This window comes from Meles meles, chromosome 10 (genome assembly GCF_922984935.1).
Source record: "Meles meles chromosome 10, mMelMel3.1 paternal haplotype, whole genome shotgun sequence".
Taxonomy (NCBI): Eukaryota; Metazoa; Chordata; class Mammalia; order Carnivora; family Mustelidae; genus Meles; species Meles meles.
In genome coordinates this window covers 62,487,995-62,560,083 of record NC_060075.1, presented here as the reverse complement: position 1 = coordinate 62,560,083, position 72,089 = coordinate 62,487,995, and the positions used below count along the sequence as shown (strand labels likewise).

The window sequence follows — 72,089 nt, the reverse complement described above, 5'->3', positions numbered from 1 at the left end:
TTTTAAATTCATAACTAACCATATGTTCTCCCTCTCCGATGTTTCTTTTCCATACCTCTCCCAAAATAACTATCCTCCTGAATCCTATGTTCGTCATTTCTTTGACGTTCTTTATATATTTTTATTGCATTGATAGGTACCCCTAAAAAGGATGTATTTTTGTTTTTAGGAGTTGTAAGCTTGGTAAAAAGGGTTTATGCTGTATGTAATTTTGGGGGTCTTTTTATCTTTATATATTATTTTTAAAGAGTCATCCATATTGTTGTGTCTCACTATATTTCATTAATTTTGACTACTGTATGTATTTGTATACATTTGATTGTGTGAATTTACTGTAGTTAATTCATCTATTTCCCTATTGATGAATTTACTGTAGTTAATTCATCTACTTCCCTATTTCTCTAGAATGAGACAGTATGTAAATGTTTTTCTCCAGAAATATTCCCAGCATCTGGAGGATTCTTTCAAAATTAACTCTTAGGATTTGCAGGTGGGAAAAAATTTATCATGATTATTCCCAGGTTTTTGATACTTTAAAACATGTTGCTATGAATGTTCTTACATGTGTCTCTGGGAATATATGTTTAAGAGCCTTCCCTAAACATATATATTTAAGTGTAGACTTGTTAGGTCATAGGAAATTTATTATTTTCTAGAGTGGTTATATCATTTTACATTTTTATCAACTATTGTAGATTCACATGTTTACTAATACTTGATGGTATCAACCTTCTTAATTTTTTCCAATCAATACACATAAAATTGTGTCCTTTTGTGGTCTTGATTGATGTTTACTGGATCACTTTTTAATATCTCTTCATAGTTGATTGATATATAATAATATCTGTATTATCTTTCTATAGATATATTTTATATCTATAATATCTTTCTGTAAAATTCCCATTTATATCTTTTTTATTTTAATGTGGAAAACACTGTTGGATACTTGACCAATATTTTTTTCCCTGAGTGTGACCCTGACTCAGGGCTCATTCTCACAACCATGAGATCATGATCTGAGCTGAAATGAAGAGTTGGAAGCTTAACTAAGTGAGCCACCAAAGCACTCCCCTCTTTTCCCTATTATGAGAGCCTAACTTCTCTTTCTCATTTCCTTTTTTCTTTTCTTTTCTTTCTTTTTCTTTCTCTCTCTCTCTCCCTCCTCTGTCTCTTTCTTTCCTTCTTTCTTCCTTCTGTCCTTCCTCCCTTTCTATTTCTTTTTTTTTTTTTTTTTAAAGATTTTATTTATTTATTTGACGGAGAGAGAGATCACAAGCAGGCAGAGAGGCAGGCAGAGAGAGAGGAGGAAGCAGGCTCCCTGTGGAGCAGAGAGCCTGATGCGGGGCTCGATCCCAGGACCCTGAGATCATGACCTGAGCCGAAGGCAGCGGCTTAATCCACTGAGCCACCCAGGCGCCCCATCTCCCTTTCTATTTCTTTCTCTCTCTCTCTTTTTTCCTCCTTCCTCTCCCCTTCCCTTCCTCTTCCCCTCCCCTTCCCTTCCCTTCCCATATTCCATTGCAATATGACCAGCTAAAAAATGATTTTTCTTCAGATTCTTTTCTAGCAAGGGATAAACACATGACCCATCTAATTGTAGCTATTGAGATTCTCACTTAATAAAACTCCTCAGTGATAACAATTTCATATAGTTGTGTTTATTTTCATGTTTGGCTCATGCAATTTGTAGTGGACAAAATTATTGTTTAGAACTTATAGTATTTGAATAGTTACTGTACTTTCCAGCTCTCAGATATATTCAAAGATAGAAGGCACATATCTAAAGACAGAAGGAACAGTCTGCTAAGTAGTGAGCTCTCTATCAATGGACACACTCAGTGTTGTGGCCTTGTATTCTCTCTGCCTCACTTTCCCTCAGAGCTCCTGATTTATCATTTAGGATTCATGCAGTTCTTGAAAAGCTCATTTCAGCCTTGGCTCTTAAAGTGGAACACATGATTAATGGTAAGTCAAACAGCTGTTTTGACCTGTGTGACAGTTAATAGTTATTGGCTATTGATTGAACAGGTGACTTAAGGCAGCCTATCCTAGCGAGCCTAGGACTTCGCTTTGATTAACAGGGCAAAGTTCTTCTTGGATGTAAAGTTGGATGTAAAGAGTCATAGGCTCTTTGTTAACTGTGAGAAGAACTACCTTTAGGAGGATTTAACAACATAGAGTGCCTTACTTATAGAGACTTAGAAGTTAGAATAATGGTGGTCTTATTTTGACACTGAATTAATATTTCCTTAAAATCCAATTTACTTCTGAACTTCAGTTATATGAACCAATAGAGTATCTTCATTATTTAAACTAATTAGTTGGGTTTCTGTTACTTGAAACACAAAAGCATTCTAATGGATACATTCAAACATATGCTGGGTAACACCGTGGAAGAGGTGTGAGAAGAGGGATTTGGATTATAAACTGATAGTTGAACTGAATGGTCTTGAAGAAGCTTTTAATTCTGGAATTCTAATAGGGAATGAACCTAGGTTTCTGTACTTCATCACCTCCATGGGAGTCCAGAAATGTTGACCAGATTTCCTTTAACTTTCTGTATGTCATACAGAGTGTAAGTTTTAGTAACTAAATTAAGACTATGTGCTTCCCATCTGTTTATTATTTTATTATTTTTTGGTTAACATATAATGTATTATTTGTTTCAGTGGTACAGGTCTGTGATCCATCAGTCTTACATAATTCACAGCACATACCCTCTCCAGTGTCCATCATCCGGCCACCCCCTCCCATCCAGCAACCCTGTTTTTTTGCTGAGATTAAGAGTCTGTCATGCTTTGCTTCCCTCTCTGGTTTTGTTTCAATTTGTTGACAGTTTGTTTCTGTCTTGTTTCAGTTTTCTCTCCCTCCCCCTCTGATCCTCTTTCTTGTTTCTCAAATTTCTTCTATCAGTGGGATCATATGATAATTGTCTTACTCTGATTGATTTATTTTGCCTAGCACAATACCCTCTAATTCTATCCATGTGGTTGCAAATGGCAAGATTTCATTTCTTTTTTTTTTTAAAAAAGATTATTTATTTATTTATTTATTTGACAGAGAGAGACCACAAGTAGGCAGAGAGGCAGGCAGAGAGAGAGAGAGGGAAGCAGGCTCGCTGCCGAGCAGAGAGCCCAATGTGGGACTCGATCTCAGAACCCTGAGATCATGACCTGAGCCGAAGGCAGCAGCTTAACCTACTGAGCCACCCAGGCGCCCCAAGATTTCATTTCTTTTGATGGCTGTATAGTATTCCATTGTGTGTGTGTGTGTGTGTGTGTGTGTGTGTGTGTGTGTGTATACCACATCTTCTTTATCCATTCATCTTTTGATGGACATCTAGGTTCTTTCCATAGTTTGGCTGTTGTGGACGTTGCTGCTAAACATTTGGGTGCACGTGCCCCTTCGGATCCCTACATTTGTATCTTTGGGTTAAATACCCAGTAATGTGATTGCTGGGTCATAGGGTAGCTCTGTTTTCAACTTTTTGAGGAACCTCCATACCGTTTTCCAGAATGGCCCAGCTTGCATTCCTACCAACAATGTAGGAGGGTTCCCCTTTCTCTGCATCTTTGCCAACATCTGTTGTTTCCTGATTTGTTAATTTTAACCATTCTGACTGATGGTCACTAAAATGTTCCCCTTGTCTAAAATGGCTTTCAATGCTAATTAGGACACTTTGTGGGGTGGGAGGGTGGTGCAGAGGGAGAGTGAGAATCCCAAGCAGATTCCATTACCAGCGTGGAGCCCGATGCGGGTCTCCATCTAAAAACCATGAAATCATGACTTGAGTCAAAATCAAGAGTTGGATGTTTGACTAACTGAGCTACCCAGGTGCCCCAAGGATACTTATTTCTAATTCTAACTAGAATACTTAATTCTGGGTAAAATTTCTTTTTAATAAGTCAGTATTCAGAAGAAACAATAAGGTATGAAAGAGACCCAATGTAAGATTTTGGCCATGTAGGGTCTAGGCACATCATCTTCACCTTTGTTATGCTGTTCCTTTTTATCCATTAAAAAAAAAGGAACAAAGAAGACCTACATTTATTGTCTTAGAGATCCTTAACTACTAACTATCTCTGATAGACAAGAACATATTTTTCTGGGATAGAATTTTAGGCTGAAGTTTAATATAACCCAGTTATCTTGGAATAATTTTCAGCATTGAAATTGATATAAAAATTTGGGACGTCTGGATGCATCTGGGAATTCTGCAGAATAGAGTGATGGTAGACATATATTAAGACAACCTCCAGCAGCATGGACAGATGTCACATCCCTATGGTATCACTAACCAAGAGTGACTACTTTCTTAACAAGAACAACAAAAATGAGGGAAAGCATGGAGATAGAACCAGGGTAGGCAAGACAATGGTGCTTTCTCATTCTGTTGCCATCCAATAAAAGTTTGGATCATTCCTGGCATAGAAAAGGGAAAGGCTAAGTCCAAGGAGGTCACCACCTGAGGTTGTTGGGATCATTTCCAGAACAGGATGCCTTTGTTACAAAGAACTTCTGTTGTCTTCTTCCTGGAGACTGTGTTTCAGAGCCTCACAGTTTTGGCAAATACGCCTCCATTCCCTTTGTCATCTGTTCTCTTCTTCTCCGAAGAGTAACCTCTCCTTTTTTACTGTTAAATACAAACACTTTCTTCAATCTTACAGAGGAGAGGGATTTTGCTCAGAGTATACCCACTATTTACATGTTTTTCAGTAACTGACCCAGCCCCCCATAAAGATTTTTAAATATCTCTAAAAAATTGAGTCAAATGGGGCGCCTGGGTGGCTCAGCGGGTTAAAGCCTCTGCCTTCAGCTCAGGTCATGATCCCGGGGTGCTGGGATCGAGCCCCGCATCGGGCTCTTTGCTTAGCTGGGAGCCTGCTTCCTCCTCTCTCTCTGCCTGCCTCTCTGCCTACTTGTAATCTCTATCTGTCAAATAAATAAATCTTAAAAAAAAAAAAATTGAGTCAAATACAATATGTCTTCTGGTTTTCATGCTTGACCAGTATGAGCTATGAGCCCTAAGGGCTGAATATGAAGGGGTGAATAAATAAGCTTCTGAGTCTCATAGATGTGAGGCCTAGATTCTGAGAGGTACTTTCATTGTTCTCAACAGTGCAAATTATTCTCTTGTAATAACAATGCAAGAAAATATTTTAGATAATTTCTCAACAGTTCCTTTTACTTTGCACTACATTTACATTGTGTAAATTGTTTAAATACCTTAATAGGGTGTGCTGTTTTCATTATTTTATACATATATTGAAAGAACAAAATGGGAGCATCTTTTAAGTTAAAATTTAGTCTTTGGGAAAAGACACGGTCCCTTCTGTAGGAAGTACCCTGGAAGATTTAATCTGAGGAAATTGCTCATGTCAGCAGCTGTCACAAAACATGTGGCCCGTTTTGGAATCTGGAACAGCTGCCATGCTGAAATACTATTTGTTTTTCATGGAGAAATAAGAATATCAGTGGCATTTGTTTTCTTTGAAGTGCTTCAGCCTTTTTATTTCTAATTTTGGATGTCAGTCGCCTGTTTGGAATGACTAAAAGAGGCAGAGAATATTCCACTGAGCTCTTAATATCTGGGGTATTCCCTGGTATTCCTGCAAGAATGTTGTAAGTGTAGCTGGGTGGGGACCATCCATTCATTATGGCAGATGCGGTAAAGTTCGCCAGGAAAACATCCCCCAGGCTACTGTGAAAGCTACAGAGGCTTTCTTACAAAGTGATTTATGGACAGTTTCCTAGAAGGAACATTGTCTCTTCACTCCATCTGTGACACCTTAGGAACATTTCCCCAAGCTACACCTTGAGTAACACGTGTTCGACTTCCCCGGTCTCCAGATGTGCTATCCTTCCCTCCCATGACCACAGCAGCTTGGGAATCTCCATTGCTAGAGAGAGTTTCCCTAAGGAAAAGTGGCCAACTAGGCAAGGGGTGTTTTCTCATATGAACAGGCGCCTAGACTCCTCAGGGCCTCTGTTCTTAGTTGGTTTTTACACCATAGGTTCACTTTAATACCTATGTCTGTTGGAAATGTTGACTATATAAACTTTCTATATCTGGACACGCAAGTTATTTTCTGGATTAAAAAATAACACAGGGCAATCAGATGCTGTGGGATGGAGATTGGGGGATAACCTGGCTTTCAGTTCACTTGGTGTCCAAGCTCAGAGCAGAGTGGCCTGAAGTGGGCTGTGCATTAGTAGATAGAGAAAAGAAGGAGGGCAGGCTTGCTCAGTCCATTGTATCAGGATTTTAGTGACCTTGGCCTGTTCCTAATGCTTCTAGCATTTTCACCAAACTGTAAAATGGGGACAGGAATGGTGTCTTCTTCAGAAGAGTGTTGTGAGAGTAAAGGGAAGCCACACATATGAAGTGGTCAGCATAATGTCAACCGTTAATAAAATTACCTCAGTTCAGTGAAAAATCTTCTTCAAATCTTAGAATCCTCATCATTATAAGTAAATGTCACAACGTTACAAGCTAAAAAGTGACAACATCAACAGGTCCCTATTTAAAAAGAAAGCCTTTGGGGGAAAAATGTGGAGGAAACTCCAATGTATATGCCTTCATATGCTATCTATGATTCCTGTTTGTTAAGTAAATATTTAAGAAGTAGTGATCCCTGCAAAACACCTTATAAAATCTGTAATCATATATAAATAGTCAGTGTTGTTTTTATTCTCACATTAACCATCGCTTTTCCTACTAAGTCCATGGAAAGGACAGAAAGTGGACATGGAGCCAGGAGATGAGGGACAACACACAGGCTGAATCCAAGGGAGGAGAGTCTCAAAAAAAAATTAGCAAGTGTTTAATATTAACGCACCATGAAGTAATACAAGAATAACAGTGATTGCATTGTCAGGAATGTGTTTGTTCATACAACACTGTGGGACAGCCTTGTTGAAAAGCTAACTTTCAAATACTAAGATATTATGGAAGTGAGAGCGAGAAAAAAGGAGGAAACCGAATTCTGAGAAAACATTTTTTCTAAACTTTGATTATTTGAGAAAAATAGTTATCCTTTCTTTCAACAAGTATTTTTGATCACCTCCCATAGGCTAATGCTACACCAGAAGACTGAGATGGCAATGTGATGACAAGAAAGACAAAGTTGTTGCGTTTTGGGTGGTTGTGCAGAAAAATAAGGGAAGAGGGATGCCTGAGTGGCTCAGTCAGTTAAGTGTCTGCGTTCATCCCAGGGTCCTGGGATCGAGTCCGGTATGGGGCTCCCTGCTCAGCGGGGCATCTGCTTCTCCTTCTGCCTGCTTTGCCTGCTGTTCCCCCTGCTTGTGCTCATTTACTCTCTGACAAATAAGTAAAATCTTAAAAAAACAACAACAAGAAAAAATACAAAACTAATTGAAGAATCAGGCAAAACATAAGCAGAAAAAAAAATGTGAAGAGGACAGATAGAAGGACAGATGGAAGAGTAGGCAAAAAAAGTCTTGTGTTGAATAAACAAAGTTGGTAAAGAAGCAGCAGTTTGGAAGGTAGAAGGAACGACTGCTTCTTCTATACGAGGCACTAGGAAGTGGCAAGTGCACATTTTCATAGAAGCAATGCCCCTGTACCCCCTCCCCACCCCCTCAGAATTCAAAACTAACTTTGGAGTGTCAGGATCCCTAAAGATACCCTCCAGTCTCCATGCAAAAGCACTGGTGGTTTTCACACTTGGGCTGAATAGGGCACACGTTTCTCAGCCCATCAGTGAATCTGCCGGGGCAAATTTTAACGCATTGTTTCTGGCAGCCATTATGCACTAAAGACTGTTCCAGACTTTGATAAGACTTTGATAAGAAATAGAGCAGAAGATTGACACACCTGTCTAATCTCAAGGAGCCCAGATGCCTGGTGGGAGGGCAAAGACTGTAGATGACCAGTCCTGAGGCTGGCCGAGTGTGGTAAGAGCCGCCGTCGCCGCCCTGGCTGGAGTGAGGACTCCTAGACGAGGACAAGAGGAACTCTGCCTGTCCCTAGAGTTTGCGCCAAAGCTTCCTTCGTAAAGTGCACCCAAACTCCTTTCTCTCCGGGACTGAATTTCACACAGTTTGAGCTGAAAATTTTAGCTCTGGTTCAGAGAGAGAGAGAGAGAGAGAGAGAGTGTGGGTGTGTGTGTGTGTATGTATCTCTCTCTGTCAAACAAATAAATAAAATCTTTAAAAAAAATAGGTAGGAAGAAGACTGAGGTCATGTACCAGGGCCCAGATTTTATTTTTATTTATTTACTATTCAGTCTCTTAATTTTTAAAAAAAATTGTTAAGAACACTTAATAAGAGGTTTATTCTCTTAACAGATTTTTTTTTTTTTTTAAGATTTTATTTTTTAAAGTAACCTCTTTATCTGGTGTGGGACCTGAACTTACAACCCTGGGATCAAGAGTTGTATGCTTCACCGACTGAGCCAGCCAGGTGCCCCTTAACAGATTTTTAAGTCTACAACATGGTATGGCTATTTATAGACTATTATACAACAAATCTCTAGGATTTACTCATCTGGCACAACTGAAATTTTGTACAAGTTGGTTAGCAACTCCCTATATCCCCTTCCATTCCAGCCCTAGGAAACCGCCATACTTTTCTTTACTTCTGTGAATACTCTGTTTTGGTAGAGAACTTTGACAAAAGGTGATACAACTCATTTTCTTTTTTGCTTCTGTGATCCATTTTAAGGGCATCTTGGGTGGCTCAGTCGGTTCAGTGTTTGACTCTTAGTTTTGGCTTTGGTGATCTCAGAGTTGTGAGACGGAGCACTGTGTTGGGCTCCACACTCAGCAGGGAGTCTGCTTGAAATTCGCTCTCTCCCCCTCCCTCTGGTCCTCTACCCCCACCTTAACCCCATGCTCTATGTTTCTCTTTGTCTCTTTCTCAAATACATAAATATTTATGAGCTCAACCAAGTTGAATCATGTGGTATTTGTACTTCTGTGACATATTTCACTTAGTATTATATTCTCCAGGTTCATGCATGTTGTCACATGCAGCAGGATTGTCTTTAAAGGCTAAATAATAGTCCATTTATGTATATGCCATATCTGCTTAATCCACTCATCTGTCAATGGATATTTAGACTGTGTCTACAACTTGGCTATTGGAAATAGTGCTGCAGTGAACATGGGAGTGATGATTTTTTTCCAAGATCATGATTTCATTTCTTCTGGATAAATACCCAGAAATGGACTTGTTGTTTGTTTTTGAGGAAACTTCATACTGTTTCCTACAGCGGCTGCATGACTTAGTGTTCCCACTAACAGTGTGCAAGTCCTCCAATTTGTGCAAATCCTCACCAGCACTTACCATCCTGCTTTTCTGATCATGGCCACTCTAACAAATGTGAGGTGATAGCTCATTGCGGTTTTGATTTTCATTTCCCTGGTGTTGAGTGATGTTGACTGTCTTGCATGCACTTGTTCGCTATTTGTATATTGTCCTTGGAGAAATGTCTGTAAAAGTCTGCAGCCCATCCCCATCTTAAAAATGGGCTGCAGACTTTAACTTGTGTTTTCTGCTACTGAATTGTATATATGTATGTCTATGTGTGTGTGTGTGTATGTGTGTGTGTGTATATATATGGTTCTTTATCAGAAATAAGGGTGGTAAATATTTTCTCCCATTCTGCACTCTGCCATTTCACTGTTGATTATTGTCTTTGCCACGTAGAAGCTTTTTAGTTTAATGTAATCCTACTTGTGTAGTTCTACTGTTATTACTTATGGCTGGAGGCCTGTCTTAGATTTTGAAAATCTTTTACCCAGTTGAGACCAAAGAACATACTTAAATAGGAAACAAAACAAACAAAACAAAACAACAGAAATCCATTAGACTATTTGGTGAGAAAACAAGTGCTTTTCCAAATAAAAAATACCTTCCAATCCCACAGAATTGGCAGGAAATATTTTGTTCATAAGGAAGGTATGAAAAGCTTTACCATTCCCCAATGCTAGAGCATTTCCTTAGGACGAACATCTTCTTTTGAAACTACTTATTAAAGGGCAGAGTCTTTCTAATTGACGAAAAGATGTTTGGATTTTAAGTCCCATACACTGCACTTTGCAGGGTAATAGGGAATTAGGCACTGTAATCAGGAAACAAAAGAATCACAGCTCGGTGAGAATAAAGCAGAAGTAGTTCCTGGAGGAAGCATTTTTTTACATTTTTTAACTTCAGGAAAAATATCAAGAATCTATTGATAAAATTTTACATGTTGGTAATATCTGTTAACAGCTGAAAGAGATTTCATGTAATTCTGTAGTGTTAGACATTCATCTTTGGGGCGCCTGGGTGGCTCAGTGGGTTAAAGCCTCTGCCTTCGGCTCAGGTCATGATCTCAGGGTCCTGGGATCGGGCCCTGCGTTGGGCTCTCTGCTCCAGAGGGAGCCTGCTTCGTCCTCTCTCTCTGCCTGCCTCTCTGTCTGGTTGTGATTTCTCTCTGTCAAAAAAATAAATAAAATATTAAAAAAAAAAAACCTCACAAGACATTCATCTTTAGAGAAAAGTTGATTTCATCACAAACAGAATGAAGAAATGAAGAGGACAGTCATTTCCACATTGCTTACTGTATTGTAACCCACAAAGCCACAATCAGATAAGTAACTTAAAATTTTATTAAATAACTATAATCTATTTGAAAGGCGAAATATATTTAAAAATAGCAGCATTCTCCAGACTTTCTCACGTTATGTCTTTTTTTTTTTTTTAAAGATTTTATTTATTTATTCGACAGACAGAGATCACAAGCAGGCAAGGCAGGCAGAGAAAGAGAGAAGCAGGCCCCCCGCTGAGCAGAGAGCCTGATGTGGGGCTCAGTCCTAGGACCCTGGGATCATGACCTGAGATGAAGGCAGGCTTTAACCCATTGAGCCACCCAGGTGCCCTATCTCACATTATATCTTGATAGTAGCTTTTGCTTGCCCAAACTGAAAAACAAAGCCACATAAAGTAAAAGGAAAATTGAAATGTATCATTGTCACAATGAGGTCACAATATGTCACAATATATCCTAATTTTATATTCATTCACTACTAGGCAAAACAAACAAAAACAAAAAAGGCCAGAACACCTAGGCTAACAATAGCATATTTTAATTCTGCAATCAGGAGAGGGTATTTTAAGAGTTCAGGTTTTCAAAATTTTGGGTTTTGAGATTCTATCAAATTATGTTCCTTACTTGAGATTTTTGAAACATTTGTCTGAAAACAAAACATGGGCATTTTACCTTTTCAGATCAGACTTGCAAAACATGGTGGTCATAAAATTTCCTAATATGTGGGCAAAAGGCAGAGCAAAAATTTTCACTGGTTTTAGGTACAAGAAATAAAAGAAAATGCCTAAAGACTTAGCTGAAGTAAATCCCCATGAGAGCCCAGAGAAGGAAGATTGACTTATCATCTCGTCACCTGTGCTGGTATCACCCTGTGACCCACCCGAGACAGGCAATCCTTCTCACCCTCCCTAAACGCAGGACCGGCTGGCTTAGGAAGAGCTTGTTCCCAGAGTTACCGCCTAAACCAAGTTAAAGCATATCATTTAATACTTAAGAACCCAGTGAGTTGGCCAGCCTGACTTATTTTTTTCTTTTTTTGATAAATACAAGTTGTGTATGTGTAAGGTATACAACATGATTTGATACACATGTATACACTGTGAAATGATCACCACAATCAAGTTAATGAACAAAATGTATCACTTCAAAGTTATTGCATATGTATGTGTGTAGTGAGAACATTTAACATCTTTTTTTAAAGCAAATTTTAAGTGTATGATATAGTATTAACTATAGTTACCATGCCATACATCAGAGCCCCAGAACTTACTTATCTTATAACTAGAAATTTGTGTCCTTTGATGAACACACACCCACCTCCCATCTCCCTGCCCCCCACTGACCCTAGGAGCCACTATTCTACCCTTCGATTCTGTGAGTTCAACTTTTTAAAATTCCACCTAGAAGTCAGGTCACCCGGTATTTGTCTCTGTGTCTGATTTATTTCACTTAAAATAATGTGTCCAGTTTCATCCACAATGTTAAAAAGGGCAGGAATTCCTTCTATTTTTTTTTTTTTATGTCATTCTGACATTTCTAACGTATCACTTGCTTTGCTTTCTTGGTTAATTCATTTATGCAATGAATAAAAAAAACTACAAATGTCAGATGATACACTCTACATATTGGAGGAGAGGAAAGGTGAAGGCAGAAAAGTTCTGTGGAAAGCTATTTTTGTACCTAATTTCCACTGTGAGTGCTTTATAGATAAATGGCAAAGGATGGGAGGACTATGTATCCTAAAGCAGAGGCTGTATCAGAGCGATGATGAAAGCTCTGTTCTGGGTTTGTTGGGTGCAGGCAGGCACTGGGTCAATGTTCAGATGGAAATATGCCTGGGAACAGAGCTCAGGAGACATGGCAGAGATGGAGAGAGTGTAAAGTTGAAGTTGTGCATCTTATTTGCGTTATGGATAAGTAAAATGATCACATACTAGATATGTAATTTTGAAAATTATTTTGATACTGATAATTAGTATTAGTTATTAATATAATTGATAATATTATGTTACAGGTCTATCAAAAGTACTTGATAGGAATTTTCTTAAGTCCCCCCAGAGTTCTGGATTTGTTACTGTTCTTGGCCTTCTTTCATAAATATGGCCTCCCCCCTAATAAAGGGCTTCACAATTAAACTTGACTCTAATTTCAGTGTTTGCTTGAATCTCAATCCTGTCTCATCCCAATGCTTAGATAAATATCTGTATATAACTGGCACCTAGTCCATGTTTAATGGATGACTGACTGCATACTATTTGTAACCCAAGACAGCCTAAAGTTGCAAATCATGTGTCTGAAGAAGAAAAAAAAGTGGGGAGCCAAAGGATATAATCCTTCATTGAAAAAAAAATGAAATTTGTAAGATGAATTAAGAAGTGAAAAAAGGGGGGGGTGACTGGGTGCTCAGTCGGTTAAGCATCTGCGTTTGGCTCAGGTCATGATCCTGGGGTCCTGGGATTGAGCCCCGCATCGGGCTTCCTTCTCAGTAGGAAACCTGGTTCTCTGCCCGCTGCTCCCCTGTTCATGGGTGTGCTCTCTCTCTCTCTCTCTGCAAATAAAAAATCTTTTAAAAAGAAGTTTAAAAAAAAAAAAAGTAACAGCAGCCACCAACCAAGTACAGTAAGAAAAAAAAAAAAGATTTGGAATGATCTGGTCATCTGGGGGAGAGAGAGATTGTAATTTTGGGAGTTTTTCTCTGGCCTAAGTGTTTTGAATTCCTAATAGATGGAGTAATCTATTGTAGACCTTCTACAACTCATTTCGTGTTTCCAGGGGTAAATTGTTCTCATTTGAGGAACATGAAGATATTTGGAACCAATTTCTTTGTGTACAAATGGCAGTTTCTAAGCATGGCTCCTGCATCTACCCTGTGCACGGTCTCACAGTGCATTCCATGGAGGGTTTAGAGTATGTATGTAGGACTGCTCTGGCTTAAAGAACTTTACCTGGAAGCTGGGAAGGCAGGATCAAAACACCATTAATTCTCCAACACCTGCCATGATCTCATGCCCTAGTTTCTCCTTTCCTTCTCTAGTTCCCTCATCCTCCCTATCCGTGCTGGCATCTTGAAAGGACCCTTTGTAGCTGGCCTTTTTTTTTTTTTTTTTTTTTGCATTTGCTCTTCCCCTGCCTGGGTTACTCCTCTCAAGGTGTCCCCATGGCTTGCTCTCTCAGTTCTGTCAGAATTCTGCTGAAATAATAGGTAATTAACAGGGACTCTGTCTAAATTACCCATATTTGCCTATTCACTTTTCCTGCCTTTATTTTTCCCTGTGGCACCTATTACTGACTCGCACAGGCTTATACAGCTTATACAGCTTAGACAAACGGTGCATTTTTTATTGTTTACTACATTGTGAGTTCTTTGAGTGGAAGAACATATTTTGTTCATGGGTGTTCACATGACATGCGTGGGCATGTGCCTTTTCCTCAAGTTTTTAGTGTCATAAATGCTCAAGGAGAGAGATTTTGTGTTGGGAGTATCTCTATCCAGTGACATGTCTTACAGAGTACACAACATACTGCATTTATCTGATATGTATTTGTGGAAATCCAAGAGGACATGGAACTTTCAAAGATAGATGGGATTTAGGTGAGTGACAAGTACAAGAGATGGCTTCTATCTTCCAAATCAGAAGTGGATGGAGAAAGGCTTTTTTCCCTTTGACATAGGGTCAGTGTATGCTAGCAAGAGGGGAGACTTTAGTTTAAGAAAAGAAAGAGAGTGATAGGGGTGGGGATAAATTCTAGAAGATTTATGTTGACAAGGATACAACATGTTAAATTTTTAAATAAGGCATATACTTTTGACCATGTGAGAAAATAAGAGTGGTATATTTGAAAAATATATTTTACTCATAAATTCATTCATGTGCCTTTCTCTTGAGTATGTACTTAGAGTCAGAGTAGCTCTGTTTTGGGGATGCCTTGTTACCCACTTCACTTGATTGGTGCAAGGAAAAATTAGGGTAGAGTGATCAGATATTAAATCTGTAGAAATAGACTAGATGGGTATGATAAGAATAGAAAAGAAATGAGTGAGAGAAACAATAGAAAGGGAAAACAGTGTTTTCCCATGCAGGAGTTTCAAAGGTGGTCATGGATAGAAATGTTCAAATTTTGTTGGGAACATGATTTTCTTGGGAAGTCAAAGTTTAAGATAGGGAGGAGAAAACCAAAATGAAATGTCAGCTGGCTGGTGACAATGGTGTCAGAAAAGTCAAGGGAGACCCCTGAGGCTGGAAATGAATATTGGGAAATAGCCACACCTAGCTGGCAGTTGTGCTAATATTCCCAGAGCTTTTGGGACTTGCGGTTCTCATTGATTCATTTATACAAGAAGTGTTCATGGGGCACTCATTTGCCAAAAATTCTTCCAGGCCCTGGGGATGCATAATTGACCAAGCAGAACAAATCCCTTATGGACTTGACATTCTAGTTAGAAGAAGATATGGCTTATCATTTCGGTGGGCCATAAGTGATGGCGAGATAAAGATGGGCAGGAAGGTAGGGACTGTAAGTGCAGAGGGCAGGGGAGTGCAATTTCAAACAGCCTGGTGGGGGGCAGGTATCATTGAGAGGGTGAGCAAAATCTGAAGGAGGTGTGGATGTGAGCCTGCTGGAATCTGGGAGAGCAGTTTAGACAGTGCAAGAAAGCAAAGGTCCTGATCCCATCCCTCGTGTTTCAGGAAAATCAAGGAGGGCAGCGTGGCAGGGGTGGGAGAGAAGTAGAGAAGGAAGAGGTGAGGAAAGGGCCTTGTCTTGCTTGGTGGGCCAAACTTAGGGTTTACTCTGAAAGAGAAGAGAATCCGGTGAATAGTTGGGAGCCCACGAAGTACATGATAGGACTTGTATTTTAAATGGTGCCTTCTGCTTGCTCTGTGATTACAGAGAAGTGAATCATCGGAGTGAAGATGGGCTTATTGCTCTAGTTCAAAGCACTGTTGTTTAGACAAAATAATTAACCACTTGACTTTTGAATTCCCCAAAACACCATCTTTTTAGGTTTTGATTAAACTTTCTTCATTTCCACTGAAGCACATTTCCAGTATTTTCTTTAGCATTTCTCAAAACCTCACATCACTGCTGCCATGGAAAATTCACATTAGGAAGCTTCCTGGGTTAGGTGGGAGATAAATGGCTATTTAATCATCTCTTTTATTGACTCTGTATTCTCAGGTGCAGGCAACATTGATCTTACTGAGTTTTATTTCATTCTCGAGGTCTTCTTTCTAATAAAGGTTTCAGGTAAATGTATTTGGAGGAGATGTTGGTCATAGATGGCCTATACTTTCCACTGGTTCCAATTACAGTTAGAATTAATGGTCTCTGGAGGCTAGCACCCATTATATCACAAAATATGTGTCATATATGTTATATATCTAAAAAAATCATACTCTACTGTTGCTGTGTTATTAAAACAGTGACAATTTCTAGAAAATTCCAAGAAGGACTTTAACCTACTCCAGTGTGTGAAACTTTTGAGACACCTTTCCTTTCATACAGACCTTAGGCTTAAAATGTCTGAAGTTCTGACCTAAATTTAGCTCAGATATTGCTGGTAATTGGGAAGAGATAGCTCTTTTAGAATTAAGATTGTTGGTTTCCCTGCTTAAAATGTGTTTAAGCATGAGGAAACAAAATGGCTATGACACCTAAAAGCCTACATCTCTGGGGTGCCTGGGTGGCTCAGTGGGTTAAGCCGCTGCCTTCAGCTCAGGTCATGATCTCGGGATCCTGGGATCGAGTCCCGCATCGGGCTCTTTGCTCAGCAGGGAGCCTGCTTCCCTCTCTCTCTGCCTACCTCTCTGTCTACTTGTGATCTCTCTCTGTCAAATAAATAAATAAAATCTTTAAAAAAAAATAAAAGCCTACATCTCTATTAGTCACTTCTTAATATGGTCAGTGGTTTTCACAGCACATTGCTGTGCCATTTTGGAGAGGCCGTTTACTGGGTCAGGGTCTGTAGATCCTGTAAATAAACAAGCAAACAAGTAAAATTATATAATGCCTCCGAAGAGCAATGAATCTAGCACACCTGGAATGAGTTAAAATTTTCTTTCATCTTTGATAAACACTTGTTTTAGGAATCTGAACATTCTATTTCAAATAACTCAATAAACTAAAAATTTGCTATGTGTTATGTCAAGGCTCCTTTGCTTAGGTTATGTCCAATAATCCTGTAAAATGATTGTTTAATATAACAACCAAACCGAAGTGAGACAAACACTTGGTATAGTCTTGAAATTATTAGTGAAATCTTCAATTTGAGTTGTAAAAACCCGGAAGAGAATTCAGGTTTTAAGTAATTGAGGAATAATTTTACTGTGAAGTCCGATTCCAATAAACTCTAAGATCCCTGAGTACTTGATCTGGTGTACTGCTTTATAAGAAAATTTCTTTTTTTCTAAAAGAGATTGAGGCAAACCAAGTAAGAGACTGTTAGCTATAGAGAACAAACTGGTGGTTACCAGAGGGGAGGGATGCGGGAGAGAGGGGATGGGGATTAAGGAGTGCAGTTATGAGAGCACAGGGTGTTATATGGAAGTGTTGAATCACTATATTATATTATACAGCTGACATTAAACTGTATGTTAAATAGCTGGAATTTAAATAAAAACTTAGAACACACAAAACTGTAATCATAAATCTCATCTTTGTCAAACACTTCTCTGGAAAAAAAAGCCCCAACCTCCAACAAAGTAAAACAGACCTTGGAACTAAGGTGAATTGGGTAGAATATTCTCTTCCAGATTACCCTGGTGAAGTAGAGGGCCTATGAAAATGTTCAGATTCTCACAAAGACATACACACATAAAAGACACACCTGTTCGGTTTGGTTAATTCACGATGCCCACTGTTTGGGACTCCTTGGGATATTGAAAAATTGAAATCCAGTAATGTCCCTGCTGTTTGGACAGGAGTGTGGGGCTTGTGAATTTTCTAAAATAATAAATAGGACTGTTGAAAATAATATGCCTTTATACAGAATTGACTTAAAAATATAGAGAAAACTGAAATTTCAGGAACAGATGTTTTTCTGATAGGATTTTCTAAGAAAGCCATGAGGAAATGGTTCATCTTCCTCCCCAGGAAATAACACGCCAGATCTATTTCTAACAATTTCCCGTGATAATCCTTCAGAGATAGGAAGTAGATTGAAATTGGTTTCTGATCTGATTTGACTGTTTCTGTCACTTAAAATTCCATAGTTACTCTGCTTACCTAAGTCAACCTTCCCTGGGCATCCTTTTCTGTATTAATGTAATACCTTCCCTCTGCATGGCTGGGAAAATATTTGTGCATGTTTGTGTGTTAAGTATTGACTCTCCCACCTCAATCCTTTATTTAATAAAATAAAATTAAAAAAAAAAACGGATAGAAAATGTGTTCTGGTGAAGAGGTCATAGATTTGAAAGCTTTGTCTCTGAGGGAATTCACTGAAATTTTCTCTGATAAGAGAAAGGACGTTCAGCCCCACAAAAATCACAGGGAAGATGAACCAGATCCCAAACCTCAGCTGTAAAAGTGAGGGCATGAACTTTTGCCTGCGATTTTATTGCAGTGACTCACAACTGCCTAACAGTTGCCTTCGTAGAAAACAGAGACACTAAAGCACTCAAAAAAAAAAAGAAAACAAAAAAAACCCACCTCTCATCTTGGAGATTCAAAAGGCTTTATTATTTTTTATTAGAAATAAACACCGTTGAGGAATAGAACCATAGGAAATGGGAATACTTTCATTTATTGCTGCATCGCTAGTGTGTTACATAATACCTACCATACAATAAACCCTTAAAAAGTGATTGTTGCTTTGTGGGTTGATAAAAGAATGAAAGAATGCTGTTTCTTGATTTGTACTTTTTGGCAGCATGAGAAAGTTATTTGGATATTACATATTTTATTCAACAATTTAGTGACTTGTCCATTCATTAAATGCATATTGTCTGCCACACACCAGGGAACGTATCAGAGAAAGATAATAAATCATAGGGGCATCATCCCTGATCTCATGGTGTTTACTGTAGACTGCATTTTGGTATCAGGATGAAACAGTTAGAATGTAGATGCACATGCTGAGGTTGCTTATACTAGGATTGTGACTAATTGACTATCAGACGGATGCTTTCCAGTTGTGCCTTGCTAAGCATGTCATCAGTTCTGAAGTTGAGCTATGCATCAAAAGTATCTAGAGAGCTTGCGAAATACATTTCCAGGCCCCTAACCACACCCATTCGATCAGAATTTCTGGAGTTGGAATCTAGAAGTCGGCATTTTTAAGAAACTAGATTCTGTCTGATGGAACAAAATGGGCACTCAGGAAGCACTATTCAGGGATAGACAGAGAAATCTGAAATTACTCTCAGTATAGGGTAAAGGTGCATGTCCTGCCCACCCTAACAGTAAGCATAGGTTGACAATTTTTCAATGTCACATCCTTTTATATAATGAGATGATCAATAAAGTGGCCTCTGCCACTGGCTCTACCTCATCACAGTCTGTATTGTAATTTTTTTTCCTGCAACCTTGCCATCATCCTGTGGTTTTTTTCCATCTGAGTCTTCTGGTACTGGTTACCATTCTTTAGATAAGGTACCTGTGCATGTTGCCTCTTCATTGCTCTTTTTCCTATAGTCAAAACCAACTGAGGACACACTTTCTCCCTGGGTACTTAGACGGTTTATCTCCCTTGGCTCCATTAACTTTCACTGTTGTCAAAAGAACATTGCCTCTTCCACACATCCCTGCTCCAGTTCTGTAACCCTCACCTGTGCAGTGATGTACTTCCTCTTGTACGTGATGAAAGGTCCAATTTTTGATTATCCGGACAAGGAATTTTAGACACAAGATCATGTATCCAAGGCTTCCCAAAACTCTCATTTTTGATGGTTTCATTGATTTAATCCCCTGACATTTGGCTCCAAAAGAACTATCTCTATAAACTTTTATGAATCTCTTCCCTGTGTGTCTGCCCACTTTTATTAAAAGGCCGGAAGCCTACTAGACCCTGCCAGCCATCTGAGTCAAAGGGTCAGGGTTGAGAGAAAACTTCGTCTCTACCAAATGCCTGCACTGCTACATGGGAATGAGTTACATTGGCACTCACGACCCACAGGCTGTTGAAACAAGCAGCGTGTAGCTGTGGCTTTGGCTTTGGTTCTGAAGAGGGCACAGGAGACACTGAGCCAACATGATTGCATTTGAGGATGGGGCAAGTGAGGCCTCATCTCATGCTTTCTGCAACCGGAGATAGGCTTCACTGTCTCAAACCTGCAGAAAGTGTTGGCTGCTTGCAAGACACAATGCAGAGAATTAAAAATTCTCAATGAAGAGAATTGTTGAGAATGCTTCTATAGAACATATGACTAACCAACTTCTCCTGAAGAGGAGGAATCTGACTACACACAATCTCTTCCTAACTAGAGGTAAAGTACAATGAGCAAACTTCTTTATCTAAAACACCCACAAGATTTCTGTACTTGAGCAGTAAGGATGAGTATTAGAATTTCTCTTTACTTTTCTTTAGTTGTGAATGACAATTAATGAACTTAAGTATTAATTAATTAAGTATTAATGTCTAACTTATTTAGCCCCAGCCCCCCATGTTACCATAACAGCCTGGGACCCCACATAAGGGCTCTAGTTGAACTCAAAAACCTCTAAACCATAAAAGATGATAATAAATAATTAGTACTTATACTTTAACACCATAAGTTTGGGTGACTACTTATGCAGCAAAAAATAACTGATCTGTCTCCATCTTTTGCAGTTTTGTGATGTTTACTGTTAAAGGAAGGATTGTTTTTCTGGTAACATTTCCTACTGTCAAGATATTGAGACTTAATCGCCTGTTGTTGTTTTCTTTAAACCTCCTCCTCTGTTGTATGGTTCATTATTGGAAATAAAATGCAGTCAAATTGTACTGAAAACAATAAACAGAAATATGTAAAGTTTGGGATTACAAAAGACTGTGGTTCATTGCTGCCTGGTGGAAGATCAAAGTGAAGTAGTTTTATTTGTTTGCGAGTTTTATACAGCTGTAGTTTTTGAATTTCATAATTAATAGCATAAAAACAATAGCAAAAGAGTAGCAATGTATCCCTAAATTATTTTAAGAACTTTATGGGCATTGTTTTAAGAAAAATTAGGTCAAGTATTTGTGAACTTTTACTAGTCGTTTTTAGTTTTGAAGGCACTATTTAGTCAAAATTGGGGTGATGCAAATTTGGGTCTCTGTCAACCAAGGAAAATTTGATGTGTCTTCTCTTCTTTTAGGTTAATCTTTGAACTGATTTTAACCTGAAGAATCTCTTGATACTATTTATCCCATGGCTGAAAATGGAATTCATTAGGCACTTTTTTTTTTTTCATTGTAAATTCCATTTTTCTTTTACATCTCTGGTCTTACACATAATCTGATCTATTTATAAAGAGAAATGGTATTAAAAAAAAGGAGTGGCATAGAAAAATCTAAGCAAGTAGTAAAGGAGTATGCAAGTTTAAATTAATGTGGAATTAATTTAATAGAAATTAAATTCCTGTGGCCATTAATAAGGTCTGTGAGAGAGAATGTTTGCTGCATTTTGTTTGTTAGCATAACTTAAAATCAGCCTCAACAATTGCTCCTGTTTTCAGAGGTCTTAATTGTGCAGTCATGTCAGCATCCTCCCGATGCTGACAACTGCTGGACAATTAGTTTTTGATCTTTTTAGCTTGAATTGCCATTGCTTTCTTTACTGCTTGAGTTAAGCAGAAATGGCCTGAATAAGACTTCTGTATAATCTCATTTTATAAACATGTTAAATCACTTTTATAGGTGAAACTATCACTGTGTCAAGTTGCAAGTTTATTAACCTGTAGTAATGTTCACGTTGGGCCAGCAACGCAGAAAACTGCAGCAGTATTTCTAGACCAAACCTGTGGTTGACACAAATGCTTGCCTTTTCTTTAATTGAGGTGAATATTAAGCTGATTTAAAATGCTGCTTATTCTTGTTATTTGAGTAGCCTGCATTCTTAATAATCTAATTTCCTTTGTGTGATGGCCTGAAACAAAGTGCTTACTCGGAGAGGAGCAATTTGTGGTCACAGATGCACTTGACCTGAAATAACCAACCTCCTGGGACCTCCCAAAGGGTCTGTGGGCCGTCTGAGAGAGTCCGTTACAGCTCACCTCACTATGCTCTAACCTCTTCTCACTTGCCTAGAGTCCTCTAATAAGTCTAAATGACTGTTAAGAACAAGAGTTGCATCTCTATCACAGAAAAGGGCATTTAATTAATAACTCTTAACATAGGTCATCACTGAAAAAGCAGCTGGTATCTCAGACTTACACAGTCCTTAATTGTATAATCATTACTCTATCCGTGTCAGTTCCCTCATTTCTTCTCCTTTTTTGCTTGTTCATTTTTTTTTTTAATGATTAGTAGAGTTGTTTACCATTGTTGGAAATTCATATTTAAATCGAAGCCCATGCTAGCTGTATTATGTCTAACTTCCCACAATCCCACATTTTAGGGATTAATAGTGGTGTTTCTCAACTGAGGAAACTGAGGCCTAAGGCCCAACCCCAATTTCAATTCTCCTTTGATTCTTTCCACTCTTCCACATGGTAGTAGCCAAATTCCACTTGGATTACAAAATGAGAAATGTGCCCCCACTGCTGACTTATCACTGTTATGACCAGAGGGCCCCCTCCCCACGACTCCCATCTTGAGCTATACTCCCTGAGCTATAGCTCATTTTTTAATGAGGGAAAATGTGTAAATAACTCATTTAAGTGTACAAGGTAATAATTCAATTTTTATATATGCTACAAAGTAATCACCACCAGGGTAGTTCCCATCGGTCACCATACAGTTGACCACCTTCATCCATTTTGCCCCCCCCCCCCAAAGTTCTTTCTTTTTTGATAACCACCAATCTCTTGTCCGTATCTGAGTTTTGTTTTGTTTTTGTTGATTTGGTTTGCTAGACTTCACATGTAAGTGAAGTCGCACAGTATTTATCTTTCTTCATCTGACTGACTCAACATAACACCCTCAAGATCTACCCAAGCTGTTGCAAATAGCAAGATTTCCTTCTTCTTGTGGGTGAGTAATATTCTGTTGTATATATATACCACATATCCTTTATCCATTTATCTCTTGATGGACACTGGGGTTATTTTCCATATCTTGGCTTTTATAAATGATACTACAGTGAATGTAGGAGTGCATGTATCTTTCTGAGTTAGCATTTTTGTTTTCTTCTGATAAATAACCAGAAGTAGAATAACTGGAATTTCTATTTTTAATTTTTTGAAGAATCACCATACTGTTTCCTATAGTGCCTGTACTTCTTTCCAGTCCCACCAGCAGTGCGTTGTAGTTTCCTTTTTTCCACATCCTCTCCGGTACTGGTTATTTCTCCTCTTGTTGATAATTGCACTTCTAACAAGTGTGAGGTGTTAACTCATTGTGGTTTTGACTTGCATTTTTCTGGTAATTATTCTGATAAGTGATAGTGAACATCTCTTCATGTGCCAGTTGGCTTTCTGTATGTTTTCTTCAGGAAAATGTCCGTTTAGATTCTCTGCTTATTATTTTTTTAAAGATTTTATTTATTTATTTGAGAGAGAGAGAATGAGAGAGAGAGAGCATGAGAAGTGGGAGGGTCAGAGGGAGAAGCAGACTCCCTGCTGAGCAGGGAGCCCAGTGCAGGACTCGATCTCCAGACTCCAGGATCATGACCTGAGCCAAAGGCAGTCGCTTAACCAACTGAGCCACTCAGGCATCCCTCTCTGCTTATTTTTAAATCAGATTATTTGATATTTTACTTTGAGTAGTTTGAATTCTTCATATGTTTTGGATATTAACCCCTTGTTGGATATATAACTTGAAAATATTTTCTCCCATTTAGTAGGTTGTCTCTTCCTTTTTAAAATGGTTTCCACACTGCGCTAAAACTTTTTAGTTTGTTATAGTCCCATTTGTTTATTCTCACATTTGTTGCTGTTGCTTTTTGTTAGATCCAAAATTCTAATGCCAAGGCCAAGGCCAAGGAATTATATACCTATGTTTTTTTGTAGGAGTTGTATGGTTTCAGGTCTTATATTTAGGTCTTTAAGGCATTTTGAGTTAATTTTCTCATATTATGTAAGATAATGGTCTAGTTTCTTTCTTTTTTCCTTTTTTTTGTAAGTGACTGTCTTGTTTTTCCATTAACATTTATTGAAGAGACTACCCTTTGCCCATTTGTGTATTTTTGGATCTTTTATCATAACTTAATAATGCATGAATAAATACATGCATGGGCTTACTTTGAGACTTTTTCTCTTCAATGACCCATGTCTGTTTCTATGCTAATACCATGCTATAGTTTTGTTTGGCTTAAAATCAGGGAGCATGATACCTCTGGCTTTGTTTTTTCCTCAAGATTGCTTTGATTATTTGGAGTGTTTTGTGGTTCTGTACAAAATTTAAAATTATTCTAGTTCTGTGAAAAATGTCTTTGGAATTTTGGTAGGGATTGCACTGAATGTGTAGATTGCTTTGGGTAGGGCAGACATTTTAACAACCATAGTTCTTCCAATTCATGAGTATGGAATATCTTTACATTGGCTTCTGTTTTCTTCATTTTTAAAATTAATGTCTTATGGTTTTCAATATTCACATCTTCCACTTAGTTAAATTTATTCCTAAGTATTTTATTCTTTTTGATGCAATTGTAAATGGGATTGTTTTTACTTATCTCTGTCTCATAGTTCATTCTTAATGCGTAGAAACACAACACAAAAAAATTCTGTATATTGATTTTGTATCCTGCAACTTTACTGAATTCATTTATCCTAACAATGTTTTTGTGAGTCTTCAAGGTTTTCCACAGAGTATCAAGTCTCTGAAATGGTTTTACTTCTTCCTTTCCAATTTGAATGCCATTTATCTTACCTATCTAATCTATCCTATTGTATCCTATCCTATCGTATCTACCTCATCTTAACGCTGTGCCTAGGACTTACAGCACTATGTTGAATAAAAGTGGTGAGTGGGAATCCTTGTATTGTTCCTGATCATAGAGGAAAAGATTTTAGCTTCTTTACCATTGGGTATGATGGTAGCAGTGGGCTTGTCATATATGGCCTTTATTATATTGAGTTACATTCTTTCTACACCCACTTTGTTGAGAGTTTTTATCAGAAGTGGATGTTGAATTTTGTCAAGTGCTTTTTCCCTGCTGATCTTTGATCGGTTCTCTTATCCTTCATTTTATTAATTTGGTGTATCACATTGTTTGATTTGTGGATATTGAATCATCCTTGTATTTCTGAAATAAATCTCACTGAGCATGGTTTTTGTTCCTTTAATGTGTTGTTGAATTCAGTTTACTAATATTTTGTTGGGAATTTTTGCACCTATATTCATCAGGGATATTGGCTCTGATGATGATGGTGTGTGTGTGTGTGTGTTATCCTTGCCTGGTTTTCTGGGTAATGCTGGCTTTGTAAAGTGAGTTTGGCGGCATTCTCTTTTCAGTTTTTTGGAAGAGTTTGAGAAAGATTGGTATTAAATCTCCATTGAATATTTGGGACAAATCATCACTGAGTCTGTTAGGTCCTGGGCTTTGGTTTGTTGGATTTCAATTACTGATTCAATCCCCTTAGTAGGAAATCTGAATAGACCAATTATTATTTCTTCCTCATCCAGTCTTGGAAGATTGTATCTTTCTAGGAACTTAACCATTTCTTCTATGTTGTACAAATTTTGGTAGATAATTGTGCATAGTAGTCTCATGACACTTTGTATTTGCATGGTATCTGTTGTGACTTGCTCTCTTTCATTCTGATTTTATTTGAGCCATCTCTCTCTTTTTTTCTTGGTGAGTCCAGCTATGGGTTTGTCAATTTTGTTTATCTTTACAAAGAACCAGCTCCATGTTTCAATGATATTTTCTATTTTTTGTTCCCTATTTCATTTATTTCTGCTCCGATATTTATTATTTCCTTTGTTTTACTAGTTTTGTGATTCATTTGTTGTTCTTTTTTAGTTCCTTTAGGTGTAAAGTTAGATTGAGAGTTTTTTTTCCCCCCTTGCATGGGCCTGTATCACCAGCAACTTCCCTTTTAGAATGATTTTGCTCCATTCCATAGATTTTGGATTATTGTATTTTAATTCTCAGTTGTTCAAGGTATTTTTAATTTTCCCTTTGATTTGTTCATCAACCCCTTGGTTGTCAGTGGCATGTTGTTTAATTCCCACATGTGTATAATTTTTCCAGTTTTTGTAATGGATTTCCAGTTTTACACCATTGTGGCATGAGAAGATGACTGATAGGACTTCAGTTGTCTTAAACTTTGAGACTCATTTTATAGCTTAACACATGATCTATCCTGGAGAATGTTTCATGTGCACTTGAGAAGAATGTATATCCTGCTGCTTTGGATAGCATGTTCTGTATGTATCTATTTAGTCCATTTAGTCTAATATGTTGTTTAAAGTTGATTTTTGCCTTATTTGTATTTTGTCTGGATGATCTATCACTGAGACAAGTGAGATATTACCATATCCTACTGCTTTTGTATTGCTATCAAATTTCCTCTTTAGATCTGTTACTATTTACATCATGTATTTAAGTGCTCCTATGTTGCATACATAAATATTTACAGATTTTATATCCTCTTGTTGGATTGAACCTTTTATCATTAATAATGATATACATATAATGCTCTTTTTTGTTTTCTGTTGTAGTCTTTGTTTTATACTCTCTTTTGTTCTGGGGCACCTAGGTTGCTCAGTTGGTTAAGCATCTGACTATTGATTACAGCTCAGATCATGGTCTCAGGATCCTGGGATCAAGCCCTACCTCATGTTCTGCACTCAGTGGGGATTCTGCTTGAGATTCTCCCCCTCTGACCCTTCTTCCCAGCCCCACTCACACATGCTCCCTCTCTCTCTGTCTCTAAAATCTTTTTTTAAAAGTCTGTGATGTCCTAGATGAGTATGGCTACATCATTTTTTCTTTCTCCATTTGCATGGAATATCTTTGTCCATCACTTTACTTTCAATCTATATGTTCCTCAGATCTGAAGCGAGTTTCTTGTAGGTGATATATAGATAAGTTTTGATTATTATTCAGTAAGACACTCTGTCTTTTGATTGGAGAATTTAGTCCATTTATATTTAAAGTAATTGTTGATATGTATGTACTTACTGCAATATCTTTAAATGCTTTGTGGTTGTTTTTGTAGTTTTTCTCTATTTCTTTTTTTCTTGTTTTCTTCCCTTGTGGTGTAATGCCTTTCTTATTGTTTTGTTTAGATTCCTTTCTCATTATTTTTGTGTATCTACTATAGGTTTTTGCTTTGTGGTTACCATGAGATTCACACATTCACATATGACATTCACGTATGTGACTGTAATATATATATATATATAAAATTTCATTATGTATATATATGATACATGTCATATATATGTATAAAATGTCATATCTAGATAATCAGTGGATAATATATATAATATAAATTATATAATCAGTCTATTATGCATATATAATATTTATATGATCAGTCTATTTTAAGTTTATAGCAACTGAAATTTGAATGCATTCTAAAAACTTAATTTTTACTCTTCACTCTGTATTTTTGGTTTTTAATCTTCTATTTTACATCTTTTTATTTTCTGTGTTCTTTAACTAGTTGTAGTTATGGTTAAAATTTCTACTTTTTTATTTTAACCTTCATACTAGCTCCATAAGTATTTAACTACTCTCATTATCTGTTCATCTTTACCAGTGAGATTTTTACTTTAATAGCTTTCCTTGTTGCTAATTAGTGCCTTTCTTTTCAGCTTAAAGAAGACCCTTTAACATTACTTTTGAGGCTCATTAGTGGTGATGAACTTCTTTAGTTTCTGCTTGTCTGGAAAGTTCTTTACTTCCACTTCTCTTCTGAATGATAATGTTGCCAGGTAGAATATTCTTAGTTGGAAGTTTTTTCCTTGATGTACTTTGAATGTATCATGCCTCTCTTTTCTGACCTACAAAATTTCTGTTACAAAATTAGTTGATAGTCCTTGTATGTAATTTTTTTTTTCCTCTTGATGCTTTTAAGGTTCCCTCTCTATAACTTTTGAAACTTTAATTATGTGTGTCTTGCTATTGCTCTGTTTGGGTTTACGTTACTCAGAACTCTTTGATGCTAGATCTGTATGTTTGTTTCATTCTTCAGGTTAGGAAAGCTTTAAGCCATTCTTTTTTCAAATAAGTTTTCTCCCCTTTTATCTCTTCTTCTGGGATCATTATGATAAAAATGTTATTCTGCTTGATGTTATCCTATAGGTAGGTCCTTTAAGCTATCTTTTTTAAAAAAAAATTTTTTTTTTTTAAATTTTGCAGCTGTCTTAGTGAATTCCATTGTTTTATCTTCCAGGGTTCTGATGTGCTCTTTTACTTCATCCAGTCTGGTATTGAAAATTGTCCCTAGCATATTTTTCAGTTCATTTATTGCTTTCTTCAGTTCTGTGACTTCTCTTTAGTACTTTCTTGTGTTATCTGTCTCACTGCTGAGCTTCTCTCATGTTCATCCATTCTTCTCCCAAAATGATTGAGCATCTTCATGACCATTATTTGAACTCTTTAACAGGTAGAATAATCACCTTAGCCCATTAAGGTATTTTTTGGAGGTTTTGTCTTGTTCTTTCACTTGTAACATTTTCCTTTTTTCCTCATTTTCCTTGATTCTCTGTGTTTGTTTCTATTTTTTAGGTAAAATAACTATATTTACCAGTCTTGAAGGAGTGGCCTTGTGTAAGAGATAAATGTTATTGTTCAAACTTGCCCTAGCTTTGGTTGTCTTTTCAATTGTGATTGTTACATAGCCTCAATTATTCTTGATAAGTCCTAGTTGTTGAGGGTATGTCAAGACTTGCCAGTGTTCCAAAAGTAAAGATCTCTGTCAGCACCTAGTTTCAGGCTGATTGGTAGCTAGATGCTTAATTAGCACAGTTTAAAGTACATAAATGTATATAGTCCTTTTTAAACTCTGCTGACTTCCAGACTAGGAGATTTGGAGTTGTCCCTCAGGTGGCAGTTGCAAAAATTAGGGCTTCACATGAATGTATATGTTCCTTTCTGAGAGGTGCCAGCAAACTGTGGCAAGGCCAAGAGAGGACTTGAAGATGGTGTCTCTTTGTCTATATTTTCTGAGAGTGTCTTTGTAGCCTCTAGATATATGATGAACCTGAATTCTAACCCTCAGGTTAAAGCTCCAAAATAAGAAAATAGAGCTTTTTCACAGGCTGTCTGAAGGTGTGTATCAGTTGGCTTTCTGTGCTGTACCTGGGTATGGTACCCACCCTAAACTCTTTCTGATGGTTATAGTCTCATGGGTCCCAGAAAGGCCAGCCCCTCTGGCCATCATGGCCAGGTGATCAAGGGGGTGGTTCCTGTTTGGACTGCACTCACCTGCTGGCATTAGCAACACTGAGACAGTGCTGAGGGCAAGGCATGTTTATAGCATTAATGATGCATGGAAAAGTGCTGGGCATAGGACATGTCTGCAATTAGCAAGGCCAACAATGTTGGAGGTGGAGTGTGCTCCTGGTGTATTTTTTACATGTTCTTCTATCCTCTGCTTTTACTGGAAATTGGTAGCCATATTTAAAAACTTACTCTGACTTAGCTTGTATCCCTTAGCAAAGACTATTTTTGATGCTGTGTTATTTTATCAGAAGGCCCATGATACCAATCTTCATTATTTTTTGAGTTAATAGCCAGCAGTTTGCCATATCTGGCTCCATTAACTATGTTTTATCATTTTATTTGCACTTTTTAATCTCGGAAAATTTTATGTTTCCTCTAATCTAAGCTTAGATCATTTTATTTAGTAAAGGAAGAATTTTTTTGATAATCTTTTCCTCTTATTAGTTCATTTTCAAGATTATAAATTGGTCTCCTTGTCATCATTTTTAGAAACCAATCAGTTAGTTTTTAAAGTTATATGACATTATGAACTCATGGATTTAAGTGTATGTGTATGTATGTGTATATGTATGTGTGTGTGTGTGTATATATATATACACTTATATATGTATATAAAATATATACGTATATTTTATATTCAATCCATTGCAATTCTTATTTTACTGAAACTCAAATTGCCTCATTTTTTTGTCAGTGGGAATCTGTTCAAGTCAGCTTCTGAGTTTTGGGGTTTTTATTTCTTTGTTTTTGTTTTTGGGCTTAAATTAGTAGTCTGTGGCTCTGCCTGTTCTGTTACCCTGTCCCACTGATACCATCTTCCTCAAAACTGCCTGAGCTCCAATCTTTGTTCTTTTAACTTAGAGAGACCACTAGGCTCTGTTTGTGTCCTTCCTCCCTACATCATGGTCCAGATCTGCCTCCAGGTCGAAGCTTCAGACAACCATTAGCCTGACCTTATTTGATTCCCTTACTTCAGAGATCACTCCTGTTTTGGCGATTGCCCAATATCTGAAAATGACTATTTTATGTATTTGTGCCTGTTTTTAAGTCATTCCTAGTGGGAGTCAATGTCTGGTGTGAGGTATTCCAACCTGGAGGAGTAGAATTTACTTCATTAACTCAGTTTTCTTATTTGTGGGGGTAGATTTTTGGGGTTTTGTTGTCTATTTGATCTGTTTGTTTTATGCTTCTACCCTTATTACTGTCTTTTAAAACTCCCATCCAAAATGTAGTTTTAAAAAATATGATTTTGCTTTTGAAGGGATATCATAACATAATTTTTCCTTAAAGATTATTTAAAAATGAGTGAAAAACATTCCATTTAGACATTTTGAATAAATTCTTCCTTTATAAACAGACAAGGTATTGTCTTTAAGTTCTGTAAAAACAGAATGGGAAAAATCTGTACAGTCAGTTCTCACCGCACCATACCATGTTAAATGATACATGTGCATATTAGAACTAGGTTCTCACTTTTTACAGGTCCCATTCATGACAGTTATCATTAACATAGTAGTGTACAAAGCAAGGAACTATTATACTTACAAAATATATTTGCCAAATCAGAGGTGACTTCTCTCAACTCGAGATAAATAAAGATTTTAAAACTTATAAGAAATAAACAAATCGACAAAAAATTGGATTGCTAAAACTTATACAAAATGCAAAAGTTTTAACAGACATTTTAACATAGAAGGCATAAAATAAAATTCTCATAGTAATTTAAGTTTCCAGACCCTGATGACTTCTTATTGAAGTTTATCAAAACATTTTGAACATATACTTGATTCTTTTAAGATGTTTCAAAGCAGAGTATGAAGAAAAACATTCTTCCTTTCTTCATAGGCAGCATAACATTAATACAAAAATATGATAAACATAATACAATAAAAAATAGAGAACCCACTCACAAATCCTAAACATCATTCAGAAAATAAATATTCACATTAAGTCATAAAAATATTATGTCCAAGTAAAATTCATATGAGGAAAGTAATGACAGCTCAGTATTAATGTATAACTAATTATTAACATGTTGGTGGGGAAAACCATATTCCTCTTCAGAGATGCTAAAAGGCAATTGATAAAATTTATATTCATTCCTTATTTGAAAACACAAACACACACACACACACACATAATCATAAAGAAATAGGTTATTTCCAACCCAACACCAACATCACCTTCAATGATGAAGCAATGGATTAATTTCTATTAAAATCTAGAAGAAACATCATTCACTGTCATCTATTTAATATTCTACAAATATTAGTCAATAAGATTATCTAGAGAAATTCAAAGTGTAAGTATTGGAAAGGAAGTAGAAAAACTATTATTTGTAATTAGCAAAGTACCTGAAAAATAAAAAAGACTAGTTTAAAGTGGGAAATGGTATAAAAAGAAAATATATTTTTTCTTTTCTTTTTAAAGATTTTATTTATTTATTTCACAGAGACGGCGAGGGGGGAACACAAGTGGGGGAGGGGGAGAGGGTGAAGCAGACTTCCCGTTGAGCAGGGAGCCTGATGCAGGGCTTGATCCCAGAACCCTGGGATCATGACCCGAGCTGAGGGCAGATGCTTAACAACTGAGCCACCCAGACACCCCAGAAAGAAAAGATATTTCACTAAAATTTCTGGATACGATGTTGACATGAAATCAGTAGCATTGATATACACATAACAATGCATTAGAAAATATGATAAATTAATAATAATAAATCAGAAGATAAAATATATGCAGCACATTTAAATAAACTATAAGCAATCAAAATAAAAGACATCTTAACTCCATTTATAAACTTTGATACAAGGCTTGATTAAATAGAAATATAATATTCTTTCTTGAAAGATTCCCTGTAAATGTGATAAATACCTCCTAATTTATAAATTAAAGTTTTCCCAACTAAACAATGACATTTTAATTAAAATTTAGAAATACTTTTATTTTTTTCTGAGAAAGAAAAAATGGAGCGGAATATAGTAGTAAGAAATAGACTGGATTTTAGTGAGAATTCATGTCATAATGAAGTTAGATTTCAAATAATTAACAATACGTAGCATTGAATCAAATGCTTTTTCCTACTTAACTGCTTTCAAAGTCAAAAAGAAAACTAAAACCATAATCAACCTAGGTGATAGTGAACATTGGTGAATAAATATTTGTAATAGAAGACAGACACTCTTCATATCTAAAACACAAACATCTGCTCTTCTTGAATAGCTCTGCATTTTTCCATTGTATGATCGTATCATAATTTATGTAAATAAGGCTTCATGACTAAGCATTAGGATGTTTCCATAATATAGATTGCTAAAATGAACATCTTTTAACAATGAACAAGTGAAATCTATTGAGGCAAGTTCAAGAGTGTATGATGTCCTCACACTTATAAGAAATGATGTAGTTACACATATCTTTTGGAATATTCAATGTCAATTTAGAATGTTAATAAAAAACTGACAACTGTGTAGTTGGATAGAAATTGGTTGTGTAAGATGAAGAGACATCATTTTAATGTACATTAAATTATGTATTATGAACTTGTTTAACCTTACATGTAATTATTAGATGGTTAAAAAAAGTTTGTCTGAAATGAAAGTAAAGGAAGTGAGCTGTAGAACATTGTGGATGCTGGGATCTTAATTTTACAGGAAAAAGTCTATTCATGCATATACGATTTGAACTTGGAAGGAACTGGAACAAAAAGAAGAGCTATAAATAAAAAGAAAAGGGAAATATGCTCTTGGGAAGACATCAAAGCTAACTGAATTTGTTTCTAACGATTCTTCTAAATTAGCTAAAATTAGATTCAGAATCATGAAGTATGCAATTAATATTTCATGACAACATTACTTAAGCTAATAAGAATATATATGTTTCTTGTCAAAATTGTAATTTTTAAATTGCATTCATCTTTTCCTCCTTGTTAGAAATTCTGTAACCCTTTCAGTGTGCATCATGGTGGTTTTCAAATTCTAATTAGTACCTGGCAAACATACGTGATTTTGGGGAAAAAACAAAACCAAAACTCAAAAACCCAAATAAAATTAAACAAGGAACAAGTGTTTGACTTTTGCTGCATATTCCAAGTATATATTTTTTAAGTGACTGAAAATATTATGAAATTAGCAGTTCTCAAATCAGCAAAGCAAAGAGTTTGGATCTTGATTTATATAAAATTTATCTTTAAGATAATAAGGTTTTATTTAAAGCTTACATCAGTGGGTTAAACCTCTGCCTTCAGCTTGGGTCGTGATCTTGGGGTCCTGGGATCAATTCCCGTATTGGGCTCTCTGCTCCGTGGGGAGCCTGCTTCCCCTCCCCTCTTTCTCTGCCTGCCTTTCTGCCTACTTGCTACTTGTGATCTCTCTCTGTGTCAAAAAAAAAAAATATTGAGATTGCTACTTTGCTTGCAAGTTCAAGAATCATTTTCTTCTGGACTTTCCATAGAGAGCAAAATGGAGTTTGGTTGATTCCATATATAAATTTTTCTATGTAAGCTATTTCTAGTTAATAGAGACATTCATCGGCATTCTTTATTTCCATATGCTGATGTATCAAGATTATCCAAAGCAAAACAAAGAAAGTAAGGGATAAGAAATACCTCAATAAAGTACAGGACTATCTAATTAGTTGGGTCTACTTCAGAAAGCTGCAAAACCTCCTTCAGGTATCTGCATGAATGGCATCTTTTTTTTGTTTTTGTTTTTTTTTGTTTTTTTGTTGTTGTTGTTGTTTTATTTTTTTTTAATTTCTTTTCAGTGTAACAGTATTCATTGTTTTTCCACCACACCCAGTGCTCCATGCAACACGTGCCCTCCCTAATACCCACCACCTTGTTCCCCCAACCTCCCACCCCCTGCCCCTTCAAGACCCTCTGGTGGTTTTTCAGAGTCCATAGTCTCTCATGGTTCATCTCCCCTTCCAATTTCCCTCAACTCCCTTCTCCTCTCCATCTCCCCTTGTCCTCCATGTTATTTGTTATGCTCCACAAATAAGTGAAACCATATGATAATTGACTCTCTCTGTTTGACTTATTTCACTCAGCATAATCTCTTCCAGTCCCGTCCATGTTGCTACAAAAGTTGGGTATTCATGCTTTCTGATGGAGGCATAATACCCCATCGTGTATATGGCCCACATATTCCTTATCCATTCTTCCGTTGAAGGGCATCTTGGTTCTTTCCACAGTTTGGCGACCGTGGCCATTGCTGCTATAAACATTGGGGTACAGATCATCCTTCTTTTCACTACATCTATATCTTTGGGGTAAGTACCCAGTAGTGCAATTGCAGGGTCATAGGGAAGCTCTATTTTTAATTTCCTGAGGAATCTCCACACTGTTCTCCAAAGTGGCTGCACCAACTTGAATTCCCACCAACAGTGTAAGAGGGTTCCCCTTTCTCCACATCCTCTCCAACACATGTTGTTTCCTGTCTTGCTAATTTTGGCCGTTCTAACTGGTGTAAGGTCGTATCTCAATGTGATTTTGATTTGAATCTCCCTGATGGCTAGTGACGATGAACATTTTTTCATGTGTCTGTTAGCCATTTGTATTTCTTCTTTGGAGAAGTGTCCGTTCATATCTTCTGCCCATTTTTTAATATGATTATCTGTTTTGTGTGTGTTGAGTTTGAGGAGTACTTTATAGATCCTGGGTATCAACCTTTTGTCTGTACTGTCATTTGCAAATATCCTCTCCCATTCCGTGGGTTGCATCTTTGTTTTGTTGACTGTTTCCTTTGCTGTGCAGAAGCTTTTGATCTTGATGAAGTCCCAAAAGTTCATTTTCACTTTTGTTTCCTTTGCCTTTGGAGACATATCTTGAAAGAAGTTTCTGTGGCTGATATCGAAGAGGTTACTGCCTATGTTCTCCTCTAGGATTCTGATGGATTCCTGTCTCATGTTGAGGCCTTTTATCCATTTTGAGTTTATCTTTGTGTACAGTGTAAGAGAATGATTGAGTTTTATTCTTCTACATATAGCTGTCCAGTTTTCCCAGCACCATTTATTGAAGAGACTGTCTTTTTTCCACTGTATATTTTTTCCTGTTTTGTCGAAGATTATTTGACCATAGAGTTGGGGGTCCATATTTGGGCTCTCTACTCTGTTCCACTGGTCTATGTGTCTATTTTTATGTGAATGGCATCTTCTTAATGAAGACCACCTCCCTTCCACCTCATCCTTTTTTGTTTTATTTAATTTTTTTTAAGTTGACTCCACACCTAAATGTGGAGCCCAACGTGGGACTCCAAGGCACTACCCTGGGATCAAGACCTGAGTCAATATTGAGAGTTAGAAGTCTAACCAACTGAGTCACTCAGGTGCCCCCGGACCATCCCATTTTAAAAGTAGACTCAGCCACCCATTGTATCTTCTGACTTCATGTGCTATTCTAGGTTCCCTTTTCATGTATTTATCACCTTCTAAAAGCTCATACACTTACCATGTTTATGACTGTGTCTATCTCTCCTATTGAGACCCAAGTTGTAAGAGCACAGAGATCTGTCTGGTTTGTTCTCTGATGTATACCTAGCACCTGGAATAACACTGGTACCTTATAAGCATTCAATAAATATGTGCTGGATACATGAAAGTATACAGAAGGAATTCATCACCATAAAAGCAAAACATTGCAGTGAATTATTAGACAAGGGTAGAAATTAAATACTAAGGATTGAAAAGCATTCTTCATAGGCTGAGTAGAGGACCAGATTAGTTAAACATTCAGAATCTATGAAACATTTTTGAAGCACCTCTGTGGTGAACCACGTTAATCCCAGTGCATGCTTGTATTAATTATTAAAATCATAATACATTTTAGTGTTGATATAAATTATATATGTTAAATATATGTCAAATATATAAAAATATATTTATATATTTAATATTTAAATATATTTAATAACACATTTAAATAAATAAACAACAAATGATTAAATCAATAAATCAATAATAAATAATATTTAAATAACATTTAAATATATTTGTATATATGTGTATGTGTGTGTGTGTGTGTGTGTGTGTATTTGCCTTCCTAGAAACAATATGTTTGCAGTCTCTCCTTTGATCATAAGCATCCAGTCCCCACTCTCCTCTTCAGTGACTGCGTCCAGTGTAGATACTGCAACCAATACTTGTCACATCTTTGCTTCGAATATTCTGTCCCTTCTTCCCCTATCAGCTACCCACTTGCAGGACCACATCTTGGACCCTGCCAACACTTGGAAATCCTTTATTTTTAATGTGACAACTTGAATAACTAGCTCACTGACCATAAATTCTATGTTTTCATCAAACGCAGTTATTCAGCTGATAATTCGAACTTCATCTAATCATGAGCCTTAGGATCAAGATTTTTGTTGAACAAAAGAAACAATATTCATGTTCACTAAACATTTTCCTTTGCCTCAAAGCATAAGACAATTTTGTAATAACTTTCTATCTTCAAGGATTTGACTTAATGGCCTATCAACCACTCTCTTTCCAAAAAGATAATATTAACACAAATTCCATGCTAAAACTAATGCTAAATTTAACAGCAAAACCAACATAGCCAACATTTTTGAGGCCTTGCTTCATGGCCCACACGATTTTAATCTCTTCATACGTACTTTCTCATTTAATTATTACGCCTCTGTAGTTGATATTGTTTTATCCTCATTACACACATGAAAAAACGGAAGGAAATTATGTTAAAAGTCTAGATTAAGGTCACACAACTGGGCCAAGTTGAGAATGAGGTTATGAAGCCCAAAATTCAGGTTCTGGAGCCCATGCTGCTAAACACGGTATCTGTCCTCCCTACTCCACAGAAACTGCCGTCACAAATCTAGTGACTTGCCTACTGTGAAATATAGTTAAATTTCCTGCTCTCTGTGGAAGCTGGATGAAAAATGACATATTTATGGCCCCCAAAGATAAATAGGCTCTCAGATGCTCTCCAACTATCCTTTTAAATCTCCTCGAGAGTTGGCTTTCTTTAGTTTCCTGAAGCAGCTCTGTCAATCTGTTCTTTCCTCAACTTTGCTCCCCTTCCCCATTCCCTTTATTGTCAAGATAAAACAATGACTCTGTTTCATGGAAGGAGTAGAAACTATCAGATAAATTTTCCTGCCCTTCTCCCATTCCATTCTCTGATTTTCTTGGAGAATGTATTTCTCTTAATGTGTCTGTTAGTGTTGTTCCCTCTACCCTTACTTGGGTTTTTATCTCCTCCCTCTTAGGGAGTAAGCAGACCTGTCCTTGTTACTTTCATGAAACACCGGTTGCCTCCCTTGTTGGTAGTCTTAAGACTTTGCACTTCTCTGCTACTTTCTATCCTCTGCCTTTTCTTTCTGTTTCTCTCTTTGATCTTGAGTGTTGTTGTTGAATATGGTTCAGTTCTAGACTTGGTTCTCTCATGATACGTACTACTTCCAGATTCTGTCATCCATTCTCAAGGATTCAGAGATGATACCTAAAACTTGGGCTAAAAATCTTATTTGTAGCTTAAACTTCTCTTAAGCTTCAAACTACTGTATTGAATGACAAACTGAGACATATTAAAAGTTTTAAGTTTACTTCAGCAAAAATCAATTAGAACCAAGCAGCTTCCAGGCCAGTGGATAGAAAGTTCCACAGTGCTGTACAAACGAAAAGACTTCTATAGGCACAAGGGAGCAGGAGCATGGAAGTTACGCTAGGCAAAAAATGGATTTGTTATTGCATGCTTAAGGTTTTTTTTAGACGGTGGCAGGGGTCTGTCAGGCCAATTACCTAACTAGTGCTGATCAGGTGATTCCTGATTGACGGGTTTATAATTCCATTTCTGGGAGGACCAGAACTGTAATTAAGGCTCAGTTCAGTAACATGGATTTAGCATAAGAAACTCCACTTTGGACCTGTTGTCTGATTTTGTAACAGTATATAATTACATTTTGAGTATTTTTACTTGAATATCCCATAAGCACCTTAAACTCAACGTCTAAAATTAAACTTTAATTTTCCTGTACAACTCTATTTCCTCCTGTATTTTAGTGAATGGCATCCCATCACAGTCTTAACTTTTGCAAGGTATAAATTTTAAAACAAAATCACCATAAAATGTTGCCTTTCACACAACTCTTACCTTCAGTCAGTCTTCAGAAGTTAATTCTACCTCTTCTATACTTTTTTAATCCATCTACTTCTAAGTTAACTAGCATTTCCTAATATGGAGAGTAATATCTATCTATCTAGCTAGTTATATTTTTTATTAACATATAATGTATTATTTGTTTCAGGGGTACAGGTCTGTGAATCATCTGTCTTGCACAATTCACAGCACTCACCATAGCACGTACCCTCCCCAATGTCCATAAGCCAGCCACCCTACCCCTCTTTTTTCTTTCTTTTTTTTAAAACTAAACTCATGGAGGTAATGTAATGGTCTCGTAACTTCCTTGTCTTCATCCAGTATAACAATAATATACCCATAATAATGACAATCTTTTTAATGTTAAAAGATACATTGAGGCATATTAAAAATGGTAAGAATTTGAGCAAAATCTGTTGGAATCAGGCTGCCCCAGAAAGGAGATGATCCTGTTAGTTTGATTAACAGGAGCTAGGGAAAAATCTAACTAGATAGAGAAGTTGACAAAGCAAAGCAAGGGAACTATTTGAGGGAGTATTGCTTAGGCATTTACTTTGGAAAAGGCTGTTGGCTGTTTGTGATTGAGTGTCCTTAGATTTACATTTCTTAACCTCGAGGGATTTGCAGGCTTGGGTTTCAGGTTTGCTTTTGTAGGCTGCCAAAACATTAGAACTGTATCAGTCTCATGGCCTCCTTGTTTAATTAATGTTGAGGAAATAGACTTCCTCCTCCCAAGATGTAGCAAGGTTTCAGCCCGTTATGGGATAAGGCTCAGGCTTGAGGTCCAGAATCTGGATATTCCTGTCCGTTCTATGTAAGGATGAAGAGTTTATGGTTCCTTTCAATCTGGAGACCTGTGAATTGAAGAGACAATTTAATTGCCCTGCCCACATCCAACAGACCCTGGTGGGACAGGCTTAGAATAATTCAATAGACTCCACTGATCACACAGTGCTGGGGGAGCTGGTGGCAAGGCCTTCCAGGAGACACAGTAGTCACTAGCTCCCAGTGACTCCAAAAGCTAGGTGCATACTGACGGTTCTGTCTAGGGCCCAATTCTGCTTCCTGGGAATGGGTTTCTAGGCTTTTGGGGCCTTCCTCTGGACTCTTGGCTTCCTGCCCTGAGTCATCTTTCCTTTCCCATAAGAATAGTTCATGTTTGCTGCTGAATGATTCCTCGCTGTGCATTTTTCACAGGAAGGTTGAGAACACTGTGTCTCTCCTTTAAGGTTTTCTTTGTTAAAGAATGAGAACTCTTCATGTTTAATCACTGAAAAGCTCGATACTTCGTGCTCACAGCTGACCTTGTTTTGTATGGTGTCCTAGGAGTAGCTCTTAGTAGACCAGGAAGTAGACTGTGGTGACCAGTGGGGCAGAGGGCACGGAGAGATGAGCAATAGATGGGAGTAAAGAGATATGTGTGGTGTCAGATGATATATGTACCTCTTGCTCTGGGAACGCTTTCCTCTCCCTTCCTTGGCGTTGACCTTCCAGAGAGGTTTTTCTGGTGGAAATCACCCTTTTCCTCAGACAAAGCCACCAAAAGTAATGATATGAAGAAGAACAACAGAACCGAGAAGGCTGTCTTTCCCATTTAGACATTTTGTTATTTTACGAAGGGGGGGAAAGTTTGGTCAGAATAATTTTCACCAAAATAAAAGATTATTTTACCCTATCTGACGCAGTTACTTTAAAGAATGTTTCATATACTAACTGTTCCTCTGGCCAAAGAACAGAACAGAAATGGACTTCGTAACTTTCCTGAAGCCATGTATAAGCTTCTCTAATCCTTTGACCATTTAGAAGTTTAAAAGGTCCACGGAAGTTTTCAAATCTTTAGCCTTAGGGTTAAATGAAAATCTCTGAAGGTAGAAAACTAAAATGGTTTAGAATAACATTAATTTTGAGAGTAAAGGTAACCTTCAGATTTATTTCCATGAAATTCCATTCTTGCAAAAGAGCACATGCTAATGGATAATTACTCGTAAATCTGGTCTTCGGTGATGTAATTATCTGTTCTGAGGGGCATGTCAATTACAGATCAGGTGACACCCAGGAGAAGTATGGAGTACTTCTTACAGAAAATCTTTTCCTTAGAGCCCATGTATATGTCCTTTTCCGAGGTCTCCTTAAGCATTTTTGTGCTATTCAAAAAAGTAGAGATGACTTGTATCTGTCCTTGAGAAGATAATATTTTCGTTATAATATATGAGTATTTTTCGTAACGGGCAATCTTGCTCTTTTTCAAACAACAGTATTCTGACCAAGGGAATTTTTTTTTTTTAAGATTTTTATTTATTTATTTCATGGGGGGGTGCACAAGCAGCACAAGCTGCAGAGAGAGAGGGAGAAGCAGGCTCCCCACTGAGCAGGGAGGGCTCCATCCCAGGACCTGGGCATCATGACCTAAGCCAAAAGCGGATGCTTAACTGACTTGAGCAACCCAAGCACCCCCTGACAAAGGGAATATTAAATTATTTTTAAAAATCTCTTTCCTACTTGACTTCTCTCTTCTATAGGCAGAATCTTTTCAAAGATTAGCAGAGTATCACCAAAATTATGTATTTACTGAGAAAAAGCATAACTTTTAGTCTTGTTCAATTGAGGGAACTATAAATTAAACATTTAGCCACATGTCTGTGTAGAGATGCTATCACACAAAGTCCATATGACTCTATGCCCAAAATCATAAAAGAAATTGGAATTTTGTCTCTCTAATAGTAATTTGAAAAAAAAAATCATGTTTTCTCTATTTTAGGGGGGAAGACTATTGAACACAGTTTTTGTGGTAATTTATCCTGTGTCAGTTTGGTTAATTTGAATTAGGTTCCTCCAGAGCCCCTTCCCTGTGTGGCACTGGGTTAGAATTGATCAAAAGAAAAAGCTGGGGGGAAGGGGAAGGGAAGCAGTAGCAATTTGCTCTCGGAAGGTTAGCGTGTTGAGCCTTGGTCCAAACACACATGTGACAGTAGGTTCCAGCATGTCCTTCCTTTCTGGTATTCAGCTTCCTGACTGCTGGCCCTGCTGACCAGCAGGGGCCCCCAGGTCCCATAATGACTAGATCTCTGGCTGCTCAAAGGAGGAAGAACTAAACTTCCTGTAAAAAGCAGTCTTTTTTTACAGACTGGTCCTCCAGCATGATTTCATGGTCCCACATCAACAACTTGATACACCTTGTTTTCCAGCTTCTCCTGCAAGTTCCAACCTGTCCACCCGCTCCAGAAGCTTCAGCAGTTGTCCCTCGCACAGAAGTGCTGTTTGTGCATAGATAAAATCCTTGAGAACTAGCAGGGAAGGATTACCTCAGGTGTATTAGGAATATCTCAGTGTAGCATATAACTGTTTTTAATTAGTAGGAGTTGGTGAACACTGTTCTTGAACTGTGGCAACTACTAACCATTGTGAGGAGGAACAAAATATTAATTTCACATAATTTTAATTTACCCAATACGTATATAATTTGAGTAAATAAACTGGAATACTAATTATTTCCAAAATTAAATAATTATTTTACTTACACCGTAAGTATGGACAGACACATTTTTAAATTTGAAATGAAGCCTTGCTACTGATGCAGCACTGAGTGGAGATGCTATTAAAAGAAAAGTGAAGAGGAAGAAGAGAAGAAGATGCGTCACAGATTTCATGATGAATGGCCATTGCAGTCTCTAGGATGGCAAAGCCAGAAAATTTACTCCTGTGTAACAATTTTAAAACAGTAAGTGGACAATGTAAGGAGACATTTTCAATAAAATGAGAGTGAATTTGATATTTTCTTTCAACAAAGGGAATCAATTAGCCACTTAAAATCAAAATTAAAAAATAAACAGGATGAATTGGCTAAAATGAGAGTTAAAGGTATAACAGGTTTTAAATTTAAATGATTTATTAACGGACTCTGAATTTATAAATGACTTGAATTTTTGTATTAAACTTTTTAGAGAGATGGTAAAAAATGATTATTTCATATTTTTATTTTTACCTTCTTTCAATGTGACTACCAGACAATCAAAAATAAATAAATGGCTGGCTTTATGTTTCTATTGGATAGTGCCAATCTAAAAAATATACGAAGACTTGAGTTAAAGTTTCATTCAAACACATCTAGATCTTTCCTCTTCCAGGACATCTTTGCAAAGTATATTTTAGTTTTTACTATGTAATTTACAAATACTTGTATTTTTATGTCAGTATTACTGGCTACTTGTGCCTATAAGCACAGGTAAACGTTGATGTACAAGACTATTTCTCCATAAGGGGCACCTAGGTGGCTCAGTTGGTTAAGTGTCCAACTCTTGGTCTCTGCTCAGGTCTTGAACTCAGGGTCATAAGTTCAAGCCCTGTGGAAAAAAAAATTCTCTAGAAACTTAGAAAACAACCATATATATACCATATTATCCTATGTAGTCCTTTCCAGCATACCTATAACTTTTATAGCCGAAATTTCTTTTAAAGTGAAAATACATGTGAGTATTTGAAAAGGACACTATTGACAATAAAGATTTATCAACGACAACTGACATGACATGTAATTTTTAAAAAATGGGAGTGTTGCTTATATTTATTTTTATATATTTATATATAAACACAATTATAATTTATAAATATTTGTATTATTAAATTATAATTATAAATTTATAATTATAAATATATAAATGATATATATTTTTATATATCCTGTATATATATATGCTTTATATATATACAGGATAATACTTGATATAACATTTAGTAACATTGGTGCATTGCACTGTGAATTTTGAGTTTCATTCAACTTGTCCATTTAAGAACCAATCTTAGAATTTTCTTTTGCTGTGCTGTTTCAGTGGTGTCACTCATAACCATACTGTATCATTTTTGGAATGAAATTCTTCCAGATACCATGTAAGCAGGGTCCTTGCAAGACAGACAGTGCTCTACCAATCCAAGGGCTGAATTATCAGGCGTGGGAGCCAACCTAATGAGATGACCAGACGCACACTCTGTAGAAACTTAGACTTGCTCAGCTCTTGAAGGCAATTGTCAGCACTTGAATTCACCAGAGACGTGACTTTTTTGATGAATAGTCAGCAAGTGGATATGGATTCCTGCTGAAGATGCCTAACACCTGGGTTGACATTTCATATCTTTTGAAAGGATTCTCTTGAAAAGGGGAATAAAAGAAAGAATGAAAAAAAGACAAAGTTACATTATCATTCTTTGAAAATATTGATCAACTTGAAAGAAAATTGGTTTAAAAAGAAAAAGAAAAGTCTTAGTGTAAAAAATAAAGGTCATTCCTTCCTAAACAGGTTGTGGGGACCCCGAAGTTGGAAAGGACCTTCAGTGCCAAAGCCTGAGTCCGAAGTAGTTTTGATTCTTGTGTCTTACTGAAGATATACTTATCTTACTTGCAGAGTTTGTGTGGAGGACTAATTGGTCATGAGATTTATCAGAACATTGAAATGTAGCCCACGGGGACAATTTTTCTGCTATTCTTATTTCATATTCCTGACCTTGTAAGGCAGGAGTGGAAATCTGAAAAGGACCTATAATTCAGAGTATACACATTTCTGCTACGTAGCCAAATACAAAGCTCTGGAATGTGAAGGAGGTGAGACTAGCAGAATGGCAAGTAAGATACATGATGAACCCTCTTTCCAGCAAAATACCAACTTAACCGGTAAAAATTGTACATGAAGTAATCATTTAGAGTCTCTGGAAACTATGAATGAATGGAGAAACATTCGTTTAGAAGATGTATAAATCTCAGAACAACGAAAACCAGTGGCAGTTGAACCTTGCACGAGCTTCTTTTTTTTTAACCCCCACTCCTAGCTCTCCCTTACAGAATCTCTAGCCCAGGTGCTCTTTCCTGGGCAGATGTCACCAAGAAGAGAAGCTTCTGCCCTCTCCTGAGCTCCTTAAAGGGGTCAATGTTTCCATTTCTCACCTTCATCCCAGCCCTGTGTTGCAGAAGTTCTATCCATGCAAATACACTTGAGAGAAACAGGTTTCCTTTTTTTCACCCAGTCACTACTTATAAAGCAGAAGTTCACCCCAAATGCAGCAGGCTGTCCTTGGTCTTGCCTACCTTGTAGGGCAAAAGTTCCTTGTCAGGAGGGGCAAGCCAAAAAGTCAAGAGGCAGCCATCCTGCTCTTTTCCTTGTGGTCAGGGTGCCACTCTTGGAAAAGCAGGTTCTTACCCCAGCATTGGCAAGTGGTGCAAAGATTCTGCCAGGAGGAAAGGCAGGCCCTAAAGAGAAGGAGCTACAGCTTGGCTGAAGTAGTCTGCTTTATTTGGAACCCAGAATGGAAAATTCTCTGCCTGCGTGTGGTTTTAAAAAGAATGTAAAATTTGGTGAGGCCAGCCAAGAAAGAGTAACCAGAGAAAAAGCATCAGAGAAAAAGACAGCTGAAAAGAGCCATCTTAGGATCGTGGACCGTTCTGGGGGTCAGGAAGGCTGGGCGCATGTGCTGGACTACTCCCAGTCTGGAGCAACCACTCCAAGCAGAGGGGGGCCAACTGTAAACATTTCCCCACTGCACAAGGTCCATCAGCAGAGGGCAGAACCCTCACTGTCATACAAGGTTTAAACACAAACTGACCAAACACAGATTGAACGAAGTAAACTGCTCACACCTAGGGATTTACTAGAAAGCGAGGTGTAAAAATAAAATCACACTATCCCCGGTAGTCTGGGAACCAATGCATACCCCAAGCTACTGCCTCTTGGGAGAGTTCCAAATGGGGATCTCTGAGCTACTAGTCCCTGCAGGAATATGTGACGACAAAAACATAAACTTCCAGAAGTGAATGTTAGCAGCCTCCAAGCCAATAAGTAGCTGTGCCAACCCAGGGGTGACTTTTACAGAGCCAGACCAAGAGATAAAACAATGAAAAGAAATCTGAGGAGGAACATTAGAGCCTGAACCCTGGAAAGGAATTAAAATTTGCAGAAGTACTTGAACAAAGTCATTAAGCAAATAAATAACTCCACAAAGGAAGACAGAAACGACCCCTAGGGAGTTCTCAGTATCCAGATTTGCTACAATATTCCTAAAATCTTAACCTTCAAAAACAAAACAAAACAAAAAACCCCAAAACCCTGAGATCTGCAAAGAAATAACAAAGTGGGATCCCTACACAGGAAAAAACATAGGAATAAGAATCGCTTTTGAAGGGGCCCACATGGTGAGATAGCAGACTTAGCAGACAGACTGCCCAGCAGCTATTACAAATACATTTGAAGATTAAAAGAAATAATGCTTAAGGAATTAAAGGTATGATGACAATACTTCATCAGAGTATACATGAAGAGATAAAGATGATTTTTTTTTTTTTTTTAAAGTGAAGTCACGTCACCACGTGGGCAGGTGCCATTACAAAGAGCTGAGCTCCAGGACTAGATGGAGGGGAGGAGGGCAACGGCAGGGGCGGGTCCGGCCGGGAACCTGACAGAAGTATGTGAATTCCATGTCCAGTCACCATCTGTGGAAATGCGCATGGACAGTTTCATGATCTCATGGAACTATTTAGAATTGGCGGCAAATCCCCAGATCCAGACTACTTATTCATGGGAGAGCATGTCGACAGCATATTGTGAATCCCTTCGGCTGCTTGAAGTTCTTTGGGTTTGTTACCCTGAGCACATCACCATTCTTCAAGGGCATTATGAGAGCAGACAGATCACACCAGTATATGGTTTCTATGATGAGTGTCAAGGGAAATATGGAAATGCAAATGTTTGGAAATATTTTACAGATCTCTTTGACTCTCTTCCTCTCACTGCCTTAGTGGATGGGCAGATACTCTGTCCACACGGTATCCTCTCACCAACCATTCCTATCCTGGATCACATCAGAGTGCTTGATTGCCAGAAGTTCCTCATGACAGTCCAATGTGTGACTTGATGGGTCAGATCCAGACGATTGGGGTGGTTGGGGTGTATCTCCTTGGGGAGCTGGTTACACCTTTGGGTGTTTCTGAAACTAAATGTTTCTGAAACATTTAGTCGTGTCAGTCGCCTCACACTGGTGTCCAGAGCTCACCAGCTGGTGATGGATGGATGTAATTGGTGCCACGGCCAGAAGGTAGTAACTATTTTCAGGGCTCCAGACCTTTGTTATCATTACTGTAGTCAGGCTGCAATCATGGAACTTGATGAAACTCTAAAATGCTTTCGTGCAGTGTGACCCAGCACCTCGCAGAGGTGAGCCTCATGATATTCGTTGTACCCCAGACTATGCCCTGTAATGACACTGTAAACTTGCACAGTATTGCCGTGAACCAAATATTGACCTAATGGAAGTGGGAAGAGTGACTGATAACTCCAAAGTGTCAGAGAGTAGTTAACATTCAAAAAACTTGTTTTCACAGGGACCAAAGGATGTGCCATATAAAAATACAAAACCTCTTGTCATCAATAGCCGTGACCACTTTAGAATGGACTGGTTCATTGCATGCTAAGCGACTCTGTTGGTGGAGAAACCAGTTTCTGGAATAGCACTGTTAGTAGTTACTTTTGCTTTCTCTGAGAGATGGCAGATAATAAAATGTCAACATTAACACCTTGTGAATACAATCTAACTTCCATTTAGCTATAGCTTTGCTCAGCGGGACTATAGGTAAGGGTAGCAGCAAACCACCACTGGAACTTAATGAACATTTAAAAAAATAAGTACCAAGGAAGATCTCCCCTTCTTGGGAGTTTTGAAATCATTCTGTTTATTTATTTATTTATTTTAAGGCTGACTTTATTTGGCACAGAGAGAGACAGCTAGAGAAGGAACACAAGCAGGGGGAGTGGGAGAGGGAAAGTTGCCTTCCTGTCGTTCAGGGAGCCCAATGCAGGGCTCAATCCCAGGACCTTGGGATCATGACCTGAGCCAAAGGCAGATGCTTCACAACTGAGCCACCCAGGCACCCCCATTTTGTTTATTTTTAGGGATACCATTTAATTGTATGATTTGTCTGCACTCAGTTTATTTCCCTTCTCAAATCTCAGCCTCATGTTTATCGTTGTTATTGCCAGAATCTGGTGAGTTGTTTTGAACAGAATTGTTTTTTTCTCCCTCCTGTAAGACCATGTTACTGCACAAATGCACTACAGTGTTTTCCATAATAAATCTTGTGAACTAAAAGCAAGCAAGCAAACAAACAAACAGAAACACCTGGAAATTCTGGAGATGAAAATTAAAATAACCAAAGTGAAAAATTCCATGGAGGGGCTTCACAGTAGACTCAAGGTCAGAAGAAAGAATCAGTAAACTGAAGATAGATCATTGGAGACTAGGCAATCTGAAGAGAAGAGAAAAATGAATAAAATAGCCTCAGGGAAATGGGGATACCATTAAGGACACAAAAATGTATATGATGGGTATACCAGAGGGGAGAAAAGAGGTAAGGGGGCAGAAAAAAAGTCAAAGAAGTGATGGCTGGAAACTTAACCAAATGGGAAAAAAGGCATCCATTGGCACATCCAAGAAGCCAAACAAGTTCCAAGCAGGGTAAATGGACAGAGATCCATAGCAAGAAACACTATAGTCAAAGTGTTGAAAGAGAGGCAAATGTAGAAAGCATGTGAAAAAACAACTCCCTGTGTGTAAGAAAACTCTAACAACATGAAAAATTTAACTTCTCATCAAAAACAGTAGAGATCAAAGGGCAGTGGGAGGACACAGGCAGAGTGCTGAAAGTAAAAAACTGTCAAAAATCTTAACGCTTGTAAAAGCATCCTTCAAAAAGGAAGGTGAAATAAAGCTATTACCAAATAAAACCTGAGAGAATAGGATTCCGGAACATCTGCCTCACAAGAATAATAGAGCTCTTGAAAGAGACCAGAAATGGTAAAAGCTTAAAGTACAAACAACCCGTAAGTCTGCCAACTGATAAAAGCATGACGTGTGTTACCTCCACAGCAGGGACTATCACTCAGCCATATAATGGAGGTGAGGTATGGATATATTTTGAAAAAAAGTACCTAAAGTGAAAGAAGCCAGTCACAAAAAAAATGATGTCTGATCTTTTATATGATACATCTATAATATACAGCTTTACAAAAAATCCCAATTTTATTTATTTGACAGAGAGCGGCAGGAAGAAAGAGAAGACTCCCCGCTGGTCAGGATCCCAGGACTCCGGGATCGTGACCTGAGCTGAAGGCAGACGCTTAACTGCCTGAGCCACCCAGATGCCTAAGTCTAATATACAGATTTATAAAGACAAATTAGATGAGTCACTGCCTCTGGCTGGCAGTGAGGTGAGCCAAAGTGGAAGGGCAGGGAGCTTCTTGAGGTGGAATGAAAATGTTCTAAAATCAGATTGCAGTGATGATTGTACAATACTGTGAATGTACTAAATATACTGATTTTATACTTTATTTAAGTATAATTGGCATATAATGTTGTAATAGTTTGCAGTATATAGCATAATGATTCAACTTCTCTATATGTTACGCTCTGTTCACTTTAAATGGGTTTTGTGGTATGTGGAGATATCTCAGTAGAGTGGTTTTTTAAAAAAACTGACCCAGAAGGCATACGTCTGTAAAATATACTTCTCTCTCCCATTGTATTAGTGTATCCGTCTTTTCCTTTTATACTCAACTTCCCAAATGTTCAATAGATAAAATTAAGTACTAGTCTTTATTCCTCTGGTTAAGGATAACAGATGAAATTATGTCATTTCACAAAAGGACATTTTTAATATAGAGTCTACTTAGTTAAGTTACCTATGTGTATTTAAAACAACAACAACAACAACAACAACAACAACAAACGTCTAGCTCAATATTGGTGGTGGTTGTGAAATAGTCAGGAAGCTTCCAGTCTTTACCCTATCTTTGGCTGGCTCCATACCAGATGTAATAGCGTTATTCCCCAGTCTGTAGTCTCCTAAAGTTTGCTGTTGACTCCCTTGACAGAAGTCAAGCCTACGACAGCAGGCAGCATTGACACATCACTCTGTGTTGAATGGCCTTCCTTTTAATCATTAGTTACCTCCCATAACAGCCATTAGCAGGGCCAGCATTTATGAAATGCCTACTAGCATTGCACTTGAGGGCTGAGGCTCTTAAAAGAAACCGATGTTTTACAGATGTTTGTTCAGCGTGCCAAGGGCACAACGCAATTTGGTGGCAATCCTGGGATTAGTACTTAGTTTTCTCATTTCAGAGGCCAGGTGGCTGACTCACCTGCACCATTTCCCTACAGAAACACTAAGTAGAAAGTGTTTTATCACATCTCATGTTTCTACTATGTTTGCTGAGATCTGCATGTTCTAGCAAATTCTAAGAGGTACAGCTCTATAGTTAAAGTCATGCCATTCCCTTGGCTTACATGTTAACTACTTCTCCATCAGGAGGTATTTTCTCCTGTGCTGTTCCTCTCATCTCCCCCCTCCCCCCCATCCTCTTGCTGTGGGGGCAGTGGACTTTCCTACATGTCTCTTGTGCAAAAGGCGTAAACATTATTGGGGTTTTTCTTTTCTGTTTAATGTCAAAGCTTATGTTTTTCTGTGCAAATCCGAATTTTACAGTGATTTAATGATAAACCAGTTCTAAACCAGCAGCCATTGGGACTTTTACCCTTTCCAGAAATTAGGACTCTTTTAAAACTGGTGTTTTTTTTTAGAGACTGGAGAAGGACAAGTGTGGAATTTTGTGAGCCCTGGCGATACTTCTCTTATCTTTATTTCTAAGATGCTTGGAAGAAAAAGGGACTGAAATTAAACCCTTCATACTAACTAAATTGTTTCCTGAATCCCTCTGAAAGCTCTCCCTGAGGAAATCTAGAAATGACCACAGTTCTGTAGTACCCCCTTTATATTATTAGCATTTTCCGGTCCCTCCTTCCAATAGATACATAGCACATAAAGCTTCACATAAGATACAGAATTGCTCAGCGTTTAAAAAAAAAAAAAACTCTGAATGAGTTTAAAAAAATTGTATCCCTTTTGTAAATGACCATATAGATGTTATATCTTGAAAACGACAAGTAGAAGCCTTTTCTGATTCAGATTAGGTCAGCTGTATTTACTTTACAATCCAAATTCCCAATGCATTGATTGGTTATTTTGAGGAGGCTCTTGGGAGAGATTTCTCTGAAGACCATGAAACCCTAGAGATCGTGTGTGTGTGTGTGTGTGTGTGTGTGTGTGTGTGTGGTCTCTGTGTAATAAATCGTGGCTATAAAATTGTGCGGCCCCACAAGGTAGGCGATAGCATTCTGTGACTGTGTGTGCTCTAAGTATTTGCAGGAAAAAATAAACACATACCAGGATCTAGAGAGTGAAAGCTATGTGCTTATAAGACATCTAAAGCATCCCATAAACCATTATTGGTTTAGTATCTTGTTGGCTGTGGAACTGTTATGATGTCTCTATAGACCCATAATTTTCTATGCTGGAAATACCAAACTTTGTCTACCCCAATAAAATTATCAGGTAATATTTGTTATTTATTGAGAGTATTTTCTATCGCATGTAAGACTATCTGAAATTATTGGTCGATAACCATTCCCCGCCTCCCCATCAGAATACAAACTTTAATGAGAAAAGGGACTTTATCTGCCTTGTTGACCACTGTATCTCCACGGTCTGGAAATAGGAGCTGTCAGTTTTGTAGGTGTTGGATAAATATGTATTGACTAAAAGATTGAAACGAGTCTAAATATTGTATTCATTTGGAGATCTAATTTATGTAGACTGGCTCATCTTTTTTTTTTTTTAAAGATTTTATTTATTTATTTGATAGACAGAGATCACAAGTAGAGAGAGAGGCAGGCAGAGAGAGAGAGAGAGGAGGAAGCAGGCTCCCTGCCAAGCAGAGAGCCCGATGCGGGGCTCCATCCCAGGACCCTGGGATCATGACCTGAGTGAAAGGCAGAGGCTTTAACCCACTGAGCCACCCAGGCGCCCCTGGTTCATCTTTTAAATGGCAATGTTTACCACTCAAAAATTATTTATTCCTGGACATTCCTTTTCCCTAAATACTTTTTCTCAGAATATTTCTAATCTTAACTACTCTTAACTTGTAAATTATCACTGAACTTGTAAATTCTTCGATTTAAGACATCTTGGACATTGCACATGTACTCCCAAAGTATCATTTTGGTAAAAGAATCCCTGATGTTGAAGCACAAAAGTTCAAGGGTATATATTTTCAGAATTTTTGTTGGCTTCCCATTTGTAAAAGTTCTCCCTAACATGTCATGGTGGTACTTTATTAAATGGGTCAAACTTCCGAAGCGTAAGGACATTTACATGTTTTGTTTTGTTTTTTTTAAGATTTTATTTGTTTATTTGACAAACAGAGATCATAAGTAGGCAGAGAGGCAGGCAGAAAGAGAGGAGGAAGCAGGCTCCCCGCCGAGCAGAGAACCTGATGTGGGGCTTGATCCCAGCACCCTGGGATCATGACCCGAGCCAAAGGCAGAGGCTTTAACCCGCTGAGCCACCCAGGTGTCCCTACATGTTTTTTTTTTTTTTAATATTTTATTTATTTGACAGAGAGAAATAAGAAATCACAACTAGGCAGAGATGCAGGCAGAGAGAGAGGAGGAAGCAGGCTCCCTGCGGAACAGAGAGCCCAATGCGGGGCTCGATCCCAGGACCCTGGGATCATGACCTGAGCGGAAGGCAGAGGCTTTAACCCACTGAGCCACCCAGGCGCCCCCTTACATGTTTTTCTTAATAGGCTTTCTTCAGAGATAAGTTTTCCTTTCTCCTCAATCTCCATTGTGCCCTTCCCCACCCTGCTTCTCTCTTGCCTCTCCCTCCTTTTCTTTTCTGCCCCCTACTTCCTCCCCCTACCCCGTCATGGTCATATGAGAATTTGAAAGGGAATTTTTTAATTATTATTTTCTTGGACTAATTTTAGGTTTACAGAAAAAATTGAAGGCACAGGGATTTCACATAGAGTTTCTGCCCACTCCGCACCCCCCCCCCCCGCCCCAGCACCATGCATAGCCTCTGCCAGCATGACCATTCCTCACCAGGTGATGCATTTGTGAAAACTGACGAACTTCCATTAGAGCCCTGCAGTCACCCAAATCCCAGAATTACTGTGAGCGTTCACTCTTAGTATTGTATATTCTGTGAGTTTGGACAAATGTTAAGGACATATATCCAACATGTTGGATATTACAGTTTTTTAATGCTATAATGATACTAGTACTTTGGCTTCTTCTATCCTTTCTTCCCACTGTGGTTTCTAAGAGCAGGGAAAGGTCGAATTACAGATGAGGTGTTTGCAGTTTATTAATGGCTTCCTTGACAGGTGTAGGTGGGAGAAAATCTGGAGGAATTTGAGAGTGATAGGTAAGGACTGAAATAGTTTTACCTTCACGCTCAGGGATACTCACACTCACAGGTAATGGGTGATCTAGATCAACTGCATTTCTTCTCCGTTCTGTGAGAATCTGAACAGTGGTTGCAGGGAAGGACTACACATCGTTTACCACTTGTGTTCTTCAGTTCAGACCCAGGCTGTCAGCTACCAACTGTCAGGAGATCCGGCGCCAGAAGACAGGTTTTCTATTTCTCTACCTGGCTGGCTTACCCACAAGTAGTGAAGACCACACTGAAGAGAACAGAGGATAAAAGAGATAACATCTGTGAAAAGGCATCACGCTTCTTTGCACACAGAAGGGATGTATGTGTGCATGTTTTGGGGTTATTTCTCTCTGCCCTACCTTCCTATTAAATCTGAGAGGCTACTTATCCAATGCTTGGTTCTGTACATTTCCAGCAGTGTCTCTAAAATCTGTTAATGTTGATTCTCTTTCTTGGCTGTACATTACTATCACTGGGAACATAGTACAGATTATCATAGAGTGTATAAAATAACAGAATTATATCTAAAATATACAAGTGGCACAGAGGATGAGTGGTTAACTCCACTTTGGGGAGGAAGAGACTGCTTTTAGGTAATAATGGTTATGGTGAGTTTTGGAAATGAATATGAATTTCCAGGCATTTCAGTCCAGAGAATTAGGGAGGAAAAGTCAATCCAGGAAGAGAATAGCACATAAAAAGGCATAGAACATGATGTATTTGGGAATCTGTGTCCTGCTTTTGCAGAATGAAGAGTTTTTGGAGTGCTGGGAGATGTCCAATTAGGTAAACAAATCACATAAGACCCAACATTTCATCTTAAAGAATTTAGACTTGCCCTTATACAAAATGAGGCAGTGAAATGTTATTGCCAGATGAGAGACATGATCAGATAGATTGGTAGTACTTCTGATCTTTCAGGAAGGGTTTGAGGCTAGAGGTGGTAAAAAACCAGTTAGGAAGCTGTTGCAATCATCTGATTGGAAGATAATGAGGACTTATAATGGAAATTTCATATGTATTAAAAATATTTTAAAGAATCACTTAAAATTTGATGTAGAAAATGAAAGGGACAAAGGTACGGTGAGTCCTTGATTTCTGGTTTTGGATCCTTGGGTCCATCCCGTTAACACTAACCAAAATGCAGTAAGGATAAAAGAAAAGAAGTTTCAGGGGTAGGGAATGAGATGTTGACTGTACAATTGCATGTGTTGAGTCTGAAGTGCCCACAGGGTATCAGAGAGAAGATAACTTGCTAAATATAGGATGAATATCAAGAGACATGTCTGGTTTAGAGATGCAGACTTCTGTATTACTATCTGGTAAGTTATTAAGTTTAGAGATAGTTATTTAAAATAGTTTCATTAATTCTGTATATATGATCATTAGGAGAATTGTTCTAGAAATGCACAATGAGAGGAACATGTGAACTTAGGCACTCAGTGATGATTTTTATCAAGAGTTTGTTAGTATGGTCTTACAAAGTGCAAATTGAAGTTTACCATCTTTGTAGACTTACTCAAAATGTCTTGGGTCTTACGGATCTTAAAGATTAATTTTAAGACCACACCCTGTCTATGTGAGGTGAGTAGGGGGAATCCTTAGTCTCAATTCATTGCATCCCTTCAAGTTTTGTTCTTTTACTCTTCAAGTGTTGAAAAATCCCTAGGAAGAACACAATTTTCTGAATTTAGCTTAGAGGATCAAATTGGATTTGTCTCCAAAGAACAAAGGGAGAATAGAAGAATTAAATCTCTTCTGCTCTTATTTTCATATAAGTTTCTTCAAACACCTGCTACACAAAGTACTAGGAAAATGTTTCAAGGGAGTTAAAGTTGATCATGGTTAGTAAATCTCCATTCTTCACACACACACACACACACACACACGCACACGCACACGCAGGCATGTGCACACATACACACAGTTTTTAGGGTCTGGATTTACAACTTTCATAGTGTTTTTCTCTTCCAAGTACACATATTCCAACCAACATGCTGGAATATATGACCCAAGACTATGAGGAGTTAAATCCAACTGGGGAGAATTTTGACCAATGGAAGACAGGGGATGAGAAGAAACTGAGTAGGCATATTACCTTTCTCTCTCCCCTTGATGCAACTGTCCACGGCACGATTTCTCTATCCGTCTTTGCTACAGATTTCTCATGATGATATGGCTTTTTATGTGAAGAGCTTCTCAGGAAGAAAAAGCCAACAGATACAGGGGTACACACACCTCATTGTTTCATTTCCTTTTTCTTTTTTTTCCTGGAATTCCATCTTCAAATAAATGACTAGTACTTAATCTTTGCCACAGGGTCTGTTTTCTAGGAAACCAGAGTGGTTCTAGAAAGCAAACCCTTAGGACATGATTTGGAAATAAAGTGTTCCTCTGTGTAAAAGAAATAAGGGCCCCTCTGCTGGTGACAGTGGTGTGATGTGGTAGTAACTTCTGGAGTGGAGCGACATGACAATCACCGCAAATTTAATGTTGTTCATTAGGAAGACGTATAGTTAGAGGGAAGGCATTTAGATGTCAAGTCTTGCGTTTCTTGCTCACTATAGAGCAATGGTAATTTTGAGGATAATAAAGTAGGGTAACTGCTTTTAATGACATAGGGAGCTTTGTAAGGAAAATGACAGGTAGAGTACAGTTAATTGCAAACTGAGAAGTGATGTTCTAAAGCCAGAGGGCTCGTCCGGCGGCTATGAAAGAGATTTTTATTTCCTGCAGCCACAGGGCAGAGCTGCTGAACATCAGGACCAGGGTTTGGTTATATACCAAAAGGGAGACTAAATTCCCAGCCTCAGTCGATCTTCTGTCAACAACAGGGTGTTCTAATGGAGAAGGAGTGGAATTCAGATACCTGGATAGTGACATTTTGGTGGTGGGTGAGTTTGAGAACTTCAAACCCTGACTTTGTCTCCCAGAACCTTCTGTCTGGTAGAAGTCCTTTGCCCCTTGCCAGAGGAGAACCCTATAAAAATGTTTGTTAACAAATGCCTTTTGAAGATGATGTCTGTTTTTCTTTTCTTTTTTTTTTAAAGATTTATTTTTTTGACAGATAGAGATTACAAGTAGGCAGAGAGGCAGGCAGAGAGAGAGAGAGAGGAGTAAGCAGGCTCCCAGCCAAGCAGAGAGCCCGATGCGGGGCTCGATCCCAGGACCCTGGGATCATGACCTGAGCCGAAGGCAGAGGCTTTAACCCCCTGAGCCACCCAGGCGCCCCATGTCTGTTTTTCATAAGACACATTACTACCACTACACATTGTGCTGGACCTGGCAACAAAAATCAAATCTTAGAACAGCCTGATCAGGGAAGCATAAGCCCTTTACCAGCAAGAAATAGCCTATACTCCAAAAAAAAAAAAAAAAAAATTACAGAACCATATAATATGGGCCAACGGGATTCAGGGGAACCCATGCAGAAATGCATTTCAGTGGTGTTAGCCTGGGGGAGGGGTGAATATGAGAATCAATGGAGAAGAATTCATTGTAAAAGTCTAGAAAATTCTGTATTTTTGCAAGATCACCTGAAGCCAGGGAATCTGAGCTAACATAAAGTGCTAACCAGGTTTTGAACATTCTGTGATGATGGAGTATAATATCCTGAGGACTGTTTTAATTTTTTTTTTTAAGATTTTATTTCTTTATTTGACAGAGAGAGAGGGAGAGAGAGAGTGAGCACAAGCGGGGAAAAGAGCAGAGGGAGAAGGAGAAGCAGGCTCCCCATTGAGCAGGGAGAATGTTCTGGGGCTTGATCCCAGGACCCCGGGATCATGACCTCAGTTGAAGGCAGATGCTTAACCGACTGAGCCACCCAAGTGCCCCTGTTTTAGTTTTTGATAGTGATGGTCATTAAGAGGTTGAATAAATTGTAGTTTTGAGGGTTAATCTATGGAGATTGCTGTAGACAAAGATCTAGTCTATATTTAATAAACTGATCTTGACACAACTCTTAGATTTTCTTAAATACCACATTATTAGAGATAGACTTACAGAATAATTTTTATGCTTGCAGTAATTTTCAGTAAAACCTTATTTGAGGTTGTGTCTGTAAACATCACAGAGAATTACTTATCTCTCATGAAGGTGTAGATAATTTTTTTCTGGTCACAATACCAATAAGTAACTTTCCCAGCACTGAGAAGCTTGGGCAAGTATATTTCCACTTTCTTATTGCATCCCTACATAGCCATCTCAAATTATACACAAGGAAAAATGACCAGATAGCCCTGGTTTAATCTAAGATTACTAAAATTATTTGCCTACTTTTTAGATAATTGGTTCTGAGGTACCCACTAAGATTCTACATTGTAACACTCAAGAACCCATCTACCCAAATTAAAATGAAGATCAGTGTCTCCTCTGCCCACCCTGTTCCTGTTCTCCAGATAAGAAATCTTTCAAGGTAGCTCTGTTGTTTGGTTCTGTGTTTGCTTTTGCTTAGTAGCTTGAGATGAACTCAGTCATTTTTCCTAAATTCTGCATGATTTCATGACTGCTACTGGATATAGGTTTCCCCAAGACATGTTTGCTGCCCTACCTGTATTGGCCAAAAATATTGCATACTATAACATATGTCCTAGTCTATTTGAAATCATTCAAAACCTTTTTCTCTTTAAAAGGAGAATTGAATTCTTGATCTCATTTGTCCCATCAGGTTCTTGGACTTCTTAGGCAAATTTAGTTCACCCCATCCCAGCTTTCTTTAAACTCTCTATGTAGATACTCTTATGTAAAATGACAACAACAACAAAAAATCTACCTTATTAGTATATAATAGTTGCTGTTTATTAACTGTCTGCTATATGACAGTTAACATGATAAGAGTTTTTCTGTATTGTCTCCGAACTATCCTTCCAGGTCAACATTGCTGTTTTTATTTTACAGAAAGGAAACTGGGGCTCAGAATGGTTAAAATTAACTAGTTAATATCACATAACCAGTAAGTATCAAAGCTGGGGATTGAGATACCAATCTTTCTAGCTTGAGCTGTTTCTGCTTATTACACCACCCGCACTTGTTAAAAAGGTGAACTTGATTTCAATAGAGTTGTGTTGTATGGAGGTAATATCATCCTACACTTGGATCACTTAATGGCTGGATTTATCTGATGGGACTATACTCTGACATACTTGAGGGTATCTGGCTAATTAGAAACTTCTTTCCTTCTAGAGCACTAGCAGGCAGAATGGCACCATTAATGGCCAGTCCAAAAATGGGAAATGCTGCTTTGCTTTGAGTTACTCTTCAGCATTTAAGGAAAGGATTCCTAGTGGATACTTCTCTTATGAGATTAAGATGACATTTGAGACCAACTTGGAAGTCAAAATGCTAACACTTATCTATTAGTAATGGAAAGAAAGAAACCTCCACCCAAGGGTGGGAGAACGACTTCAGTGTTCAGCGTTTCTTATCCCAAGAATATCTAAGAAAAAGTTCAATCAACTGAACAATCTCAACTTACAAGTTTTCAGTTTTAATTCAAAGGAGAATGTGTCAGATCCTGTATTGAGCAAAAATGTCTCAGAATTACATGGAAGAGCTATATAATGCTGTTGATTTCTGGTGCCTGTTGTGGGAAAAGCCCTAATCCTCATATACTGGGTGGAACCATACACCGAACATTACCAAGGCCACTTGATAACTAGCTCCACTGCGGTGTTACCGGGGAAAGAACAGAGAACTCCTTGAATAAATCAAAATGCAAATTCATGCCCAGACGGTATCTATCATGACTTTCAGATCCAATAGTCTCGTTATCTTTAGCAGTGCTTAGAGTATTATTTTTTCTAAGTAATTTGCCACATTGTCAGGAAGAATTTCATTGGAAGAAACCTGATGGAATTTCAATGGCATTTCCAGCAGGGGACGTATCTGCAGTTGCGAAGCTCCTAGAAACCTATATGGTCTTTACTCTCCAGTTAAAACATTGCCTATCACTCAATAAGTATTTACTGAATTCCTTCTCAGTGCTTATGTTGCCGTAGATAAAAATGGTGGATACAGAAGAAATAGCAGGACTGGCACAAGGTAAAGGGAATACTGAAGAACATTGTTTTTAACTTGAGTTTATGAAAGAAAGGTGTCATAAAGGCTAATTGTGTTTTAAGGCAGAATTTCTCAAATACTTTTAAAAACTACTGAGGACTTTCAATAGACTTTTAAATGCAGTTTATATCTATTAATGTTTTCCCTATTGGAAATGAAAATTGAGGGACTGGAGGAGATTATGCTAAGTGAAATAAGTCAAGTAGAGAAAGTCAATTATATGGTTTCACTTATTTGTGGAACATAAGGAATAGCACGGAGGACATTAGGAGAAGGAAGGGAAAAATGAAGGGGGCGATCATCAGAGGGAGAGATGAACCATATGAGACTATAGACCCAGGGAAACAAACAGGTTTTCAGAGGGGAGGGCGGTGGGGGTTGTGTTGGCCTGGTGATGGGTATTAAGGAGAGCATGGATTGCATGGAGCACTGGGTGTTATAAGCAAACAATTAATCATGGAACACTACATCAAAAACTAATGATGCACTGTATGGTGACTAACATAGCATTATAAAAAAAGAAGAAATGAACATCGAAGCACTTAAAATATTTAGAACAGCAACAATGAAACTATGCTATGCTAACATAAATAGAAAGCTTTTATAGAAAGTGTTTCCTAAAACAAAAGTAGTTAATGGGAAGAGTAGTCTTGGTTTGCATTTTTGCAAATCTCATTAATGTCTGGTTGTAGGAAAGTCAGCTGGAATTGCGTATCTGTTTCTGTTGTAATATCACATGCAGCCCCTGGAAGATTTCAGTGTGCACTCATGAGAGAATGAGTGTAACAGTGAATGTAATCCCTTAGTATTATTATGAAATAGTTTTGCTCCTAAGGACCCACTAAAAGGGTATAAGGGACCCCCAATTGTTCTCTGGACCACACTTTGAGAATCCCTGTTTTTGGACTGGAAGCGACTCAAGATCATCCATCACTATAAAACTGGAAATTGTGTGTATTTGGGTGTGATGGCATTTTTGCTCAGCTCTATTTTTGGGAACTGCTTTTTAAAAATCTATGTTAAAGTATGACCAGTATTAGCAAAATGAATACAGTTTGAGGCATTACTCTGATTTAAGTTCATGTTGGTAGCTACAGGAAGGTCCCTGGGCACACAGAGATACTTTGTTAATCATCTATGTAGTTATATTTTCAGACTCTGTTAGACAAAGGCCCACAGCTGCCTTCTAATTTTTCTGTTTTCATGTGCAAAACTTTTCAATGTTAGAAAGTTAGCGATGTTGGTGAAGAAATTGGCCATTCTCATTAAACAGCTCACTTATGACATTATTTTATTATATACATCTGCTTTGAACATTGGCTATCTGAAAAAGGTATCTTTTTAGTTAGGTTAACACCCATCAATAGAGCCATCCTACTTTCACACACACAGTGTGTATAGTCACACACCGTGTGAGAACAGAACGAACCCAACAGACAGAATAACTTACTGTCCGTAAGAAGAGCTGGCCCGATGGTAATCAAGGAATCTGAAGTTGTTATCCAAAAGAAGAAAATATTAATAAATAAATTTTTGTTTCACAACATAACACTGTTAAAGCATAATGACCTCTATCAATATAAAGACAAAGTTTGTTTGTTACACCAGACATCTAATATTATAAAACAGTTTGTCATCATGATTAATTTTTTATGATTAAATTTATAGAATCAAAAACCCTAATAAAGGGGCATGATGGGTCACTTCGTCATTTTTCACCTGAAACCTAGTCATAAGATGACGAGTTGATTGTCTTTGACTCCTCCGTTTCCCACAAGTTTGTTGTTCACAATTTTCAGAATTTCAAAGGATAAAAGGAAAAACATGCCTACACGGCATTGGAAAAACTGGTAACTGTTGATATTCATGGAATGCAAAGGTTCAGTAGACTAGGAATGTTCTTTTTTCTCCCCTGATTTCATTTCTCCCGTGAGCACCCTGATAAAAATCCCTGATAAAACATTTTGGGAAGCAATGTATTTAGTTCTAAAAACAGGTTTTGCAATGGTAGGATAAAGGGCTGTTTATTGTGTGGATGGTTCCTCTCTACAAAGAACAGTGTGTTACTCAGAGTAACACAATAGTCCAGCAGGTAATGGAAACTTCTGAATAGAAGGAAAGAAAAGGGCAGTAGAAGCCGAAGATAATCTGCATTTCATGTCCAGGACAAAGACTGCCCTGTTCAACCATGAAGTTTAGACCCCAGAGTCAGTCACATTTGGTGGGGCATCTATGGCTTCATCAATACATGGGTCGGACATCCTTTTTTATCCTGTGTTTGAAATGTTTGTGTTAAAAAAAAAAAAAGACATGTGAGGAGTACCTAGCTTTATGCAATCTAGAAAGATGTCATCTTTCTCCCTTTCCTTTAAAGTGCAATTCATGGAACATTTGAGAAATCTAGTTACTGTGCAGACTCACCACACGGGGGGTGGGGGGGAGAAAGGAAGGAAGGAAGGAAAGAAGGAAGGAAGAAAGAACAGAACTGAGAATGATGATTTTAGTTGAGCTTTTAGAGTCCAGCTTTAAGAAACCTGAACTTCATTCCTTCTCCAGAATGTAGATGACAATTCACAGTCCCAGCCAGAGAACAGACTGTTCCCACTTTCATGAAGGTTATTATGATGGAATTCTACAGCCTGAAAGAAGAGAGAGAGAAGTTGCATAAGTCCCATATGATAGCATCAACATAACTGCCGGCACAGAAGGTCTTACATAACTTTGAAAAATCTGGTCGTGGTCACTGTACTAACGTTCACATCCAGAATTTGAAAAATATGTAATTGACCTAAAGTTGAACATCCCCTTTATGCTAGGAAAGCGACAAGATATTTAAAAAGCAAGATTAAGGGAAACAAATGATTATACTTTAATCATTGTTGAATCGAAAGTGCTGACTTAACGAGGGGCTGCCAAGTTGAATCATTTGTCTTTGACTGCAGTTCCGTTCTCAGGCTGTTTCTCACTTAGCTTTGTAATTTCATGCAGCCCAAATATCTTAGAACCTGCTTTGATATTGGTTTTCTTGCCAGTTACCTGTTTGGAGGCACTTTTCCCCTTTGCTTTGGTACTTTTTTTTTTTTTTTTTGCTTTTGCACATTTTAATTTTTGTAGCTCCTCTATCATTTTCGTTGGGTATTTGCACATGTGTATATAAATATATATGTTCGTGCATACTACACATTTTTGTAAAAAGGGTCAATATGGATATATTGACTATGTTGTATGCAGCATTATGTAGGTATATTTAAATGCGTGTTAGGTGTGTGTATATACGTAGACATATATATATTTATCTGATAGATGAGAAACCTGTATTAAAGGTCTGGAATGAAGAATCCATTAGTAATAGTTGCACAGATTACCTGGTTTAATTTGCATGACTTTTTTTCCCCCTCTGATTTTTTAATTGCTTTCAATGAGATCCATAATCACCACTTGAGGCTGACCTTTCCGTCTGTGGGGGCCTCAGCCTTCTGCACACAAAGGCTATGTCAGGCCCTTAGAGGGTGGAAAGCTTTGGATAATGGGCGAGCACTCTCATCAGTTTGCTGCTGATGGAGAGAGAAGGAGCGGAGCCGGCTTTTGAAGTTGCCTCCTTTGTGGGTCTGAGTCACCCGCAGCTGTAGGGTTCCAGCCTGTTTGTTTTAAGTTTTACAGGAGGAGCAGGAGCTCCAAGTTTGATACTGTGTTTATTTTTTCCTGCCAATTGGGAGATTCCTACAGAGCAAAGACAAACCTCGGTGTGGCATTTTCATCGCTAAACCAAATGCTCAGACACCCACATGGCTTAAATGAGTTGGCAGGCGAAGGAATCCACCTATGTGTGCAACCGTGCAAAAACATTGTTCTCTTCCAAAATAAAATCAGGGTCTTCTTGATGCTCTCCTTCCTATACCATTGGAAAAAGGATGAGGGAGGCAGAGTATATGGAACTATACTGTATATAATGCTACTAGAAAGATATAATGTGTCTCCCTCTTTTTTTTTTTTTTGAGTAGAGTTGACACAAAATGTTGTATTGTCTCTTTTCTTTTTTTTCTACACAAGGTGAAATACTGTGCCATAGGCATCCCATGTAATTTTTAGAGCAATTACTACATTCTTACCTTCATTTTCCCTACACCTTTGTATGGCTCCAGTAAGCTGTAAAGCTGGAAAGGAACTAAAGAAATGGAATCTTGCTTGTGAGCACACGGGAAGCCGAGCTTCCATGCTGGGTGAGGAGCTCAGCCTACTGCAGTTAGCGCTGGGGTTCATTTCTCCTACCTTCGGAAAATAAACTGTCTCCCTTTAGGAAGAGGGTTTTATCACTACATTTTGCTTCTTTCGTGGGCTGTAAAAATAATTTCCTCATTTAATTTTTTTTTGTATAATGAAAAGATACCTCCTGATTTGCCTCTTATCAAATAGTTTGTCTCAATTTTTTTTATCACCTTTATGTAAATGTAATCATTTTCTAATGTATCATGTTTTACTCGCAAATGGATCACCAGGTTATGTTTGAGTTAAAGATTTACTGTGTATGAAAATGTGGACTAAATTTTAAACATGTGTTCGTATATGGAAATTGAAGAATTGATTAAGTGAGCTAATATTTGTAATTCTTGGATTTTTGCACTTAATACATTTTTTTAAATTTTTAATTTTTCTTATTTTTATTTTTTTAAAGATATTTATTTATTTATTTGACAGAGAGAGAGAGTGAGAGCAGGAACACAAGCAGGAGGAGTGGGAGAGGGAGAAGCTGGCTCCCTGCTGAGTGGAGAGCCTGATGTGGGGCTGAATCCCAGGACCCTGGGATCATAACCTAAGCCGAGGGCAGACGCTTAACAACTGAGCCACCCAGGTGTTCCTAAATTGTTTTTTTTTTTTTTTTAATAATTGATTTCTAAAGAAAAAAAGAAAAAACATTGAAGTCACTTTGCAAGTACACAAAGAACATTCCCAGTAAAGATAGAAATTTTTGGAAAGGAAAATCTAAAATGAATTTAGTACTCTGTTCTGTTTACATTTCTTAAGTACAGGAAATAGCAATATAAGAAATAAGCTATCTACAAAATTAATGAGATAAAGGTGAATTGTGGATCTTGAGGAAAGGATTAGGAGGGGACAAATTTTGCAGAATTATCATTATTTTTATCTTCCCCACTAATTTGCATTTCAATATCAATGTCTGCATAGAAGTTTTAACATCATATGTCTTGGAATAAGAACAACTGAAAACTCCATATTTTTCCAAATTACCATGGGAGTCAGTGTATCACCACTCAGCCATGGGAGCAAACCCGTCTGGATCTTTTAGGCCTTAACACTCACACTGGAACTGCATGTGTTATGCCCAAATAATGGGTCGGTTATTAAAGGAGCGAGACTGATATAAGGTGAAGGTCAAGCAAAGCTATACTTTGCGCCAAGCATCAAGAATCTAACCGAACATTCTGGGCGCACCTCTTACAAGAGAGGGCGACCCCTCTCTGTTTCACAGACTAGCTTTTAAGGGCAAAGGCCATGTGGTTGGGCCTGGCCACGGACAGGTGACCAATAAAAATGTAACACACACAGGAAACTCCACAGTGATGCTAGGTGACCAATTGAATTACAATTTACCCTAGTAGACATTAGAACCAGCCTATTACACCTTGATTAGGATTGGCGCCAAAAAGGCTCCCAGAGGGCGGGGGTCCCTACTCCTTGGTAACCAGGGAGACAGTATGCAACCCCCCACTGATCGGATGTCTCCACCTGGCCTGACCCACCCTTGTATCTGGGCTGTTTGTTACTTGGAGCTGGTTTCCGGGAATTGTCTCCAAGTAAATCCCCTGGGGGAGGGGGAGCAGGGACAGTTTCTAAATAGGTCCTTACAGCATGGAGGCTCGCAAACTGGGCTATTTTATTTTATTTATTTTTTAAAAGATTTTATTTATTTGAGAGAGAGAGAAAGAGCACAGGTGGGGTGAGGTGCAGAAGGAGAAGCAGACTGGCTGCTGAGGAGGAAGCCCGATGTGGAGCTCGACCCCAGGACTCTTTGATTATGACTTGAGCTGAAGCCAGACACTTAGCCGACTGAGCTACCCACACATCCCATCAGACAGCTCTTTTAGAAGGAGGACATAAATGAACAATTTAAGTTGATGTTTTATAATAGGGGATCCAAAAGATGTTGTTTATCCCAGTACAATCTTAGTCTTCATGTTCTGAATTGTCTCTCTAAATTTTGTATAAAGTCATAGAAACAATGGGGTAGGAAGGAATTATGCTATATGTATGAACAAATTTGTCACCCAGATTTTGTCTGGCTTTTTAAAAACAGAGGTTTGTATAGAAAGAGCCAAATTTTCTTGCTTCCTAAGAATGAATACTGTTAAAGACATTTTGTTTTTCTGATTATGTAAGTAACCTGTTTTATTGTGGGAAAAACTGAAAAATCCCTGAAACCATAACAAACAAAAAAGTCACAATTTTTTTTTTCTATTCCCATTATCTAGGAAAAATCACTGCTTGAATTTTGTTGTTTATGTATCTATTTATTCATCAATTATTTAATGCTTTAATAAAAACTTGGGATTTATTTCCATATGTGACTAAGTATTAATCTACCTGATGCTTTTTAATGTACTCCTTTCTAGTTATTCTGTTTCATTATAGGGATGTACCATAATTTTTATAAGCCCTGTAATGTTGAATATTCAGGCAATTTTGTCTTGCCTTAATGAATAAATCTGTCTATAGATGTTTATGTTAATGGCTGAAGACCTACATATTCCTCTAATTTGTCAGAAATTCTTGAAAAACCTTAGAGTTTTTTTTTCATAAATGTTTCCATTTATTCATTCATCAGAAATATTTTTGGAGTGCCTATTATGAGACTAGGAACCATCCTGGCCATTGGTTATTTAGCTTTGAAGAAAATGGACAAAAGTCTATATACTCAGAAGAATGTTTGTTTTTGTGGGGAAGACAGATAATAACTAAAAAAGGGAAGTCGAATATACAAGAGCCATGAAGAAAATTGAAGGAGAAGTGGTAGATAGAATGTGGAGAGAAGAGGAAGGGGACAGGGGCTAGAATTCCATACGGATCAACTAGAGAAAGTTTTGTTCTTTGCTTCCAGAAGGGGATGTTTTGGTCAACCCAATGAAAGAACAAATACCCGTGGAGAAAAAGCCTTTCTGCCACAGTGACAAACAAGTTCAAAATGACTCAGCTAAACATGTACCTCATTTCTGGAAGGAACTGGGAAGAGGACAGTATGGCTGAAGCCAAATGAATTAGGAGGAAGTAAAAGAACATGAAGAGAAGAAATGAGCTGGGTGATGTAGGGTCTTCTGCACTGTGGTTAGAATGTGGTTTATACTTTGAGGCAGATGGAATGCCGTGGCGGGCTTGAAGAGAGGAATGACATCATCTGACTTAGCATTCTGGCTCTTGTGTTAAGACTATAATTATTTGGAGTAAGTGCGGATCCAAGAAATCCAGTTGGGAAACTATTACAATACCATAGAAGGCAATAATGCCAGTTAAACACAAGTAATAACTGAAATAACAGTAAGTGGTCAGATCCTAAAAATAGAACTGTCAGGATTTACTGAAAGATTAAAAGTAGGGAGTGGGAGAAAGTAAACAGAGATGATTCCAAGGTTTTTGTTGTTGTCCTTTTATCTTTTCTGGGGGGCGGGAGGGGAGTATAACTAGAAGTGTTCAGTGCCAATAACTAGATGAGAAAAACAGTGAGAAGCAGGATTGAGGAAGAATGTCAGGACTTCAGTGTTGAACAGGACAAGTCTGACCTATTAGCCATGTTGAGTAGGCAGTAGGAGCGGGATTGAAGAGAAGAGGCCAGCACAGAGAAATATTTTTAAGACTCAAGAGCATTGCATAAGTTATTGCTGTGTAAGAAACCACCATGGAACAGGAGTAGAATTTAGTAAGATTGGTATTTCTCACATACCTGCAAGATGACTTGGGGTTGCCTGGATGGAGGCCAGGCTTCTCTGCTGAGCTCTGCTTCAGTAAGGATCAGGCTGGACTTGGCTGCTCACTATGGGTTGGGTTTTGGCCTTCTCCATGTGCTTATATTCAGGCGAAAGCTTAGGGGGCAGCAACCACCCTCTTCTTGTGATGACGGCAGGGACATAAGAAGTAAGTCCCATTGCTCAAGCATATGTCTTCTATCCTCCCATTGGCTACACCAAATGACAAAGCCAATCCCAAAGTCAGGAAGTAGAAGTCTTATTCTTCATTCTTGAGCAATAAAGGGCAAAATTACATAGCAAAGTCTGTGGATACAGAGAGAAGTGAAGAATGAGGAAAACAATTCTTTTTACCATGGCATATGCATCATATTTAAAGACCGCAACCTGGATGAGATCCAACATGATGGCACCAGTTTACTCTCTAACTAGCCACATATGAGAGTTTCTGTTTCCTCTGCTCTGGCCAGCTCTTATTGTTTTAAAACCAATTTGCCAATGTTAGCCATGAAAATATCTCTTTGTTTTAACTACAATGAAAATATCTCTTTGTTTTAACTACAGTGATTGTATATTTAAATGAATCTTAAAAACACAGAAATACTTGCAGCCGGTGTCTGATTTTGATCTTCCCATGGGATTTTCTCTCAGTGGCTCATTATGTGATGGTCTAGTGACCAGGAAGAAAAGTTTGCCAGTTGATTTTGTTTCCTTTTATATTTTTTAATCATCTTTGCCCCTTGATAATTATTAAAAAGGAATGAGAATGAATTTCAAATAGGTATGGCTTATAAGGTTAATCTAATACCTACAGTTTGTTCTTAAGCACTGTTTATCAGAAGAGATTCCTTGTTGGTGAGAACCAAAGCAAACAATGATACAAATATACTCTGAGAAACCCTATTGAATCGTTGACGCACATACACGGCATTGACAATACGATAAATTTTGAAGCTGCCACAGAAAAAACTTACCATGCTTCTCTGCAGATGGGGATGTTCCCTTCTTATATAAAATCATTATTGTGAGAAAGTGACCCGTGTGGCTGGCTGTGGCTAAAGGGGCACATTTGCCTGTTCATTCTCAGCAAAGGGCCTTATGCCCTATTTACAATGGACACAATCTGTTCCAGCCTTTTGAAATTCATTATGTGTGGGCTGCATGTATTTTCAAGGAGTTTGTTTGAAAGATGTTTGAAAACATCTTTAGGATTTCTTAGGTATGGTAAAATTGCACATTTTTAGTGATTGGAAAATATATATTTTTAAAGATTTTATTTATTTATTCGACAGAGATCACAAGTAGGCAGAGAAGCAGGCAGAGAGAGGGGGAGGAAGCAGGCTCCCTGCTGAGCAAAGAGCCTGATGTGGGGCTCCATCCCAGGACCCTGAGATCATGACCTGAGTTGAAGGCAGAGGCTTAACCCCCTGAGCCACCCAGGCATCCCAAAGATTTTATTTATTTACTTGACACAGAGAGAGGGAGAGAGGGAATAAGCAGGGGGAACAGCAACGAGACAGGGCTTGATCTGAGGACCCCAGGACCATGACGCAAGCCGAAGATAGGTGCTCAACTCACTGAGCCACCCAGGTGCCCCGGTGACAGGGATATTTATCTCAGAAAAGAAATTCTAATTTTAGGATCTTCTACGCTGTTCACATATAAGCTTCATGTGAGTTCCACGATGATGCTGGAAACAAGCACATGAGTGGGAACAAGGATAAAGCTCCCAAAAGGAGAGAAAGGTTTTGTATTCAGCAGTTATCCTGGAAAACTGGGTTTTCTTCGTGCATGCGATAAAGAGTGCAGTAAGGCATACTTTCAGGATAAAAATAGAAAATCCATTAAGAAATAAAAGCACTGTTGATTCCATTGCTTGAGAAAAATATTCCTCTATTCATGCACAGTAGGCTTGTTCTCCCAGAACAAGACTTTTTGTGTTACCTTGAATTTGCCCCAAAGAAATACATGTGCTGAACTCTAATTAACCAAATCATAGTGAATGAAGTTTTGCATTTAATAACCAGTAGGTTTATAATTTCATGGTTTCATGTGCCCTGTTTTGATATCAAGCAGACTTGATCCAAATAGACAAGCTCTGACTATTTTGTCATCTTCTTCTATGTAGATGCATAGCTTCGCTTTGTACTAGTAAATGCCGAATATGGTCAAGTGCTAAAAGGATGTTTTTGAAGATAATTAAGAAGATGATGGACCATTATTTGACTTGGGAGGTCAGTAAGGGAAGTCAAACACAGCTGGATTCAAAAGGAGTCCAGATCTCTCTTGGGAAAACTGTCCTCCAACTGGGTCAAAATGCAGAAGCTTCATATGTATGTGAAACAAATGAACCAATAACAACAACAACAACAACAAGAAAACAAAGAAAGAAAGAGAAAAAAGAAAAAAGAGTGGCAGTTAATTTAAATGTGTTAATGTAAATTAAATAATTTAACCCGAATAGAAGGTATTTAAGGACATGGATTTTCTAAAGCCAGAGACATTAGATATTGCCTAATAAACTAAATAGTTCTGCTCTACAGTGGTTTTACTCTGCAGATGATCTAAGATAGTTATACTCTGTAAAATGTGAAGCAAATAGATGGCAGGTGGCTTTCAACTTTGTTATTCAAGCTTCAGTTCAGTGGTAGGTTAAATAGATGGGGTGAATGAATTTTGTAAATGCCTTTGCTCCGTGCCCAGCTCTTATTTTTAGGGCTTTTATAAGAGGAAACAGTATAACAGCAATAAATATGTGGTTTCAAATTATACACAAATTCCCAAAGATGCTCTAAGATCAAAGACCAGGGTTTCCATCAACATTTTAAATATTTGCAAATGTCCTTTTTGAAAGTCTGACTGTCAACTTCCTCCAAAGTTTCCGAATGAGCAGTTTATTATATTAGGGATACACAGGATGGTAAAAAAAAAAAAAAATTAATAACCTAAGGAGTGTGTGTGTGTGTGTGTGTAATATTTTTCTAACAGCCTAAAGAAAATATGTATGTGTGTATGCCTTTGTACCAGTATGCATATATATGAGAGAGAAGCAACTATTTGTGAATTATAAGTTATGCTAGCTCTTCTATTAACAGTGGGGCTCTGCTGATCAAATGTTGAAAAAAAACAGATCCTGCCTTGACTTCACACAGACTTTCACACATCTCTCTTTACCAAGATGCTATAAAATTAATACTTAGTTCTGACTTATGTGAAGGTCTATTTGTAGTTAAAATCCCTTCTTTTACATCATAACCTAAAATACATGATTTGGGTTTGATACATCTTCACATTTAAAGCCATACAACTCACAGAATGTGCATTCTCTGATACAGCTAGGAAGAGAGAATGGCATTTTGATGCAATCCATTGGGCAATTAATTCGTTTTACCCAATGGGTTGACTCAGATACCCCCTTGGTTTGAATAACTCTCAGGATTAAGCTGTACTGTTAAAACTGCCACATGGCCGTGAATGGTATCTCAAACAGGATTTCATTATCTAAGTGTTAAATGAACTTTTTTTTTCCTCCATTTGTTTCTGTGAGGGGATGGGGTAAAAAGTTCTCACAGCTGCCAGACAAAGAATGACTCTATTTAAAGAGTGGTTGGAAGCACAAATGTTGATTATCTGAATGAAAGAATTTAATTAAGTTTCCTAAAGAACAGGATACTACTGACATCATTGATTGGTTAAACGAAGCCGGGAAATACAGTATTTAACATTACAATATTTTTCACTTAATGACGCCAGTATTAGATTTTGGCTGATGTCCTGGAATATGCACAATGGCTTGGCAACCAATTAATTATTTTGGCATTGCAGATGTGGAGCTTTGGGGTGTGAAAATCTCTTTGCCAAGATGGTTTTGGGAAAAGAACCAAAGCAATCATTGTATTTCCTTGTCTATGCACACATCCTTATTTATGAATATAGTTACAATTCTTGAGGTCAGATGATCGCAATATCATAGACAGTGTTTAATTAACCTCTGAAAGTGGTTCTTTAACACAGCGGACTGAGGACAAAAAACCAACTGCCCTGGGTCATAGTTCATAAAAATAGCTTAAAATTTGTATAAAATATCTTTAAATAGTTCACATTTTGATAAAAATAATTTTTATCCATCCTTGATAATTATTATTTTAATGAGGATGTTTAAAGTCATATTAACTTTCACTGCAACTGAAAATTACTGTGGTAGCCAATGCTAACCGGAGCTGTTTGTTCCATCACTTTTATTTCATCACAAAAATCCGTATCGGTGGGTAAGGAAACTAAACATTAAAGTCATCAATATAAAGAACATCGATAGCAGTACTAGGTCTTGTGTATCAAATGATACTTAATACAGTATTATTATCATAGATCCCTGTAATCAGTTTAACACTTAGTTATGGCTCCAACTGAGAAAAATAAGAAGGTGGCCATGGTACTGAGAGTACAGTTTCTTCGCCTCACTCCACCCTCCTCCTTTCCTTCCTTCCTTCTTCCCCTCACAGCTTCCCTTCCATCCTTTCTTTCTACCCCCACCCTCTCTCTCTCTCTTTCCCTCCTTCCCTTCCTTCCTTTTTTGTAATATAGCCTAAAAATATCAATTGTAGTGAAGAACTATATATTCATCTTTCTCTGTGTAGCTCCATGTGAATAGAATTAAGTCCTCCACTATTATTAACCACAGAAGTGGTTCAGGGTGATCTTTATTTTAATACTGGTTCTGCTACTTGTGGTTTGATGTTAAACCAGTAAAATAATTTACCTGAACCTCAAGTTTCTAATATAATAAAAAGAAATAATATTAAGAACTTCCTTAAAAGGATATTGAAAAATTTAAATGGAATATGTGTAAAACATTGAATACATTCCCGGAACAAAGTTGGCATTTTATAAATCCTAGCTATATAGTTTCACATATATCTTTATTCATAAATGTACATGTACACATTTTATATACATGTGTATAGGCATAGTTAAATGTATATTTTCTAAATATATAGAAATCTGAAGGTGCATTGAAATTTTTTAGCTTTCCTATTTATTGAAGAAAGCATGCATGAAACAAATAGAATGTTGTAGCAGATACATGGATCTTTGTTACACCCAATCACCCACTCCGGCAACCTTCCTCTCCCATTACGTGTAGTCATTTATCTATTATTATAAATTCAATGAGAGCTATTTTCACATACTTTGAAATTGTCCTATTCTGACTTTTGCTGTTTCTGCCTTTAAATGGAACCAGAGATAGTAGAATAGCATCCATTTCAGAGCTGACATAGTTAAAGTGTAGTCCACTACTTTTGTTAACACAAGGTTAAACAACATGGTGTCCCCTTGTCAATTACCTTATAGTACAAACTTGACACAATACTGACCTAAAGGAAAGAAGAATACAGGTTAATCTTTATTCTTTCATATAGGTGTCTGAACTACATACTCCTGATAATGTAACGTGGGCAGAAAAAAAATAGATAATTTTCTTTGTGGGCTTCTCCAAAATTCTAACAAAGAATCATTGTTTTATCATACTGTCATCTGAGAGATGAAAAAATATATATATTTTGACCTGACTGATCCAATATTAGTTAAAAATGATCTCAGATTCACTTGCTA

At 37.7% G+C, this 72,089-nt stretch overlaps 1 pseudogene; it reads left to right on the top strand.

The window, feature by feature from the left end:
* The first annotated feature begins 45,595 nt into the window (after positions 1–45,595).
* On the top strand, positions 45,596–46,368 carry LOC123951964 (annotated as a pseudogene).
* The last annotated feature ends 25,721 nt before the right edge of the window (positions 46,369–72,089 follow it).